This window comes from Lolium perenne, chromosome 4 (assembly GCF_019359855.2).
Source record: "Lolium perenne isolate Kyuss_39 chromosome 4, Kyuss_2.0, whole genome shotgun sequence".
Classification (NCBI taxonomy): Eukaryota; Viridiplantae; Streptophyta; class Magnoliopsida; order Poales; family Poaceae; genus Lolium; species Lolium perenne.
The window spans coordinates 270,354,827-270,426,915 of record NC_067247.2 but is presented as its reverse complement, the minus strand read 5'-3'; the positions used below and the strand labels follow the sequence as shown (position 1 = coordinate 270,426,915).

The window sequence follows — 72,089 nt, the reverse complement described above, 5'->3', positions numbered from 1 at the left end:
TCCTAGCCTTGAAAGTTTGGCGTCATTACCTCATGGGTAATCGATGCGAGATCTACTCCGACCACAAGAGCCTGAAATACATCTTCACCCAGAAGGAGCTAAACATGAGGCAACGCCGATGGATAGAATTGATCAAGGATTACGACATTGAGATTCACTACCACCCCGACAAGGCCAATGTGGTAGCGGATGCTTTGGGTCGACTGCCGTGTCAGTTGAACTCCATGATCGCAATCGAGCAGCCCAGCCTGTATCAAGAGTTTGAACAGTTCAGACTTGAACTTGTTAGTGAAGGATTCCTAGCCAGCATAGAACTTCAACCCACCTTGATTGGTCAGATCAAGGAAGCCCAGAAAGGAAACGCTAGCATCGACGGAATCAAGAAGCAGATAGCCGCAGGAAAATCCCCTGGATTCACCGTAGATGAAGTCGGAGTTCTTTGGTACAAAGAACGCCTTTGTGTACCAACGGACTCAGACTTGAAGCAAGTCATCCTGCAAGAAGCCCATGACACCCTTTACTCAATCCACCCCGGAGGTACCAAGATGTATCAAGATCTGAAGGAGCAATTCTGGTGGCATGGAATGAAGAGAGAAATCGGCAGCTACATCGCCAAGTGTGACATCTGTCAGAGAGTCAAGGCAGAACATCAACGACCCACCGGACTATTGCAACCCCTACAGATTCCATAATGGAAGTGGGACTCTGTAGGAATGGACTTTATCACAGGACTGCCCAAATCTAGCAAAGGCAATGATTCAATATGGGTAGTTGTCGATAGAATTACCAAGGTAGCCCATTTCATCGCCGTCAAGACCACATACCAAGGCCCAAAGTTAGCTGAACTGTACATCTCCAGAATAGTCGCACTGCACGGAACCCCGAAATCGATAGTGTCAGATAGAGGATCACAATTCACCTCAAGATTCTGGCAGAAAGTGCACGAAGGACTAGGAACCCGTCTGAATTTCAGCACCGCCTAGCACCCTCGGACTGACGGACAGACTGAGAGAGTCAACCAGATATTGGAGGACATGCTGAGAGCATGTGTACTGGAATATGGATCCAAGTGGGAAGACTGCTTGCCTTACGCAGAATTCTCTTACAACAACAGCTACCAAGCCAGCCTACAGATGGCCCCCTTTGAAGCCTTGTACGGAAGGAAATGTCGTACCCCCCTGAACTGGTTGGAAGTCGGAGAAAGCCAAGTCTTTGGTCCAGATGTTCTTCGTGAAGCCAAAGAGAAAGTACACAAGATTCGCGAGTACCTCAAGACGGCGCAATCAAGACAGAAGAGCTATGCCGACAAGAGACGTCGGGAGATGACCTTCGAGATCGGAGACTTCGTCTATCTCAAGGTATCCCCCTTGAAAGGAATGCAGAGATTTCAGCTGAAAGGAAAGCTCGCACCCCGATATGTCGGACCCTTCAAAGTTCTGAGTCGCCGAGGCGAAGTATCTTATCAACTGGAGTTACCAGAAGAAATGTCGGCTGTGCACGACGTGTTTCACATCTCACTCCTTAGGAAGTGCCTTGAAGTCCTTGAGAAGACCGAAGTGTTCAAGAACATCGATCACCGATCGGTGGATATCAACAAGGACCTGACATATCGCGAAGTGCCGATTCGCATCCTGGAGGAAGCTTACAGAACCACCCGCACCCGAAGCATCAAGTTTCTGAAGATACAATGGAGCAACCATACTGAAGATGAAGCCACTTGGGAACGCGAAGACTTCATGAAGAAGGAGTACCCAGATATCTTTAGTACCTAACTTTATTTTAGATCTCGGGACGAGATCTTTTGTAAGGGGGAAGGGTTTGTAACATCCCAAATTTCAATAAAAAGAAAGTTAGAAGAATTCCAGAATTCAAAATTTAGAGCCAACAAAAACTTTTATTTGCATATAGTACCATGCATAGGACTTGTGCATTTGAGTGATATGCCATGATGATTGTTATTATGTTTATGTGATAAACCCTAAAACCCTAATGTGATCCAGCGAAGATCACAAACCAAATAAATCAAAAAGAGAAAGAAATCAAATAAGAATAAAAACCCTAAAACCCTAACATATGGCTTATGCCATTTTTATAAATTTTTACCCTAGACCATTTTGGTCTTCACCATTAGTTTAATAATGTTACTAAACACTTATTACAACTGTTGGAATCAAAGAAACACAAAAAAAATCAAATTCAAACTCAAAATAGGATCACATATGATAATGGTCAAATCTGCCAATTATAGTCTGATCCCTACTTTGAGCCCTTGCAATTCAATTTTTCCAAACTAAACTTCCCCAACTCTTTGCACCTCATCCAAGAGCACATCAAGGTGAACAACTTTGGTAAAGACCACCATGCCAATTTCACTTGGTATAAAATTCTATGCTCATGTAAAGTTGGAACTTTTTGTTATGTGGAACAATCTCACACTTAGCCAATTTGCAATTCTTTGAATTTCTAAATTCCACCACCACCTCTCATTCTTTCTGGTCATTTACAACTCACTCAAACACACCACTTCCAAATCTTGCCACCTTTTGAACTCATTTGAATTTGGACAATATTTGCAAATTTCAAATAGGGAACAATTCAACACTATTTCAAATAGTGTTCTACTCAACCCTAACCTGCCCTAAACTACTCTACTTGGTCCCCTGGTCCCCTCTCCAACTCAATGCACCATAGTAACCCTAAGAGAGGAGGGCTAGCATGCATGTGCATGACCATGCCGGCCATGTTCTTCTCCTTCCTCTCCCATTCCTCTCCATCGTCGACCACCCTGGCCACCTTGTCCAACGACGCCAACACACCTCCCTAGCCACGTGATGTCTACGGGAGCTTCTATTCTTGTAGACAGTGTTGGGCCTCCAAGAGCAGAGGTTTGTAGAACAGCAGCAAGTTTCCCTTAAGTGGATCACCCAAGGTTTATCGATCTCAGGGAGGAAGAGGTCAAAGATATCCCTCTCATGCAACCCTGCAACCACAAAGCAAGAAGTCTCTTGTGTCCCCAACACACCTAATACAATAGGTGCACTAGTTCGGTGAAGAGATAGTGAGGTACAAGTAATATGGATGAGTATGAGTGATAATAGCAATCTGAATGAAATATGGCAGCGAGTAAACATTCAACAAAACAGTAAACAAACGGAGATTCGATACTTGGAAGCAAGGCCCAGGGATCCTACTTTCACTAGTGGACACTCTCAACAATGATCACATAATAGGACTACTCTACACCCTCTTGTTGGATGATGAACACCACTAATTGTGTAGGATTACACGAACCCTAATGCCGGAGTTAACAAGCTCCACAATATTCAATGTTCATATTTAAATAACCTTAGAGTGCAAGATAGATCAACACAACCAAACCAAGTACTAACATAGCATGCACACCGTAACCTTCACACTATGAAAGGAGGAATAGATCGCATCAATACCATCATAGTAATAGTTAACTTCATAATCTACAAGAGATCACAATCATAGCATAAACCAAGTACTTCATGATGCACACACTGCCAACATTACATCATGGAGGAGGAATAGACTACTTTAATAACATCACTAGAGTAGCACATAGATGATATTCAACTGGATCACATAAAGAGAGAGATGAACCACATAGCTACAGTGGAGCCCTCAGCCTCGGGGGTGGATTACTCCCTCCTCATCATGGAGACAGCGATGGCGGTGAAGATGGCGGTGGAGACGGCGGTGGAGATGGTTCCGGGGGCAATTCCCCGTCCCGGCAGGGTGCCGGAACAGAGACTTCTGTCCCCCGAATTGGAGTTTCGCGATGTGCCGGCGCCCCTGGAGTCTTTCTGGAGTTTCGTCAATTGGTACTGCGTTTTTAGGTCGAAAGGGGTTATATAGGCGAAGAGGCGGCGCAGGAGGGCTGACAGGGTGGCCTCACCCTAAGCCTGCGCAGCCAGGGTCTGGCCCGCGCCGCCTTATGGTGTGGTGGCCCCCTGGCCCCTCTCCGACTCTTCTTCGGTGTTCTGGAGCCTTCCGGGAAAAATAGGAGGTTTGGCGTTGATTTCGTCCAATTCCGAGAATATTGCCCGAACAGCCTTTCTGGAACCAAAAACAGCAGAAAACAGCAACTGGCCCTTCGGCATCTCGTCAATAGGTTAGTTCCGGAAAACGCATAAATATGACATAAAGTGTGCATAAAACATGTAGATATCATCAATAATATGGCATGGAACATAAGAAATTATCGATACGTCGGAGACGTATCAGCATCCCCAAGCTTAGTTCCTGCTCGTCCCGAGCAGGTAAACGATAACAAAGATAATTTCTGGAGTGACATGCCATCATAACCTTGATCATACTATTTGTAAGCATATGTTGTGAATGCAGCGATCCAAACAATGTAAATGACATGAGTAAACAAATGAATCATATAGCAAAGACTTTTCATGAATAGTACTTCAAGACAAGCATCAATTAGTCTTGCATAAGAGTTAACTCATAAAGCAATAATTCAAAGTAAAGGTATTGAAGCAACACAGAGGAAGATTAAGTTTCAGCGGTTGCTTTCAACTTATAACATGTATATCTCATGGATAGTTGTCAATGTAAAGTAATATAACAAGTGCAATATGCAAGTATGTAGGAATCAATGCACAGTTCACACAAGTGTTTGCTTCTTGAGGTGGAGAGAAATAGGTGAACTGACTCAACATAAAAGTAGAAGAATGGTCCTTCAAAGAGGAAAGCATCGATTGCTATATTTGTGCTAGAGCTTTGATTTTGAAAACAAGAAACAATTTTGTCAACGGTAGTAATAAAGCATATGTATCATGTAAATTATATCTTACAAGTTGCAAGCCTCATGCATAGTATACTAATAGTGCCCGCACCTTGTCCTAATTAGCTTGGACTACCGGGATTATCGCAATGCACATGTTTTAACCAAGTGTCACAAAGGGGTACCTCTATGCCGCCTGTACAAAGGTCTAAGGAGAAAGCTCGCATTGGATTTCTCGCTATTGATTATTCTCAACTTAGACATCCATACCGGGACAACGTAGACAACAGATAATGGACTCCTCTTTTATGCATAAGCATGTAGCAACAATTAATTTTCTCATATGAGATTGAGGATATATGTCCAAAACTGAAACTTCCACCATGGATCATGGCTTTAGTTAGCGGCCCAATGTTCTTCTCTAACAATATGCATGCTCTAACCATAAGGTGGTAGATCGCTCTTACTTCAGACAAGACGAACATGCATAGCAACTCACATGAAATTCAACAAAGGGTAGTTGATGGCGTCCCCAGTGAACATGGTTATCGCACAACGAGCAACTTAATAAGAGATAAAGTGCATAAGTACATATTCAATACCACAATAGTTTTTAAGCTATTTGTCCCATGAGCTATATATTGTAAAGGTGGAGAATGGAAATTTAAAGGTAGCACTCAAGCAATTTACTTTGGAATGGCGGAGAAATACCATGTAGTAGGTAGGTATGGTGGACACAAATGGCATAGTGGTTGGCTCAAGTATTTTGGATGCATGAGAGGTATTCCCTCTTGATACAAGGTTTAGGCTAGCAAGGCTATTTGAAACAAACACAAGGATGAACCGGTGCAGCAAAACTCACATAAAAGACATATTGTAAACATTATAAGACTCTACACCGTCTTCCTTGTTGTTCAAACTCAATACTAGAAATTATCTAGACCTTAGAGAAACCAAATATGCAAACCAAATTTTAGCATGCTCTATGTATTTCTTCATTAATGGGTGCAAAGTATATGATGCAAGAGCTTAAACATGAGCACAACAATTGCCAAGTATCACATTATCCAAAACATTATAGCAAATTACTACATGTATCATTTTCCAATTCCAACCATATAACAATTTAACGAAGAAGAAACTTCGCCATGAATACTATGAGTAGAGCCTAAGGACATACTTGTCCATATGCTACAGCGGAGCGTGTCTCTCTCCCACACAATCATTTATTCAAACAAAAACAAAAACAAGAAACATACAGACGCTCCAAGTAAAGTACATAAGATGTGACCGAATAAAAATATAGTTTCAAGAGAAGGAACCTGATAATTTGTCGATGAAGAAGGGGATGCCTTGGGCATCCCCAAGCTTAGATGCTTGAGTCTTCTTGAAATATGCAGGGATGAACCACCAGGGCATCCCCAAGCTTAGAGCTTTCACTCTTCTTGATCGTAGTATATCATCCTCCTCTCTTGACCCTTGAAAACTTCCTTCACACCAAACTCGAAACAAACTCATTAGAGGGTTAGTGCATAATCAAAAACTCACATGTTCAGAGGTGACACAATCATTCTTAACACTTCTGGACATTTCCTAAAGCTACTGGAAGTCAATGGAACAAAGAAATCCATCCAACATAGCAAAAGGAGCAATGCGAAATAAAAGGCAGAATCTGTCAAAACAGAACAGTCCGTAAAGACGAATTTTATTGAGGCACCAGACTTGCTCAAATGAAAATGCTCAAATTGAATGAAAGTTGCGTACATATCTGAGGATCACTCACGTAAATTGGCATAATTTTCTGATTACCTACAGAGAATTTTGCCCAGATTCGTGACAGCAAAGAAATCTGTTTCTGTGCAGTAATCCAAATCTAGTATCAACCTTGCTATCAAAGACTTTACTTGGCACAACAAAACACAAAACTAAGATAAGGAGAGGTTGCTACAGTAGTAACAACTTCCAAGACACAAATATAAAACAAAATTACTGTAGCAAAATAAACACATGGGTTATCTCCCAAGAAGTGCTTTCTTTATAGCCATTAAGATGGGCTCAACAGTTTTAAATGATGCACTCGCAAGAAATAGTATTTGAAGCAAAAAGAGAGCATCAAGAGGCAAATTCAAAACATATTTAAGTCTAACATGCTTCCTATGAAGAGGAATCTTGTACACAAATGAATTCATGAAGAACAAAGTGACAAGCATAAGAGGATAAAACACGAGTAACTTCAAGATTCTCAACATAAAGAGGGGAAACTTAATATTATTAAGATGCATATAACCATATTTCCCTCTCTCATAATAACTTTCAGTAGCATCATTGATGAAATCCACAATATACCCATCACTTAAAACATTCTTATCATGGTTCATATGCATAGAAGTATCATTAATTTTGGCATAAGAAGAGTTCTTCTCATCAATAGTAATTGGAGCAAGATTATTATCAAGAATTTGAACATGGTAAACAAGTTGCATATTAAGAGAATTGTTTTTGGTAATCCAATCATGACTATGACAAGTTTCATAAGGATAGTTATAACCTATATCATAGCATTCTTTATAATAATCATCAAAGATCGGAGGCACAGTGTCATCATAAGAAATAGAATAGTTATCTTTCACAGTTGGTTTATCTGTGTCCATACCATCATTGTTATTAGAAGGAGATGTATCAAACACATAATGATCAGTAGCAAAAGGATTTTCAAACACCTCTTCCCCAAGCTTAGAGCTTTCTATATCATTATGGGAGGAAGCATGGATAGCACTGACACTATGGCAATTATTATCATCATCATTTTCAGAATTAGTTTCCCAGAGATTTGTAATATCAAAAGTAGTGTGCTCATTCAAATCATGATCGCTAATGTATGTAAAGGGCATAGGAAGATCATCGTATTCAGATTCATTATCACAATAATTATTAGGAGCAACATACTTACGGTTACCTAGCGTTATCTCATTCACGCGGGGATACGCCGTTACCTCTTTCTTTTTATTCTCCTTCTTCTTCTTCTTCTTCTTCTTCTTCGTTCCCTTCTTCTTCTTCTTCTTCTTCTCTTTCTTCTCCTCATTCCCTTCTTTAGGAGGAAGAGGCTTGAAGGTTGGCTTGTCCGCATAACCTGATTTACTTTCAGAAACAATAGAAGAAACTTGGGAGGATCCCTCCTTTTCATTAATTAGTTGAAAACACACAGCGGTCCTATCATATTTTGGCAAGGTGTCATCTTCTAAAATATTTTGTATGTAAGTATTTGTATGGCTATTATCAATGCAATAAGAAAAACACCCATGCAGGACATCATCAATATCAAGATCACTCATATGTAACAAAGAGATTTTTCGCGACAGTTCTTCACACCCCAAAAATAAAGTAAGTTCATCATGCTGATTAGGAGTAATTTCATCATCACAATACAAATTTGCAGCACTCATTGGGTTCAAATTATCATTGGAGGAGCATTGAAAATTAAAATGACCCACTTCATGGCAAACTTCACAAATAAAAGGATAGAGGGCACAAACTTTTTTTACCAAGATCATCTAGAGCCCTAAACCACTTTCTAGTTTTTTCATTAGCATGATGGATACAATATTCATCTTTGATTTGTTTAATTCCACAAGGTCTATGTATTCCAGAAAAATTAACATGCTTATAGGAAATAGCATTCTTAGGAGTTTGAGCATGCTTATTGCAATAATTAACAACAATTTCATTCTTCATGCAAGCCTCTTTAAAAGGTTCATGATACTTATCAAAATTCTTTTTAGGCAATTCAAAATGAGAAGCAAAGGCTTTATAAAGATTTGCAGCAACTTGAGAGTCAAGACCATAAGTAGCACTCATATTTCGAAATTTATCGGTATCCATAAAAGCTTCAATGCATTCATAATCATAATTTATACCTGACTCTTTACCTTTGTCATTCTCCCATCCTTCAGCGTTGTCCTCAATCCGATCAAGAAGATCCCACCTAGCTTCAACCTCCTTGCTTGTGAAAGATCCCTCCGAACAGGCATCCAGATAGTCCTTGTGTTGTCCTGAAAGCCTCGCATAAAAATTGTTAACAATAACATTACGGGGGAGCTCATGAATGGGACATTTGAGCATTAGTGACTTTAATCTCCCCCACGCTTGAGAAATACTCTCTCCATCACGAGGATAAAAGTTATAAATATAATTCCTATCAATATGCACTTCATGAGGAGGATAAAATTTAGAATAAAAGAGAGATGCAATTTCCTCCCAACCAAGAGAATGACTATGCTCCAACAATTTATACCAATGCGCTGCTTTACCGGCATGACAATAAACGGAGAATAGCTTCCTCTTCACTTCATCCATAGAGATACCTGCACACTTGAATAACCCGCATAATTCATGCAAAAACAGTAAATGATCTTTAGGATGGACAGTTCCATCCCCTTCATAGAGGTTATCCATAACACGTTCAATAATTTTCATGGGTATCTTGAAAAAAGTACTTGCAGTTGGGTGATTTAAAGTATCACAAGCATTATTAGAACAAATTTTCTCCCCTAAAGATGGGAAGCCAAAAAGATCACAGAAACTAGCTTCCCCAAGCTTAGACTTATTCATAGCATTAGCAGTGATTGCGTTCATACCAATAATATTGCTACTAGCATGCAAATGAGGTTCCATAGGTTCTTTAATTTTCGCATCACACAATTCATGTCTTAGCTTAGGAAATAAATTAAGAAGCTCATAGTTATATTCCATTATGCCTAACTAGTGTAAACAAGAAACAAAAAGTTGCAATTGCAGGATCTAAAGGAAATAGCTTCGAGCACAAACACAATGGCGCCAGAAAAGTACTTTACCTGGAACCGGAGTATGAGTGCCTTTTACCTTTCCTCCCCGGCAACGGCGCTAGAAAAGTGCTTGATGTCTACGGGAGCTTCTATTCTTGTAGACAGTGTTGGGCCTCCAAGAGCAGAGGTTTGTAGAACAGCAGCAAGTTTCCCTTAAGTGGATCACCCAAGGTTTATCGATCTCAGGGAGGAAGAGGTCAAAGATATCCCTCTCATGCAACCCTGCAACCACAAAGCAAGAAGTCTCTTGTGTCCCCAACACACCTAATACAATAGGTGCACTAGTTCGGCGAAGAGATAGTGAGGTACAAGTAATATGGATGAGTATGAGTGATAATAGCAATCTGAATGAAATATGGCAGCGAGTAAACATTCAACAAAATAGTAAACAAACGGAGATTCGATACTTGGAAGCAAGGCCCAGGGATCCTGCTTTCACTAGTGGACACTCTCAACAATGATCACATAATAGGACTACTCTACACCCTCTTGTTGGATGATGAACACCACTAATTGTGTAGGATTACACGAACCCTCAATGCCGGAGTTAACAAGCTCCACAATATTCAATGTTCATATTTAAATAACCTTAGAGTGCAAGATAGATCAACACAACCAAACCAAGTACTAACATAGCATGCACACCGTAACCTTCACACTATGAAAGGAGGAATAGATCGCATCAATACCATCATAGTAATAGTTAACTTCATAATCTACAAGAGATCACAATCATAGCATAAACCAAGTACTTCATGATGCACACACTGCCAACATTACATCATGGAGGAGGAATAGACTACTTTAATAACATCACTAGAGTAGCACATAGATGATATTCAACTGGATCACACAAAGAGAGAGATGAACCACATAGCTACAGCGGAGCCCTCAGCCTCGGGGGTGGATTACTCCCTCCTCATCATGGAGACATCGATGGCGGTGAAGATGGCGGTGGAGACGGCGGTGGAGATGGTTTCGGGGGCAATTCCCCGTCCCGGCAGGGTGCCGGAACAGAGACTTCTGTCCCCCGAATTGGAGTTTCGCGATGTGGCGGCGCCCCTGGAGTCTTTCTGGAGTTTCGTCAATTGGTACTGCGTTTTTAGGTCGAAAGGGGTTATATAGGCGAAGAGGCGGCGCAGGAGGGCTGACAGGGTGGCCTCACCCTAAGCCGGCGCGGCCAGGGTCTGGCCCGCGCCGCCTTATGGTGTGGTGGCCCCCTGGCCCCTCTCCGACTCTTCTTCGGTGTTCTGGAGCCTTCCGGGAAAAATAGGAGGTTTGGCGTTGATTTCGTCCAATTCCGAGAATATTGCCCGAACAGCCTTTCTGGAACCAAAAATAGCAGAAAACAGGAACTGGCCCTTCGGCATCTCGTCAATAGGTTAGTTCCGGAAAACGCATAAATATGACAAAAAGTGTGCATAAAACATGTAGATATCATCAATAATGTGGCATGAAACATAAGAAATTATCGATACGTCGGAGACGTATCACCACGCCACTGTCGAGCTTGACGACGACCAACGCCGGAGAACGCGCGCCCAGACCCTCCCAGTATGCCGCTCGCATCGCGCGTGTGCACGCCGTGGGCAGCACTGGCCACGCGCCACCCCACCGTCTCCCTCTCACTCTGGCCCCTCTCTCAACTCGTCGAGCATCGCAGCGCCACCTCAGACCCGCCAGACACGCGCCGAACAGCGACCCTGAACCGCCGCCGGAGACGACGACACGATCCCATAGACGCCGCCGCCAGACATGGAAGCAAAGCGAGCTTTCCAGACGCCGCCCGACCAAGCTGTCGCCACCTCTAGCTTCGCCTGGACGAGGAGAACCCTGCCGCACCCTCGCCTAGCCCCAACACTCGCCGGAATCGCCGCGAGCATGTCGCCCTCGACTCTGCCCCGCAGCACACATGCGTCTCTATAAATAGAGGCTTCCCCTGAGCAATCAAAGCACCACCCCTTCCTCTCCTCCCATCTCTGACTCTCCACCACCACTCCACTCACCAAATCGTCGCCGGAGCAAGCCCAATTGAGCGATCGGAGCCGCGGAAGCCCTGGTGCAATCGCCGTTGATCCAGGCCTCCTCGAGCTGCGCCACTGCTACAGGCTGCTTCCTCTTCATCGACAACCTCGCCTCGACCACCGCCGCCGCTCGCCGGACCCACGGTTAGCCCTCCAACCCCCTACCCTCGCCGCGCCAGTAGCTCCCTCTCATCGGAGAAGACGACGACTGTGCGCCGTTGGATCGCCTTCTAATCCAACGCGCCACGTCGCTCGTACCGTTTCGGTGTGGAAAAGACGCTGACGGGTGGCCCCCACTCTGTCAGGCGGCCCACTCGCACGAGCTGCGTTGCTGGGCCGTTTCTCTATTTTTCAAACGGTTTCAGCCCACGTTGTTTTCCCGCCGGCCCGATTAATTCAAAATCCGTTTAATTAATTTCAAACAATTTCAATACTGGCTCCAACTTGAAAATCAATAGAATCTGTTTGGCTTGGCCAAATTTAACAAATTTCATATTGTTAGGAAGCTACTGAAATTATCTACAACATGCCACTGGTCTCATCTTGAGATCTGTTGTAGAATTAAAGTGACAAAAAGATGAAGGTAGGGACTTTTACACATTCAAATAAATTTTAAAAATCAACCAAAAGTGATATTTAGTTAATTCCAAATCCTATAGCTCACATTTAACTTACACTAATTGTTTCTGCAAGAAAATGGTGTGGTCACTTTGCATGATCATGCCCTAGTTTAATTAGTGGACAATATGGCTAGTTTATTTAAGTGATATTGTCCAAAACTATTATGCAAATTATATGAAGTGTTATACTTCATTTAAACCTTGTCTCAATTACATTCATATTAAGTTGGACCCCTGGTCAAATAATATCATATGAAATGCTTAGAGATATTAAATCATAATAAGCATTATTAAATAGTATGAGGTGGTCTACCTCATTTAAATCATTTTCTCAAATGATGATAATGAATGGTTGACTTAAGTCAACATAAATTCATGTATGACTATTGAGAAATTAAATCTTAAGAAGATTTCAATGAGAGGAAATTATTTCTCAAGAACCTTATGGAAACTATCATTTACATATTAAATGTGAGGAAATTATTTCTCCTCAAGCAACACAACCAATGCATCCTAATTATATTAATTGTATGCTTAAAGTAATGTGTGTGAATATATGTGATGTTTGGAATAACCAATGAATTAGTTGAGTGATTATACTCAGATTCAAATTTAGACGCTAGCACCGTAGAATACCCGGAAGAAGAAGGTTGCTACCAAGATGAGGAGGAGGAGAATTTTGAGAACTACCAAGGCAAGCTAATATTCTTGCAAAGTGCAAAGCCCTTTGGGGCAAGGCACCATAGTCTTATCTTTCTTACCATAATCCTATCCCGAGTTTCTACCTTACAAGTTTTTACTTGTTTATTCAAAGAGTTACTTTCATAGTTAACTTTGGTCTAAGTTAAAGAAGGTTACTAGAGTAGCAAAGTTAGTCTCAAGCTAGCCAAGCAAGATTAGCACCCCTCATGATTAGTGCTAGTGCTAAATACTAAAACTTGACTACTCTAGATGGGAACATGTGACTTGAAATGAATTTGAAACCTTGGAATGATGAAGTCATTCCATTGAATGATTTTGAAGGTGAATATGACCAAGAGAAGATGGTGATTTTTGATAAAACTGATATTGATTTGAATGCGATACCTTTCCAATATTGAGTACCCCCACAATACCTGATTATGGGTAAGGCTTAACTGGAAATTTATGCATCTTAGTATGGGTTCCCTCTGAACACACATCATAGGGGTTATGCTTGAGGCTGCCTCCGTTGTTGAGAAATGATGTGAATTGAGGTGAATTGTACGGCCAAGCCCTGTGCAGTTCCCAGGTTGACAGTTGGTCTTCACTGGGAGGCCAAGCTCATGGGGAGAGGTGCTCATACTAGGGTTTGTAAGTGAAAGGTTATGGTTGATGATCCGCGTACTGTGTTACGATGATTCGGGGTAATCCCGATGGATGAAATCAAATATTGTGGCACAAGTGTGCAACCTCTGCAGAGTGTAAATCTATTCGAATAGCCGCGTCCACGGTTACGGACGGTTGGAAAGGCCATACAGTTTCCGATGTCAAACTCTTGAAAATGATGGTGACTTGAATGGTGAAGTGGTGAATTGAATTGAAATCACCACTTGAATGGTGGGAAGGACACTAATGTTCCCACTTGAGTTAGTTAACACATGAGTAAGGCTTTTCTCAAATACTTGTGAACTAAAATTGACTTTATGTAAATAAACTAGAGCTTAGCAACCCTTACTAGAATTGTCTAGCACTTACACTAGTATTAGTTTGCGAGTACTTGAAGTACTCACGGCTTTGTCCCTGGCTATTCAAATGGCCAGAGTATGAAGATGAACAAGGAGATGACCAGCAGGACGCCTACGACAACTAGGAGTCTTCCAACGTCAAGCGTTGGCCTGTGGACTCGAGAGTCCTTGTATCTTACGCTTCCGCTATGAACTTGTGTTTGTTCGATGATCATTAGATCGTCTATTCGTGTAATATGGATCATGTGATTCCAATTGTAAGACAATATAGTTTATAATGAATGATGAATGTGATACTTAACTATTATGCCTCGCAACAACAATATTCCTGGGATTGCGATGTATGACATAATAGGCATCCGGACTTAAAAATCCGGGTGTTGACACATGTTTTTCACTTGGAGGCGCCAATACTGCCATCCACCGTTGCTACTAGTGAATCATTGCTCACACAAAGCATAATGATATCAAAATATGATAATTTGTTTTACTAAATTTGGAATCTGGTACACTTTAGCTATTTCATTAACAAATATCGAGGGCATGTTTGGTTCATAGTATTTTCAAAACACGGATGAGTTCGATACGTGTGCCATGGAGAGAAATTAAACACATGAGTGATTTTGAAGGATTGCGTGTTTCTTGAAATAAAGGACATTTTTCATGGGTTTGGACATATAAAGTTTTATACAAAGTAGACCATAAAATATTAAGTATTAATCTTACAAAACAAAATGAACTCTACATGCAAATTTTCTATGGAAAATAAACTCTTCAATTTGTTTTTATGAAATTCCTCGTTCATGTGGTGTTGTTCGTGTAAAGACCATGGCTGCAAGCCTCTCTGGATGTGTTCACAAAGGATGAGGTGAAGGGATACTAGACAACAACGTTGTGCGAACACACTTTCGCTTTCCCGATGATGTCCACGTGACCGTGTGCATAATGAATGTGTGACTACTGATTAGTACTTTGTAGCAGTGTGATCGACAACACATGATGACTTAAGGATGACTTCACTTAGATTGAGCGCGACGATACTTGACCATTATTTCTTTTCTTGAGACGTTGCCCGTGGATAACCACTTTCGCAATTTTAGTGTTATTATTAGTGGTGGTTGTTTGATGCTGCTTCAAGTCGCTCTAAAAAAAAAAAGATGATGCTTCAAGTTGTTAATCACTTCATCCGACTTTTTCTTTTGATTTCTTTTTTTTATCGTGTGCATCATCGATGTTTTGATTACTTCTATTTCCTTCATCCATAAAGAGATACCGAAGATTTGTCCAACTTCGAATGTAAATATACACCAAAAAATGTCTAGATACATTTAAAATTTAGATAAACTTCCAACATCCTTTTATAGACGACACAGGTAGTATTATGTTACCGCCGTTCTTAATACTATATTAACATACTTTTTTATAAGGAAAAAAAAGTTCATCCGTCCAGGTGCGTTGAATCATGGCATTTCAAGGTTTTAACACACTCTGGCACACAGAAAGAGGGGCGAAACGATGAGAAATAAAAGGGTACAAACGAACAACAGAGAAAGGGGGAAAAGACCCTTCTCTCCCTTTCTCGCCACAGGGGTCCAACTCCAACCCCGCCTCCACGCTTGACTGCCCCTCCTCCTCCATCCATAAGCGTCGCCCACGCCGCCGGTGAGCGCCATGCGGCCTTCCTCCCGCATACTCGCCGCCAGGCACCTCCTACGCGGCTCCCGCCTCCAACCCTCCACGGCGGCCGCCGCCTCTTGTCTATTGCGGCGGCTCGACGGAACCAACGAGCCGCCCGTCCCGAAGCCTCTCACTAGTCCTCACCTCCCAGGCCTCGGACCAAACTGTATCCCTGGGACTGGGAGAGGCGCCCCCTTCGGCCGCCTCAACTGCTTGCTGCCGGACTCCACCTACCCGCCGCGGTCTCCCCGCGACCTGGTAACGTCCTCTCACCTCGGTCGTGTTAGTTTCGGTGCTGAGATGCATAGGAAATGTAGTGGATGCTAGTGCCTTGCATATCACTTGTTTTACTCAAACAAGTGAGAATTTCCTAGTAAAACAGTCGGTGATTGCTCAATAGCTTTACTGCTTTTAACACATAAAAAAAAGAAGCACTTGTACTCTAAAATAATGAATCACAGCTGATATAATTAGTGTGAGCTGTTCATTGGGCTTCAGTTTTGTAGTCTAGTGGTTGCAAGGGGAAGAATTTAGAAACACCATTGTAGCCTTATTTCTATATTATGTTGTTCTGTTGATTTCATCAATGAAATCAGGAGCTACACTCATTTAAGCAAAAAAAAAAAAAATACTTGAGATACTTGGTTTCTGGCTTAATCTATCAAAGCAAAAAATGAAGTACAAGTGTGGTGAAAGTATTGTCTCTTTTCACTTATTCTGATATTTCTGTGAAAGTGTTATTGTGTTTGCTCCCCACTTTTTAGTTCCACCTGAAATATGGTTATTCAAGTAGAGTATCCTTTTGTGCCTGGTTCATGACGTCAGTGATTTAAATAAATAACAAAATGTTTGATATATTTATTCTGTTACCTTTCTTAATAGAAGTTTTTTCTTTGTCAAATATGGTTTGTGACTCTTACTAAGTTTGTAGAGAGGGCATGCATTCTCCACATCTGCCAATGCTGCGACAGTTGGGAAGCCGGCCGATGGCAACGTGCGTAAAGATACCCCGAAAAAGGACATCGACGATCAGATAGCAGACTCACAGATCCTTCGAAGCCTTTGGAAGTACTTGATGCTGAATGATAGCCCTGATTTCCGCTTCAGGCTTGTGTTGTCATTGGGCCTCTTAGTTGGCGCAAAGGTAAATGCTACTTGTAAAAGTTGTAACCTATACAGGCACGTTTGAGCTAAGGAAGAACATGCAACCTACTTTTACTGGCAAAGTATTTTGTTATCTGTTATACCCATCAAGGACTAGTAATCTGCAGTATGTTTTGCATTCCTATTTGGGCTAAAGCTTTCCCTTAGAAGCTATCATTGTCAATCGTGCCTTAGGCACATGATTGGTAATCTCCTTGCATTGCTTCTTTTGGAATGCAGAGCATTTGCATAACCCATAGTGAACTGACATTCTCCTGTTTTATTTGCACAAGTGACACTTTTGATCTATTCTGATGTAATTTCATAAATTCAGATAGAATATATTTGCTGGATGTGTATTTCTTTCTAAAACAAAATACAATGTAGGAGTTTTATTCTTGTTTAATAGCTCAACAAAGCCTCAAACAGTTAACTATAATCTCTCTGAAATCAAAGGAAGAATATTGCCCATGGTATTATGATATATGCCATAATTACATGAAGCTTTTGACTTTGTCACCTGACCGTTTTTGTTTGTAATGAAAACCAGGTTATAAATGTTCAAGTGCCTTTCTTGTTTAAGCTTGCTATCGATTGGCTTGCAGCCATTGGCGGCGCTGAAGCCTCACTGGCATCGTTTACAGATGCTAATGCAACCCTTTTGGCTCTCTTTGCAAGCCCAGCAGCAGTTCTGATTGGATATGGTATTGCACGGTCAGGAGTCTCAGCTTGTACAGGTAAATTTTGTTACAAAAGTTGCATATCAATGTTCTTTTATGCCTGAAAACTTCTGAAACAAACTCATTTTAATGAGCATGAGATATGCATTTCCAAGATTCTTTCTTTCTGCTCTCATGTTAAAACATATACAACTATTTTTTTTGAAACCGAGGAAACATATACAACTATGATTTATTCATCGAGGTAAATTCTCTGTTTTCAGAACTGCGCAATGCTTTATTTTCTAAAGTGACCTTGAGAGCCATCCGGTCAGTCTCCAGAACGGTAAATGCTGGACCTTTAATTTCCATGATACCACTTTGTAGTGAAGTTGTTTGGTTATTTTCTGTTCTAAACTATCCACAGTTTCAGATGTTTCAACACAGTATGGATGTATGTCAAATGGAGTATAGTTTTTTTTTTTGCTCGGAACGTTGTTGTTCTCCTATATATCTTCATAAATCTGTTAATAAAAATAAAAGGTTACTGTATCCGCTTCCAGTTGTTGGTTGCCTGGTGCTGTGCAACTGTTACAATGTTAATCTGCAGACACTTGAAATATTAACTTTGTTTCTTAACTCTGTGTTTCAGGTATTTTTTCACTTGCACGAGCTTGATCTGCGTTATCATCTAAGGTACTCTTTTCAGAGCTATTGACTCAAGTGGTACTGTTATGTGGGGGAACTTCCATATAGGCTGTGGGCCAGGATGGCACATGGAGAGCAAAGGCATAAAAGAGTCACACCGTAGGAGATCAGTCCGCTGCCCATTTCCTTCCAAATTAGTTTAAGCATATTATATTTTTTCCTTGTATTTGTAGTTCAACTAGCAGGTTAAATCCTTCTTTGTCTTGTAGAAGCCTGTCCTATCCTCTAAATAAGCTGCACCCATTTTATAATTCTATCAAACAGCCAATAAGAAGTCTCTTAACCCTCCTCTATCCGTACCCATGCTACCTTTCCTGGTTAGCTGTGCACCCACACCAATAAGGTGCCTCCCTTCCAGCTGTTAATCGGACCTAAGGTCCAGCAGCTGCTTGTATTGCATCCTGTAAATCAGTGCCAAAAACAAGCTATTAGAAGTCAACACTTGTAGTTGCTATATATAGTTGCTGAGATTGGGTGCTTACAAGATGGAGATTATTTTAAGTATATTTTTTTATGTTTCCTTGCCTGTTTATGTGTTTCAGCCGGGAAACTGGAGCTCTAAATCGCATAATTGACCGAGGCAGCCGCGCAATAAGTTACATTCTTACAGTGATGGTGTTCAATATTGTTCCCACAATAATAGAGGTGCTCACAATTACGGCCCGCAGCTGTTACTGTTCACCAATTGCGCATATTGCCTATGATATTGTTGTCAGTTGCTTTTGGTAATTTATGTCACTTATTCTCGGGGCCTTCGTGTGAACTCTATTTTCCTTATGCTTTTGCTTCTTATTTACAGATTGGTATGGTGTCAGGTATACTTGCCTACAGCTATGGTTCCAGTTTTGCTTGGATTACTTCAGTTTCAGTTGCTACTTATATTGCTTTCACTTTGGCTGTAACACAGGTGTGAACCCTGTACTCTGTCATGACATCTGCAATCTTAGGATCTTCTTGATTTGAAATATGTTCAATCTATCTATGTAATGATGTCTTTCGTATCATACATTACTCGGATTCCTCATTGCTGTCTGTTTTCATTATGACAGTGGCGGACTAAGTTCAGGCAAGCCATGAATAAAGCTGATAATGCTTCTAGTACAGTGGCAGTTGACTCCCTTCTGAATTATGAGGTCATCCCATGGTTGTCCATTACACTGGTGTCTGGTCCACCTTTTTACCCATTAATTCAAGCATCTTCTTACCAATCTTAATTTGCTTGTTTACAGACTGTCAAGTACTTCAACAATGAGAAATTTGAAGTTCAGAAGTATGACAAATATTTAAAGAGTGAGTATATATATCGATTCATTCTCGTGACAGGTGTTATCATAGACTGGAAGTGCACAACTGTATATGTTTTTTGTTCACCTGTTTGACAACCTGGCGTTAAATATGTGGTCACCTTTCATACAAAAATACAAAAACTGAACATTACAGTTTGATACATATGGAAAAATTGTGATGTCTATGTTTTGCATCTGTGTATGTTGATTTTTTTAAATAAGATTAATGCTTACAATGTGTCAGAACAAAATATCAAGTTATGCTCCAATATGAAGTGAATATTAACTGGCTATTAACGTTGGCAAGTTAATTTTATTAGATATGTTTGATGTATTAACTACTCCGTTCTACAATGTACTCAGATTATGAAGATGCTGCACTGAAAACCCAAAGTAGCCTTGCCTACCTGAACTTTGGGCAAAGTATTATATTTAGCTCGGCATTATCCACAGCAATGGTTTTGAGCTCATATGGTGTGATGAGTGGTGCTCTGACTGTTGGTGATTTGGTAATTTTCCATGCCAACCATTTGCGTTTTATATTTTCTGCCGTTTCATTCTTCGATCACTACACTACCTGATGTTATTGATAGGAAAAAAATGTTAGAAGTGAAAATGATTCACTGGAAAATAAAATTAATTTACCAATGACTCGATATGAACCTTCAGTTCTTTTTGGTTTTCTGCTTTTCAGGTCATGGTTAATGGACTTCTATTCCAGCTCTCACTGCCTCTGAACTTCCTTGGGAGTGTCTATCGAGAATCTAGACAAAGCCTTATTGACATGAAGAATATGTTTCAGTTGCTCGAGGTAAAACTTTGTAGTCATAGACTCATACTGCCTAGTGCCTAATGGAATGTAGTTTTAATTTATCCTTAAATCATGGTATCGGAAATTTCAGAACTATTCTTTGCGTCTTTTTAGGAAAAACCTGGAATAAAGGATGAGCCTCATGCAAAACCTTTGCAGTTCAAGGGAGGATGCATTGAATTTGAGAACGTGCATTTTGGGTAAGTTTTGTCCTCTGTTATAAATTTCCAAAAGGAAGCCAACAAGTAGCCAATTTCAAAGCAGCTGAGCACCAAGGAGCTTATTTCTATTCAACCACTGACAGACAATTAGCTTGTACTATTTTTTCTAGTACAATTTTGTTTCCTTTGGAAAAATGGGAGAGCTCTCAGATATATTCTGGAGAGTATTTTTTTTTCCTTTCCTTAAGCTTCTTTCAGCAGTGAATATATAGCAATGAAGTGGTTCTAGGCCATCTAAATTTAGTGATTTCCTTTATCTATGATCTATATAATATTTGAATTCCTCTAATCACCTCAGCTGCCATCTCCAAAGATCTCAAACAGGTGATATATTAACAACTTGGATCATCTGACAAGTAACTCTTGTTTCATGTCATCTGGTTAAACGTCGCTGTTCGGGTTCTGGTTTGTTAAGGATTTGAACATACAGAGCTACTAATTCTAACATATTTTAATTACCTAAATTCAGAAAAACAGGTACTATGCATATTAGGATGTACCTTAACTAACAGAAATCAGTAGATTTACGTAAATCAGATCTGGAATGCGCTATAGGCTGTTGAACAATATGATTCAAGGTCATATTTATTAGTAGCTCAAAGATTTCATTTCTTCCAGGTATGTACCAGAAAGGAAGATTCTTGACGGGGTCTCTTTCTCTGTACCGGCAGGAAAAAGTGTGGCAATTGTTGGAACTAGTGGCAGCGGTAAAAATAAATCTTCTTATTTACGTTATGTTACCAAAATATATCATTCGAAGTCATGGACCTCATGCGTTGTGTGGTGTGATGTAAAGTTGTCATCATCCCATTTTTGTAGATCTGTAGCTCTTTTTGTTGGATACCATAATAATTTTGGCCTCTTTTGAATAATAGAGATTAGTTCGTGAATCTATTGAAGTTCTTGGAATTAGAAGCTCCTCTTGAGTCCCCTTATACACCTCTAGATGATATATATGGGTTGATACTAATTGTTAGTTGTTACCATCAACATAACTTCTGTGTAGGGTTAACTGGATTGTCTATTTCTGCAGTACTTCTCTAGACGCGCAAATGCGAGATATGTCTCAGGTGTGATTAGCAAGAGCGTTTAGTGATTTTGTACTTGTAAGTACACTAGCAAGAACTCGTAGTAGGGCAGACAACAGCAATATCACCATCTTTTCAGTGTAAGGTCTTCACATATCAATATTAGTAATGAAAGTGTAGACATTGGCCAATGCATGATTTTTTAACATGACATGTAGTCATTGGCAAATAGGAAGAAAAGTCTTGAACAAAGGGTATCAAGTTTTCCAGTAATGGGTGCACATTTTTCTTAGGGCCTGTAAGCCTCTCCAATAAAATGGCGCGCTGAAGCCAATATGTTCTTTTTGGTACGTACTAAGTGTATTGTAAGGTTTACAAGATGAAAGTTGAAAGCTATCATTGTTGGTATAGCTTTTGCGTCCGCATTGTATGTGGTCCAAATCCTGTCTACTGGATTGACAGCACATGTTCTTTAATCTTGCTTTAATATGAGAGCCATAAAGAGCTGTTACTTCTTGGTAAGTGACAGTTCATTAACCAGTCCTTTCTTCTGCAGGAAAGTCAACCATACTTAGACTTCTCTTCAGATTTTTTGATACAACTTCGGGATCTGTAAGAACAGAGAATCATCAAACTCCCTTTTTATGTGTTGCTGATGAATTGATGCCTATGTTATGGTCTCAACATTCTGATGTACTTCAAATGTTTTCATTCTTGTGATGCCTTCTGTTCTTTCTTCCTGGCAGATACGAGTAGATGGGCAAGACATCCAGGGTGTCACACTGGAGAGTCTTCGGAAATCTCTTGGTGTTGTACCACAGGATACGGTTACGTCCTGATTCTCTATTCTCTGTCAACACTTTATGTTGCACCACAGGATAAATCGTGCTATAGGATATGTTTTCCTATATGGTTTACCTTAGAAGAAGGAAGCAAACTGTATTTTACTACATGTGTGACAAGTAATTTATTTAACACAATAAAAGTTCCAATAAATGATTCAACCAAGTTGGTACCCATGTATGCTAATTTTTCCCAGCGTCATAAAATCTTGTAGTAGATTGAATTTGGTTTCAAACAGAACCAAGCTTATACCATTAATTGCAATTGCAGGTACTTTTCAACGACACAATTAAGCATAATATACAATATGGGCGGTTATCAGCAAATGATGAAGAGGTAAGGTTTTCTTCCAATGCATAGGGGAGTTATAGCAGTCATATGTGTTGTTGGGGAAAATTAATGTTTTTTTCTTCCAATTTTCCATACAGGTTTATGATGCTGCTCGACGTGCTTCTATCCATGATACAATTATGAACTTTCCTGACAAGTATGACACAGTTGTCGGAGAGCGTGGATTGAAGGTAAGACAAGGTCTTGTTTTGTGCAAAATCAGGTCTTAACCTGTTGTTCTATATACAACAGCTCAGCATATCTCAAAAACTATGGTTTTGGGGTTTTTGCAGTTAAGTGGTGGTGAGAAACAACGAGTGTCGATTGCTCGTGTATTCTTGAAGGAGCCTTCCATTCTGTGAGTTTCTCTCACACATTTGTATTTCAGTTTTGCCTGAGAACTTGCCTTACTGAAGGTTGTCAGTATCGAGATAATAGGTAGTACTAGTAGCTTCTTGTCAGCAGTGTCGGGTTCCGTGATGGGACTGAAGCATAATTAATTTGCGCGGGTTTATCTTTACTTTTAAGAATAATAATTAATTTGCGTATTATAGGAAATACATTAAATGGATCATGCGAAAGCCAACCTAAGACTGCATAGTATCATATACTAGTATCATGCATATGATACTTGTCTATGATACTATCTCTATAGTGGGTGGTATTATAAAGTAGTATCATAAACTTCCAAATTTAATATTTTGTAGAATCTCAATGTAAATCTACGTACAAGATTTATTTTCCATTTACTTTTCTCGTAACATGCGCTATGATACAGTATCCACCTATGTTACTCTAATCCTATCTCTCCTCCTTAATTAGATGCCACATCATCATTTTTGTGGGCCTAAAATGCATGATACTACCTATGATACTACCACTATGACCAGCCTAATTATGTGGACAGAGTAATTTGCTAGTATTATTAGTTAATTGCTTTCAACCTGAGCTTGCGCATGCATAATAAACTGCAGCTCTGAGCTTTCATGCGGTATTAAAGCTAATAATGTATGAGTCAAAGTTAGGCCTGCTAAATCTTTTTGAAGTTTGAACTGATTTCAGATACTTATGAAACGAGTTTTCATGTGCAAATAATGGGCTTATCCAGTTCCCCTTCCCCTAATCGACTTGATTTTCTTGTCTGATTTTTACTAGGTTATGTGATGAAGCTACAAGTGCACTTGATAGCACTACTGAAGCATCAATTTTGAATTCTCTGATGTCTTTATCCGTCGACCGTACCTCAATTTTTATCGCTCACCGACTCACAACTGCATCGCTATGCGACGAGGTATTCACATTTGTGTACATAGATGAACTCATATATCTATTGGTAAAAATAACGTGAATATATCTTAATGACAAGCCAGGTTGACAGCCCAAGGACGCTGTTGCAACTGAATGTGAAATTGATTTTCTTAATGTTATGGGCTAAACTCCGTATGCTTTGAATTGATATACTGGAAATCATCACTTGCGTAATTCGTACATAAGTAATGTTTCGATTGATTTTCAGATCATCGTCTTGGAGAATGGAACAGTAGTGGAACAGGGACCACATGATTTTCTTCTGTCAAAGGGTGGCCGATATGCCGAACTGTGGTCACAGCAGAACAACAGTGAAGCTAATGATGCTGCTGCTGTCAGCTTAGAAGTTTGATGGACCCCCATATGTTTTTTCCCTTCCCATGGGAAAATATACAGCCGTATTAGAATGAAAAGTTGTTTTCTTCTGATCTGCTTTTTGTAAATGAGTCCTGAAGATTTTAGATATGATGGAACAGAGATTAACAGTCGATGGGACAATTCTTCCATTTCTGAGAGATCGAAAAGCAAAATTTTCCTATAGAAATACCTAACAATCCTGGCATATGTCCATGTCAATGTAGCAACATTTTTGGCACGTGGAATAATCCTAGTAAATATTAATTGTTTCCACTGGTGCATCAGGCTGGCAGGCAGCTAAATGTAGTGCGCAATTACTTCAGTTAGGGACCTCTAAAACTTGCGTATAGCGTTGTTTCCTATTTTGTTTGGTTTGATTTCTCTGCAGTGATGGTAGATGGCCAGCTAGATGGTAAAGGACCTAATGGAAAACATAACAGACGTTTCCCATTTTGTTTTGTTTGACTCCATTGCAGTTATGGAAGATGGCAAGCTAGATAGTAAAAAAAACTAATGGAAAACATAACAGACGCAGAGAGCACACTACTCCCTCGCATCAATTTTGTCTAAATACGCAGAGAGCATAAACATACATATGAATCTAGACTATGTTGAGACATCCTTTTTGGGACTGATGGAGTATCTTAGAATCTTATGGTACTGTTATGGATGAGCAAATGTGTACTTTTTTTTTTTTTTGCGCTATAACCACGTTGGAAGGCCTTTCGTGAGAGCACATTGCAAGGCTACTGGCCAGTAGCGTTACATGATTCTTCGCTGCCCAGGATGTTCAGCTCTCGGGATCATGTGATAGTTTTCTTTCATAAACTGATCTTAGAAGACTCAAAAAGGTCCAGAAAAAAATGTTGTATTGACAGTAGAGTGAGCATATATTAGCAGTTTTTCGGGAAAAAATACTTCCTGCGAGTAGTTTTTTAGAATGTTATATTACCCATTGGAGTAGCTGAAGGAGTATATACAAGAATCTTAGAAAGGATGGTATCTACTGATATCTCGTCAATGAATGTGCAGGAAAGGGACAAATCACACTTGGACGATCTCTGCTAAAACTCCTGGGAGCAAAATTAGATGTGAGGAAAGGCATCATGACTTTCACCTCCCCACCAGGTACTTCTCATTCTTTTCCTAAGAAAAAGTGTAAAGGTCAAAGAGGTAGACGTAAGGCTCCTTCCATTTGATGCTTCTTCACTTGAAAATACTTGATGCTAGCTCTTTTTCTGCGCCTAGCTGAAAGGCGTTAAAGAAAAACACTCTTGGGAAATAACCCATGTTTTATTTCTGTAATTTTTCTTTCATTGAGTCTTGGAAGTTGTTACCTCTGTAATAACATCTCCTTATCATTTTTATTTCGTTTTTGTGCCAAGAATAGCCTCTAATAGGAAGAAAGTAAGATTTGGGGAAGTTGCTGTCCTGAAACAGATTCAGTGTTGTCACCATAAAAATTCGTATTCCCAGATAGAACGTAATTTTGATCTGCCAATTTTTTTTAGCATATGCCCTAGGTTATTATCTGGCTTTTGTTAGTTGAGCACTTTTTGATCTGAGCAACAGAAGATTTTCGAAAAAATCAATCTTTACCTACTGTTCTGTTTTGATAGATTTCTACCACTATTTGCATTTGCCTCTTAATCCCTTTATATTTTAGTTCTTTTGAGAGAAAGAGCTTTTTGAAGAAGTTTCTACAGTAGCTAATGTTGTAATGGATGTTTGATATATGTTAGAACTGAACCCAGGTAGATTTGTTATTTTGATTACACTAATGCTGCTAATAAGAATTGTGTGAAGTTTTGTATGGAGAAGTTTTCAAGTGTAGGGAGAGAAGAATGATGTAATGAGATGAAGTATGGACAAAAGCTCAAGCTTGGAGATGCCCATGTCACCCCAAGAAATATCCAAGAGGTACAAGCGTCAAAGCTTGGGGATGCCCAAGACATCCCCTCGGGCATCCCCTCTTCATCAACAAAGCATCGGGTCATCTTTATAGACGCTATATTTTTATTACTTCATATGCTATGTGTTGTTCTTGGAGCGTCTTTATTTTTTTTTTTAGTTTAGTTTAGTTTTGTTTGCTGTAGCATATGGTTGGATCCCCGCATATTTGTTTTGGAGAATGACACACTCTATTTTAATTGCATAGAACACTCTACTTTTCACTCTTATTGTTCTGCAAGTGTTCTCTTTTGCTAGTACTGCGTTTAGCTCTTGGTTTTCCAATCATATTTTGTTCAGAGCTTGTTAGTTTTCTTTATTTAGGTATGATTAGCTCTCTGGTCCTTATTGATTTTTATCTATGAGAGTTGTTTCAAATAAAGTTGATTGGTGTTAGAGACGAGTAAAATGTTTCATGCTTATAGTGATGCAAAAGGAAGCTTGTTTAGACAGTGGCATAGACTTTAGCATGTCATGTTGGATGTTATTCTTATCATATGCTTAGTAGTTATTATTGTAGCATGACTTGTCTCAAATAGCTGAGAGTACATAATGTGCCATTGAAAGAATCATGTGTTGTTTCCATCATAAAAATCATAATATTGTGGCATTCTCCTTTGATGCTTTATTGGGTTGACTTGGCACATGTTTACGAAATTTTGTCAAAAAGGACTACCTGCCCCACTGAAATGTCAAAAAAGACCACCTGTGAATGGAATAGTCAAAAGTGCCATGGCGGTAGCACGGCTAGCCGACGCGTGGCGGCACGTCGGCCTCCCTCAGCCGGCCGTCAACGGGGCGTCGAGGACGTTGCCCTGCCGCCGTAGCCGGTGGCGGCACGACGACGTGGCGGGCCTGCCGCCACCACCGGTGGTGGCATGTGCTGCTGGCCGACAGACCTTGCCCACGCTGACGGCGCTGATTTCGACGCTGACGGCGCTGATTCCCACGCAGACTGTCTCAGATTCGCCCTGTATGTGATTCTAAGGCTAATGTATCCGGTTTGAGTCTATTTGGCACTAGTTTTTGTACTTTCGGCTATGTTAGAGACTGTAGTTGTACATAAAATTGATTGTATGATTCTCCGACATGAGACGACGTGCGCCGCTGGTACAGGAACGTGACCACCGAAAGTGGTTGTTTCACGTCCTTTAAAAGGAGCATCTGGCCAGGCCATTCTTCTCATACGTGCGCATGCTATTCTCATCTTTCGCGTACGAGAGCTCACAGAAGACAAGCTCGAAGCACTACAACTAGGCCATTGTTCTTTAGTGATTGATTAGCTGATTGAGTCACTGATTGAGCCGCTAATTGAGTGCACGAAGCAGTAGAAGAAGAAAATTAAGGTGAGTTCTTGTAGATCGCTAATTTTATTCGTACATGCATAAGTTAGCTGTTGCCATTTGTGGTGTAGTGTAGTATATTTTACTCTACTAATTAGGCAAGCAACATTGTATTAGCATATTATGTAGAGCGAGTGAGATTTTACGAAGGATGTAATTTAATTTGAAATAGAATAACACGTAGTGCAGCGTACTATTATTGCATGTATGGCTGAAAATTAAAGAGATGGGCAATTTGTTGAGCTAATAACCGTATGTTAGGAACATGCTTTAATGTGTATTTTAGGTGGATTGAAGTATGCACATGTTCTCTCACTGTTATTACTTGGATTGTTGTGGCGCGTAAATTATTATTTGGAAGAATATCTATCTGCAAATTAAGGTATATATATGATGTGTTTTAATAGTTTAATCATGAAACAACAATAAGACGGTTAATAAATGAAAACTAATGACATACAAATATGATTTTTAATCATGATGTTACAACATACCGCAGGTCTCGAGGACGATGAACTTGTATGTGCGGGTGGATCATGATCGTAGTATGCGCACATGAAATATTTCATGCCCAACTTATCCGAAAAATCCACCACCTCCTTCACCTTCGCAAGGCGGCCGCACCAACACCTCCCTGCTCTAATCCCCGGCGGCAAAGTTGCATTCTTTCCCTTCATCAGTCTAAAATCCTGGTCTGAGCAAGGCACACTCATGCTGGCTAAGGTATGAGCACTTGTGTACCAAATAATATCGGCGACGCCGACTTTTATAGCGAACTGAGCGAGAGCATTAGGCGGGAAAATTAAGCGGAAACATGCCTCAATCAGTGCAATCAGTCAGAAAGCAGTACAATAATTCGAAAACGTACGAGCGTGGCAGGCTGTCGGAGTTGCCGACACATGCCACAACCGGTGGTGGCTGCAGGCCTTCCACGTCGACATGCCGCCACCAGCTAGGGCGGCAGGGCGACGTCTGCGACGCCCCGTCGACGGCCGGCTGAGGGAGGCCAACGTGCCGCCATGCCTAACAGCAGCAGGCCCTGCCGCCACGCGTCGGCTGGTCGTGCTGCCGCCACGACACTTTTGACAATTCCATTCAGAGGTGGTCCTTTTTGAAATTTCAGTGGGGCAGGTGGTCCTTTTTGAAAAAAATTCCATGTTTACATCATGTTATGACTACAAACCAGTCAACTAAAGCCTCTATGTTCATTTAATTTTTGATTTGTAATATCACTTTATGCTTTTATTAATAATATTTTGTCGCTATGCATGATTATGGATATTATTGCTCTCTTAGTTGGTCGCTCCCAGTCTTTTGCTAGCCTTCTCCTATACCGAGTATGAGCTCTACTCGTGCATCCAACTACCAATAACCAAAGTTGCCAATTGTGTCCACCATACATACCTATATGTGGTATTTCACCGCCACTCCAAAGTAAATTGCTTGCGTGCTACCATTAAATCTTCAAACATTATTACCTGTTTTATGTTTTTTTTGACTATTTACTGTAGGGCAAAAGCCTCCCTTTTATTAAAAAAACAAGCCAAACTGGCCAGAACAGAAAAGATTGTACAAAAACTAAAACAAAAGAGCTATGAGCTATAGCAAAAGAAAACCTAAAAAACTAAACAGAAAACTAAGAAGTACAAAAGAGAACCAGAAGAGGTACAACTAGTGAAGGTTGGAGATCCACTTTAAAATTTGATCCTTTTTGTCTGCCTTGAACCTGTGAGCATGCAAAGATAGATCTTCCACAAAATTCTGATGCCAGACAACAAACTTGGGCTGCACATTCTCAAAGACCTTGGCGTTTCCAACCTTCCAAATATGCCAACATGCCAAAGCCACCACCTCTGTGAAGAAAAAAAAATGCATGAATCTCTTTCTAGCTACTTCAGCTGTTTGAACCATATTTCCAGAAGTACCCCACTGAATTTGCAGATAAATCCAAAATCTGCTGCTAAAAGTGCAGTTAAAGAACAGATGATCTCTGTCTTCATGATAATGCCCAGGACACAGTACACAGCTATAATCATTAGTCACATTCCAATGTCTTCGCTGAAGGAGATCCTTTGTGTTTAATCGATCACTTAGCATAAGCTAGGAAAACATTTTTATCTTCATGATACATTTACTTTTCCAAATCCACTGAAACCGAGGGTCCACAACCACATGATCATACAAGGAGACATAAAAAGCATGAGCTCTGTAATCCCTACGTGCACAGCTCCAAGTGTCTGATCCCAACTGCTGCAAGGAAACATTATCCAACCACCCCTGAGGTAACAAAAACTCATCATAAGCCCTACTAGAAAGAGGAAGATGGAATTCCTCAGACCTGTTCTGCAGCTGAACCATATCCCTCACAGAGATCTTGCTGACTTTTACAAAAGAAAAAAGCCTGGGTAATCTATCACTTAAAGGAATTCTAGAATTGTCCACTTCCCAAGCATCTGACCAAAAAAGGACGGTTTCTCCACTCCTCACATTTGGCTTTGCAAAGCCTCTATACTGATCCATAAGTTTAATTAAATCCTTCCACCAATATGATCCACAAGCTTTAGCAGCATGAGGTACTTCTCCATCGTAATAAGTCTCCCAGACCAGCTTGACCCAAGGTATATCAAATTTCTTATTCTAGAATTTATGCAAAAAATATGTGAAAAGAATCATTCTTTTTCTGAAAATCTATAATGCCCAAACCTCCCTTTGCTTTCGGCTTGCAAATCATCTTCCAAGAAGCAAGAGATTGCTTTGGAGTATCCACATTATCCCTCCAAAGACATTGCCTAATAATTCTATCAAATTGCTTAGTTATCCCTGGTGAAATATGAACAGTAAGTACATAACATATGGATGGGCATGGAAGAAATAGCAGATGTGATGAGCTGTAATCTTGCCCCTTGTGAAAGGAAACTAGAAGTAGCCAGTAGCCTTCTTTCCAATCTATGAACCACAAGAGTAAGGTCTTGAATGGAGGGTCTAGTAGTGCCCACAGCAAGCCCCAAATAAGGGAAAGGCGAAGTACCAATCTGACACCCAAAACCCTGAGCAAGAGCCTCCATCCTTTCCTTCTCCACATTAATTTCCATCATGGAGGATTTATGATAATTGATATGCAGAACAGTGGATAGAGAAAATGTTTGTAACACTTCTTTTAGAGCCAAGACTTGATCCAACTCAGCATGGAGAATTAAAAGAGTATCATCTGCATATTGAATTATAGGATAATCCTTATCTGCGGTAACTATTGGCAACTGTATTCCCCCTATGAGCAACAAATTGTTGACTGCAGATTGCAGCAAATCTCCACCCAACACATATAACAAGTGAATGTACAAGGACGTCGCCTAGAGGGTGGGGGGTGAATAGGCGGGTTATAAAAACTTCTACTTGAGAGCTAAACAAGGTGGAATAAAACTACTCAAGGTTTACTTGTTTAGCTCAAAGCCTATCAACTAGGGTTTGCCTAAGTGCACCAACAAGCTATGCTAAGCATGATGAGCAACAAGGTGTTAACAAGCTAGGTATAGAACATCAAGCATGATGGATATCATAATGTAAAGTGCATAGGTAAAGGAGCTCGGGTTGAGAAGTAACCGGTGCACGAGGAGACGGCGATGTATCCCGAAGTTCACACCCAAGGGTGCTACATCTCCGTTGGAGCGGTGTGGAGGCACGAGGCACTCCATTGAGCCGCTAGGGCCACCGTATTCTCCTCGAGCCTTTCCACCTAGGGGAAAGCCTCGATCCACTAAGGGACCCTTGAGGGTGGTCACCGAACCCGTACAAGCTTGGGGAAAACCCAAGTATCAAGCTTGAGGCAACTCCATAACACGGAGGCTCTCAAGTACAAGGCCTCAAAGGCTACAACACGCCACACCAGCGACAAGGCCACCAAGAGTCCAACACGCCACAACCGGCTCCAAAACCACAAAGGCTACCACACTCCACAAAGGCAACAACGGCACAAAGACGACAAGGCCACAAAGGCTACCACGCCACAAAGGAGACAAGGCCACGAAGGCTACCATGCCACAAAGGCTACAAGGCCAGGAAGGCAACAACACCACTAAGGTCAACACACCCTCTACGAGACCGAAACCCCGGAGAGAACCCAAACCGATGCACCTAATGCAATGGCTAAGAACACCACTAAGATGCCCAAGTTCTTCTCTCCCAAATTCCAACAAAGCTACAAAAGCTATTGGGGGAATAAGGGAGGAAGAACAAATATGAGGAGGAACACCAAATTACTCCAAGATCTTGATCTAGCAAGATCCCCTCACTTGGAGAGGGATTCAATTGGTGAAGCACTAGATCTAGATCTCCTCTCTCCTTTCCCCCAAAAAGATGCAAGAAATAGTGGGGGATCAAGAGGATGGTAAAGCTCTTCAAGGTCAACAATGGAGGAGAGAGAGTAGAGAGGAAGAACTAGTTGGGTCGGAGGTGGAAGAAGGGAATATATAGGGGCACCAAAATGTGTCCGTTGGGGGCAGAAAAACGACCAGAAACCCGCCCGAACGGTACTACCGCTTGTCGAAGCGGTACCACCGCTCGCGCGGATACCGTGCGGAAATCAGGCAGAAAACGGCCCAAACCGGTAGTACCGCTGACTGGGGCGGTACTACCGCTTGGTGCAAATCTGAGGCAAAACCGTGCTAATGAGAGAGAGAGAGGACAACAGGGGCAGGCAGAAGCGAAGCAGCGCGGCATGCGTTAGAAGCGCGTGGGGCCAATGGAGCAGCGCAGCAACAGACAGCAGCAGCGCATGCATCGGCGGGGTGGGGCCAGCGCGAAGCGAGCGCAGGCGGGCGGGAGTAGCGCAACGATCGAGCGGGAAAGGGCCGGTCAACGCAGCTGCTCTCCCGCGCGAGCCTCGGGCGAAGCGAGCGGCAGCAGTGTCGAGCTCGTGCGCAACTGCGTCGGCCTGGCGAGCGGCGCCGGCTGCTGGGCCCAGCTAAGGCGGGGGTGGCCCAGAGCGGGAGGTGGGGAGCGGCCTGGCTTGGCTGGCATGGTGGTGGGCCGGACTGCAGGGCGCGGCCCATAGCTGGAGATGGTGATGGCTGTGGGAGGAAGAAGAAACGGTCGGCCGGTAGTACCGGCCCGGTACCGGTTGAGTACCGTATGGGCCGGCCGGTACTACCGGTTCGGTACTGGAGCGATCTAGTAAGGTTTGGGAGGCCGGCCGGTACTTGGGCCAGAAGCCCAAGTTGGAGGCAGGTCACATGAGTCACTGTTGCTGGCAGGTTCTGCTCTATTCTTCTTCTTCTGTGTCCTCTTTTTCTTTACTTCCTTGCTTGGATGCTCATCCTCTTGCAGTGCCTTATTGAAAGTATAGAGATGGTAAACCTAGAGGGGGGGTGAATAGGTTTCTACAGATTTTAATTCTTTCTTTGCAATATTAGGCTTTGCGGAATATAAAGGTGAGCCTAATGCAAACTAGGTGAAGCAACCTATATGAGGATACAACTAACTCGAGCACGAAGGCTCTCACAGGCAGTTAAATCACAAGTAAGGAGTTCGGTTAGAGATAATCGATACCACGCGGAGACGAGGATGTATTCCCGTGTTCCCTTCCTTTGCAAGAAGGTACGTCATGTTTGGAGGGGGTGGAGGTCCCACGAAGGCTCACCCTATTCTCCGGAGCCTATCCCACAAAGGAATAGCTCACTCACTTGTGGTAGACTTTGAGGTAGCCTCCAAACCTTCACAATCTTGCCCGGAGCAAATCCACAGCCCGGATGCTTCCGGACTCCTCTTGCCCACCTAGGGTTTCCAAGGAACCCTAGGAAGCAAGCTTCTCGATGAATACAAGGGGGAATGAGATTTGGCTTGGTAGAACAGTAGATCGGGTCCTCCTCTAATGATTCCCTGGAGGGATTTGAGTTTGGGTGGAGGAGGAGGGAGATCTGAGGCTTTTGGTGTTTCTAGCAATGGAGTAAGAGAGAGAGAGAGAGTTCAAGAACAGCTTGTAGTGTAGTGCCTAACTGTTCAGAGGTAGGAGAAGGCCTATTTATAGTGTTCTTCGAAATATGGCCGTTGGTCACTTGCCACCTCATCTTTTCTCCCGACAAACCCGGTCAACCGGACCACTGACCGGATTGTCCGGTGCAGAGGCCGGTCGGACCGGGCCAGGGACCGGACCTGCCGGTCCAGACCGGACGGTAGACCGGACCCCGACCGGGGGACACTTCGCGTCGTCCAGGAGCTCCTGCGGTTGGCGCCCGGTTGGCGCCCGGTCGACCGGACCGTACGCCGGCCCTGCCGGTCTGGAGGCCGGCAGACCGGGCAGCAGACCGGACCACTTAGGCGCCCTTTTGACGCCCGGTTGACCGGGCCGCACGCCGGATTGGCCGGTTGGGGGCCGGCTGACCGGGCGGCAAACCGGATTTCTGCTGTAGACCCCTTTTCGATTGTTGTTGAAGTGGGGGGGTCTCCTTTAGCCTTCTTGTTCCTTTGATACACCATTTATGCCTCTTTGCCTAATACCTGAGATTATCCTTATAAACGTATTAGGCCAAATACTCTAGCACGGTGTCATTGTTACCAAAATAATGGATAAGGGTAAAATACCCTTACAATCTCCCCCTTTTTGGTATACGATGACAAACCGAGCTAGAGTCACATATAGATATTATGATAAGCTCTAAACCTTGATTCCATATAAGATATTACGACAGCTCTCCCATAATGTGTGCACTTGGAGAATTTGTGTTTGAATGCAAAGTGCACCATTTGTGGAATATGAGAAGCTCCCCCAATATCTTTAGGAAACAAGCATGGTATGGACAAGTATATCAAGATATATAAGTATAAAGCATGATTATCCGAATAGAGTGATTAAGCATACAAATAGTCGTCCATACACAAATTATTCGAAGTAGCAAATGGTTCTTGAGAAATCAAAGCAAATAAGCACAAGCCATATAAGATTCAAATAAAGCAACACCCATGGCTTGTGACAATCAAAGAACCCCGTGGTCCTAGACTCTACTCTCTTCTCCCCCTTTGGCATCGGAACACCAAAAAGGCGAAGAAAAGAGGAGAGATGCTATCGCACCCATCAATAGAACTCATGCCCGGTGGAGTAGGAGCTCTCGCCATCATCACGCGCAGCCGCATCACCTTCATCCTCATCACCATTACCATCAGTAGGAGTAGGAGCACGAGCAGTCCGAGGAGGAGGGCCACCATGAGCATACATGGAGAGGTCGAAGTTCTGGAGCATCTCATCAGTAATGGGAGGCATCTCCCAAGCAGGTGCGACCACATGCTCCATCTCAGGGCCAGAAGGAGGAACAGGAGCATTCCGTGCTGTCATGAACTCATTCTGTCTCCTCCGTGTCTCCTGGTTCAAAGCAAGACTTTGATGTGCAACATCATTGGTATTCTTGCACATTTGCCACATGCTGGAGAAGAAGCGAGCGGCACCGCGCTGAGGGCACCGAGAGTAGCTGGAGCTTGCTGCAGGATCATGGTGTTCCTTGGAATGGCGCTCATTGGAGGGCATCATGGAAGGGACTTCCGGGCGACCGTCCTGAGTAGGGAACCTGAATGGTTCCATGATGACTCTTTCATCAAGAGTGTTGAGAGGAGCAGGAACAATGTAGTTGATGAGCCGCTGAACATACTGAGCATAGTTGGGAGTCATGCGGTCCATAACTGCACGCTTCAGTTCACAGTGAATAAGATCACAACCATCAATTTTCCTTATCCTGGCAGGGTGGCAATAGTACATCAGATTCAGGTGGTAGTTCCTGACTTCACTAGTATCGCCTGACTTGCTGATGAGACTCTCACGGAACATCTTGGAAAGGACAAGATATGAGTAGTACATCCCAGAGATAGTGGGAGGCCCAGCTGTGGGGTTAGTGGGATAGCAAAAGGAGATGTCACCTCTAGTGAGCTTAGGCCGAGTATGAATTATGTACCCTTGAGCACGGCCACCACCAAAACCCATGGCCGCACAGAACTGAGTGTAGGTGCAGGAGTACTTCTCCCTGCCAGTCATCCAAGTCATGGTGCGGTCCGCATCATCATGGAAGAAGACGGTGCGATGGAACTGACGGACTAGAAGGGGACAATAGGTGGGATCTTCTTGTTCATCATCGGGCTTCAGGCACACAAGGTCATATAGTCCCATACCCTTCAAGGTTTCAACCACAAAGCGGTACTTTGTGGCTTCATGCAAGGCAAGCTCTTCAGGATTGATGGCCTTGGGCATCACAACATCACCATTCTTCATACACTCTTGAGTATTATAGAAACCATCCCATAGGGCTGCTTGTGTCTTGGTCCAGAAGAACTTGTCCCCACCAGTGTAAGTCCGTTGCTCATCGCGATACAGATTCACCGTCCTCACTTCCTGCCAATCACCACGGTGTGCATCCGCAATATTGAAATCTGGCACAATTTCATCATCCTCTTGGGCGGCATGCTTATCCTTCTTCTTACCACCAACTGACTTGCTTCTTCTTCCAGCCGAGCTGCCAGTGTCAGTGGTCTGATGAGCCGCAGTGGGTACGCGACCACTAGTACGGCGGGGTGGATTCTCAGCAGTCCGTCCTCTCTTGGCAACAGTGCCACGTGGTTCACCACTCCAACTACCTGTGAATTAGAGAATAGAGCGAGGATAGCAGTGGGGTAAGTGTACATGTCATCAATAAGAGGGAAGCCAAAAAGCATAGCATATATCCAAGCGTTTCGATGATAATGTGCGAAAACTGGGCGATCCGGCGCACAGGCCGGTCAGACCGGGCGGCAGACCGAACGAGCCGGTTGCCAATCCGGTTGACCGGGCGGCACGCCGGGCCGGCCGGTTGAGAGGCCGGTTGACCGGGCTGGTGACCGGATTTGTCGATTTGTGAGATGTTGCCCATAATTTCTACCACAAATTCATGCAAAAACTCATAAACTTGGACATAGACTATAGCAATAGAGTGGAGTATGTGCATTGTGTTGTGAGACACTCTAAAGGCATGAGGACTTACAAACCCTAACCCTAACCCTAAAATTTCCTCAAATATTCTCAAGAAATTGCAATGTGTGATGAGGACGAGAAAATAGGGAGAAAGGGAGAGCAAATTACCCGAAGACATGGTCCTCCTTGATCAAGAGAGCAAGAAGAACACTAGGTAGGGCTTGAAACCTAAGAACTCCAAAATTTCCCAAAATAGCTTGAGAGGGACCAAATCCTTTGGTGGAGTTGTTCCAAGGGGCCCGATCTATGGTTTGGTGGAGTTTGGAAGGATTCTTGTGGTGGGAAGGTCCTAGATCGTGGTGGAGGTGGTGGAGGCGGCGACCATGGAGGTTTGGGAGTTGGGGGGTAATGAGGAAGAAGACCCCAAGGGGTATCCTCTCCCAACACATAACAGGCCGCACGGCCGGTCGGGCGCCCGGTCGACCGGACCTGGCGCTGGCTGATTCGGCCCAGAGGCCGGTCCAACCGGGCCAGAGACCGGCCAGGGACTAACTGTCCAGATTTGTCTCGTTTTGCCTCGTTTTGCCCCTATTCTTTGTGTAAATGTGTGTGAATGCTCAGATGATGACATGTACATATAGATAGATAGATGATGATGAGATGAGCATAGACATGGGGTTGGAAACACAAAGTTCTCTAGGCATACCCATTAGAGAGAAAATCCAAACAAGATGTAAATAGCAACAATGGGCATGATTCGAAATATATATCAAGAATCATAAGTCATTTTGAAATGATTTTTGCAATAAGATCATTTGGCCTTATATAGTCAAATCAAGTTGTAATGAAGGCTCAATGAGGGGCGGGGGATTACTCCCCCTATGTGAAAGCGCAAATGTCATGAGACCTCGAAGAGACATGCTTGGGTCCATATAATGACATTGGGTCTATTTATGTTGCACACATAGGTATGCATCATACCAAGACATGGTAGGATGACTATCCCCATATGTGCTATGCCTCTAAGATAGATAGCAAGATAAATGCAAGAATATAGTGCAAGAAGTTAATCAATCCAAGTTTTTAGGATCAAGAATACCAAGTTCTCCTCTCAAGTTAACAAAACGGGCTTCATCCAAAGGCTTAGTGAAAATATCCGCCAATTGGTAGGTTGTTCCCACATGAGTGAGATCAATATCCTTATTGGCAACATGATCACGTAGGAAGTGATGGCGAATGTCAATATGTTTGCTGCGACAATGTTGAACCGGGTTGTTGGTGATCTTTATTGCACTTTCATTGTCACAAAGAAGAGGCACCGTACCAAGAGACACACCATAGTCTTTCAAGGTTTGCTTCATCCATAACAATTGAGTGCAACAAGATGCCGCGGATATGTATTCGGCTTCGGCGGTGGATAGAGCGGTGGAGTTTTGTTTCTTGGATGACCAACTCACCAATGACCGGCCAATAAATTGGCAAGCCCCGGAGGTAGACTTCCGGTCAACCTTATCACCGGCCCAATCGGAATCCGAATAGCCAATGAGTTCAAAGGTTGACCCCTTTGGATACCATAGCCTAAGAGTAGGAGTGAGAACAAGGTATCTTAGAATCCGTTTGACCGCCATTAAATGGCTCTCCTTAGGAGCGGATTGAAAATGAGCACACATGCCTACACTTAGCATGATATCCGGCCTAGAGGCACAAAGGTAGAGCAAGGATCCTATCATGGAGCGGTATACCTTTATGTCCACATCCTTCTCACCGTCACATGAGCCAAGTTGCCCCTTTACGGGCATGGGTGTCTTCATTGGGCTTGCATTGGTCATGTTGAATTTCTTGAGCATGTCCTTCACATACTTTTCTTGAGAGATGAAGGTGCCTTTTGCAAGTTGCCTCACTTGGAAGCCTAGGAAGAACTTCAACTCTCCCATCATGGACATCTCAAATTTCCTAGTCATCAATAGCTCAAAAGCTTTGTTATGATTGGGGTTAGTTCCACCAAAGATAATATCATCAACATATATTTGACATATAAATAGGCCACCCCCTTTAACCCGCTTGGTGAAAAGGGTGGAATCGACCGTACCCATGCAAAACCCATCATGTAGTAAGAAATCCCTAAGGAACTCATACCAAGCACGTGGAGCTTGCTTGAGACCGTAGAGTGCCTTATGGAGTAAATACACGTGGTTGGGTCGGCATGGGTCTTCGAAACCCGGGGGTTGAGCCACATATGTGGTTTCTTTTAGGGGACCATTCAAAAATGTACTTTTCACATCCATTTGATATAGTTTGAAATTGTGGAAAGATGCAAATGCAAGCAAAAGACGAATAGCTTCAAGACGGGCTACCGGCGCAAAGGTATCCTCAAAATCCATACCTTCTATTTGGGCAAACCCTTGCGCCACTAACCTTGCTTTGTTTCGTATGACAATGCCATTCTCATCTTGCTTGTTCTTTAATACCCATTTGGTCCCAATAACATTGATGCGATGATCCTTGGGTCTCTCAACTAGAGACCATACTTCATTACGAGTGAAACACTCCAATTCTTCTTGCATGGCAATTACACAATCCGGATCAACCAAGGCTTCATGTACCTTAAGTGGTTCAAAACTAGACACAAAAGCATGATGTTGACAATAAGTGATAAGTAATGCATGGTGTCTACGAGTTACCACTCCTCTTGAGATGCTACCAAGGACTTGATCCACATTCATGTCACTTGCCCTTGTAGCGGCCTTGATCTTCCGAATGGTTCCTTCATGATCAATGAATTCATCTCTTGCTAGTGCTTGATCATGAGGGATCACTTGAGCTTGATCATGATTTGAGGATGTTTCTTGATCATCATCATGGTGTTGCTCCGTGGAATGAGGGTTTTCTTCTTGTTCTTCGGAATGTGACTCATCTTGAGTAGAGGATGGTTCTTGAGTTGCACTTGATGGTTCGGCTTGAGTTGAGCTAGGCTCCACTTGAGCCGTGCTTGATACATCTACTCCATCATCTTGATCATCATTATGAACTTCCATGGGCCGGATGTGTCCAATGCCCATATGCTTGATGGCACTAGATGGATCATCATTATTACCTGCAACACATGGAACAACTTGCTCCACTTGGGAGCCATTATCCTCCAAGAACACCACGTCACAAGATACTTTAATAGTCCCAGTGGACCGGTTGTAGTATCTATAGGCGTGAGAGTTCTCCGCATATCCAACAAATATACCCTCTATGGTTCTAGTTTCAAATTTACCGAGCTTTCCTTTGTTGTTCTTAACAAGACATTTGAATCCAAAGACACGAATGTACATGACATTAGGCTTGTTACCGGTAAGAAGCTCGTATGGAGTTTTGTTGTGGAGGGGACGGAGGAAGAGCCGGTTGGAGTAGTGGACGGCCGTAGAGATGGCTTCTCCCCAAAAGTTGTGGGGTGAGTTGAATTCACTCAACATGGTTCTTGCCATCTCAATGATAGTCCGGTTCTTCCTTTCAACAACACCATTTTGTTGAGGGGTGTATGGCGCCGAAAACTCATGCTTGATGCCCTCATCATCAACAAACTCTTGCATAGTGTAGTTCTTGAACTCGGTGCCATTGTCGGTCCTAATTGCCTTGATCTCGGATTCATACATACGTTGAGCTTTCTTGGCGAAGGTGATGAACTCTCTATGGGTCTCGTCCTTAGACTTAAGGAGAAAGACCCAAGAGTATCTTGAGTAATCATCAACAATGACAAGTCCATACTTGCTCCCACCAAGAGTATCATAATGTGATGGCCCAAAGAGATCCAAATGAAGGAGCTCCAAGGGCCTAGATGTGGTAACAATACTCTTGATAGGATGTTTCTTCTTGAGTTGCTTTCCGGCTACACATGCACTGCAAACACGATCTTTCTCAAAAGAAATGCCGGTTAGTCCCACAATGTGCTCACCCTTTAGGAGTTGTTTAAGATTTCTCATGTTAACATGACCAAGGCGGCGATGCCACAACCAACCTTCGTCATGCTTGGCCACCATTAGACATGTGGAGGGAGAGGAGCTCTCTTTCGAGAGGTCAACCACGTAAAGGTTGTTCTCCACATATCCAACAAGGACCAATTTGAGATTGTCACTCCTAAAGACTTTCACACAATAATTAGTGAAATATGAATTGTAACCGGCATCGGCAAGATGATATATAGAAAGTAAGTTATAGCCAAGGGATTCAACAAGCATAACCGTCTCAAGGCACAAGTCCTTACAGATTGCTACCTTGCCATACCCAAGTACCTTTCCCTTTGAGTTGTCACCAAAGGTGATGCTTGACTTCTTGTTGATATCTTCAATGAATTGATCAAGCACACCTCTTCCTCCGGTCATATGATTGGTGCATCCACTATCAAACACCCATTTTGGACCACCGGAGGAATACCCCTACAAAATCAAGTAGAGGATTTAGGAACCCATCGATTAATGGGTTCCTTTGCAATGGCAACAATATCTTTTGGTACCCAAATTGAGTACTCTCTATAAGCATAGCCATTAGGAGGGCCAACATAGTTAGCATAGACATCACCATAATAATCAACAAATAATGCATAGTGATCGTTTGGCCCCGTGCGGTCACCACTAGTGGCTTTGCCCTTTGAGGCTTTGCCATTATTAGTGACCTTCTTGTTCTTATCTTGAGCGGGTTTCTCCTTCTTGTAGTTGTTCTTCTTGTGAGACCTGGGAACATATCCAAGTCCAAACTTTTGATTGTTTGACCTTTGCTTACTCAAGAGGTCATCCAATCCCATCTTGTTCTTGGCGGTGGTGAAATTTGCAAGTTTCTTTGTTAACCTAACATTTTCCTCAAGAATAGATGCTTGCTCACAAGAAGATTCATTTGGATGATAGTCGAGACCATATTTGGTCACCAAGGATTCAAGATATGCATTGGTATCAACATGCAAAGAGAGTTCCTCTTGTAAACGAACATGTTCCTCAACAAGTTTAGCATGCTCACTAGTAAAGGAAGTGGAGGAACAAGCAAGCTTTTCAACAACAATGGGATCCTTCATTGATCCAAGAGCCTTTTTGTAGGTTTCTTGGAGTAGGTCATGGTTCTCTCCAAGTTTCTTGAGCTCATCCTTAACAAGCTTGTTAGCCTTTTCAAGGTGGTCAAGATCCCTAGTGAGAGAAGCATGAGCAACTTCAAGCTCCTCCTTTGAGGCATTGAGCTCTTGAGTCAATGATTGAGCCCTATCAATAGTTTCTAGGTCCTTAACTTTATCAAGTTCATAAGTTTCAATTTGTTGCTTAAGGCCTTGAGATATGCACCTTTCGGTTTTTAGCTCTTGTCTTAGGAGATTGAATCTCCGTTCCTTCCCATTCAAATGATATTCTAATTCCTCAATGGACTCATCCTTTTCCTTGAGTGAGTCCATCAAGAAATCAAACTTGATAAGAGCTTCACCACGAAGGGTGCATCTAACATCATAGAGTTCCTTAAGCACAATTAATTCCTCTTGATTTTTGTTTTCATCATCAAGAACACTAGATAGGAAAGTGGAGGTTCCATTACTTTGGTTTCCCTTGCCATAAGGCAAGAGCCAACGATTGTAGATGAGGGAGAGTCATCGGAGTCATCATCTTGAGTTGTTCTTGCCATGAAGGAAGATCCAACATCATTCTCCGTGGAGTAGTCCTTAGAGTAGTCATATGTGAAGAGTGACCCGGGCTTAGAAAAAGCCAAACCGGCCACCCCGGCCTCCTTCTCCTCATCTTCCTCTTCATCATCGGACAAGTACTCGGCCCCAACAAAGGCTCTTCCCTTGTTCTTCTTGTATCGATCGTTGATTGGGTTTGGCTTCAATCTTGGCTTGACCCCTTTGATGAATCTTGGCTTGTCTAATCTTTTCTCATAAGGGCACTCATTTGCAAAGTGGCTATCTTCATCACAATTGTAGCAAGTTCTCTTCTTCTTCTTGTCATTAAGGAGCATTGGAAACTTTGCCTTGTATTTCTTGGCAAAGAAAGCAAAGTCGGTAGCAATGTCACTAGTTGAAGTCATCTCTTCATCTTCTTCAATTTCATAGTCTTCTTTGCTTCCATGATCAGCCCTAGATTTGAGAGCAAGGTTGTGTGGTGCTTCATGGTTGTGTGAGGCTTCATCAACACGGTTCATTGCCATGAGCCTCTTTCCCGCTTTGGCCATGTTTTCATTGGCGGCCACATAGGAGACTAGATCATCGGAGTTGAGATCGGCACTCTTGATCATGATTTGCAAATTGAGTGCAAGGTTGGTGTCTTCTTGATTGACGGCAATCATAGCAATGACCTTGGACTTTATGAATGCTTCATTCATCTCGAAGCCGTCATTGTACTTCTCAACTCCAAGTCCCTTGACCCTCACTGTAAGAGCACCTAGCCTTGCATAAGCATCGGCCACGGATTCTCCTTCTCGGATCATGAACTGATGGGCCTCTTGCTTTGCGGTCTCATAAAGAGCTGATTGGATCAAATCGGTTCCCTCTTGGAGTACTATGATTCGATCCCACAACTCTTTAGCGGAGTCTATGTCATTGACTTGATCAAGGAGCTTGCGGTTGATGCCACTCCTAATCTTGTCACGTGCGGAGGCATTGAGTTGACGGTTGTAGAATTCGGTGGAGGTCAAACGAATGGGATCTTGTGGCTCCCGGTATCCATGAACAATGATCTCCCATAACTCCACAATGCAGCTGCGAATATGAGATTCCATAGAAGATTTCCAAAAAGGAAAGTGAGTTCCATCAAAATGGGGAACATTCCCACTATGGTTTATATGAGGCATGGGTGAAGTGTTTTTGGGATAGTCATGGTTGACTTCACGATAGCTCCCTAGGGAGGCCGAAGCCGTACTAGGAGGCCCACTAGTCAAGTTCTTAAGCATGGCAGACATCTCTGCCATTTGGCTTTGTAGTTCATCCTCCTTTTTCTTCTTCTCGGCATCATATGCCAAGAATCTAGATTTCATCTCTTTAACCGAAAGGTTAGAGTCTTCATCTAGACCCTCGAATAGTTTATCCATCTCACTCTTAAGGTGGTGAAGCCCTTAATAAGAGTCCATGCTCTGATACCAATTGAAAGTATAGAGATGGTAAACCTAGAGGGGGGGTGAATAGGTTTCCACAGATTTTAATTCTTTCTTTCCAATATTAGGCTTTTCGGAATATAAAGGTGAGCCTAATGCAAACTAGGTGAAGAAACCTATATGAGCATACAACTAACTCGAGCACGAAGGCTCGCACAGGCAGTTAAATCACAAGTAAGGAGTTAGGTTAGAGATAACCGATAGCACGCGGAGACGAGGATGTATTCCCGTGTTCCATTCCTTTGCAAGAAGGTACGTCACGTTTGGAGGGGTGGAGGTCCCACGAAGGATTCCCCACGCCACGAAGGCTCACCCTATTCTCCGGAGCCTATCCCACGAAGGAATAGCTCACTCACTTGTGGTAGACTTTGAGGTAGCTTCCAAACCTTCACAATCTTGCCCGGAGCAAATCCACAGCCCGGATGCTTCCGAACTCCTCTTGCCCACCTAGGGTTTCCAAGGAACCAGAAACCCTAGGAAGCAAGCTTCTCGATGAATACAAGGGGGAATGAGATTTGGCTTGGTAAAACAGTAGATCGGGTCCTCCTCTAACGATTCCCCGGAGGGATTTGAGTTTGGGTGGAGGAGGAGGGAGATCTGAGGCTTTTGGTGTTTCTAGCAATGGGGTAAGAGAGAGAGAGCTCAAGAACAGATTGTAGTGTAGTGCCTAACTGTTCAGAGGTAGGAGAAGGCCTATTTATAGTGTTCTTCGAAATATGGCCGTTGGTCACTTGCCACCTCATCTTTTCTCCCGACAAACCCGGTCAACCGGACCACTGACCGGATTGTCCGGTGCAGAGGACGGTCGGGCCGGGCCAGGGACCGGACCTGCCAGTCCAGACCGGACGGTAGACCGGACCCCGACCGGGGGACACTTCGCGTCGTCCAGGAGCTCCTCCGGTTGGCGCCCGGTTGGCGCCCGGTCGACCGGACCGTACGCCGGCCCTGCCGGTCTGGAGGCCGGCAGACCGGGAGCAGACCGGACCACTTAGGCGCTCTTTTGACGCCCGGTTGGCACCCGGTTGGCGCCCGGTTGACCGGGCCGCACGCCGGATTGGCCGATTGGGGGGCCGGCTGACCAGGCGGCAAACCGGATTTCTGTTGTAGACCCCTTTTCGATTGTTGTTGAAGTGGGGGGTCTCCTTTAGCCTTCTTGTTCCTTTGATACACCATTTATGCCTCTTTGCCTAATACCTGAGATTATCCTTATAAACGTATTAGGCCAAATACTCTAGCACGGTGTCATTGTTACCAAAATAATGGATAAGGGAAAAATACCCTTACACTTATGCATGTACCCATCCTTCATTGCAGAACTTCTAGTGCTACGTCTGACCATAGTATCCACCAGAGGAGTATCTTGCTTCCTTGATCTTTTGCCACACCTTTTCTTCAGCTGGATAAGAGGACTAGCAAAAGTAAAGTCATCCTCTACATTAAGTTGCCCCTGAGAGAATGACTTCTTCTGCAACTGTCTGCACTGCTTATTCCCTGCAGTCCCACACACAATATCCCTGAGCCAGTATAAGGAAACAACCTTGTGCATATAAAACTCCGTGTTCCACTTCTTGTCAGAAAGCAACACTACATGAAACAAAGAGGAAGTATCTAGTGCAGCAGGTAGAGAGTTGAAAGCAACATTAGGACCCTACCACTGGAACAATTTCTTCAAAAGTATCTCAACAGGAGGCATAGGTCCACAGCTAGGTGAAAAAATCTTGCCAAGGAAATTTTCAATAATATCCAGTCCATTGTAACCAGAAAGATGTGCAGACTGATGTGATCTCTGAAAAATTGTCAACACAGTATTTATATGAACATTTTGTTGCACCTCTGGTCCCCTTCATCTTCATCATCAGAACCACCTGATCCTTGGACTATGGAACTAATAACTTGCTCTTCTACTTCCTCCTCCACATGCTCCTTAATTTGCTCCACTTGCTCTTGCTACATTTGCTGTTGCTGCATTTGCTCTTGCACAAGCTGATGGGCACCCCCCTCCTCATGCTCTGGCTGAAAGAAGTTTTCATCCTGCACCTGAGGAAGTGGTGGCAACATCCCAATTCAGGATACTGGGGCAGCACAAAGATGTTATTATCTTGTTGCATCTGCCCAGGAATTGGATGAGGATTGCCATTAGCTGGCATTGGATCTTCATCAGGAGGAAGAATATCAGCAAAGTCAGCAGATAGCACATAGCAAGGTGCAGTCTGAGACTCTCTCACTGGACCTTGATCACCATATCAGCCAAAAACAACATCCCTTGGCACCAGCGCTGAAGAAGGAAAAGAGGCATAAACAAGGGTCCTCTCCAGAACCTCATCCTCATGATGCCAATAGTGATACTTTCCAAAGGTGGCAACATCATTTGCAATATCATACTCGTTGCGATAATCTAGATGCACCCCTAGAAACATGAGCCAGCCACGTATGTAACCTTGCATAGCTCTATGATTGTGTCTATCATCATGGTTAACAAAGCGAACGAAAACATCTGGAGCAATCTCATACGGGCCATGATCGACCAAAGCAAATCTAGCAGTAGGGCTACGGAGACGATAAAATCCAAGGCCAAATAAGCAGGGTTGCACATCATCCGCTACTCTCTGAATTTGCTGAACAATAAAGAGGCGAACCTGCTCCCTCCAAGAAGCCTCTTCTGCCGGTGGTGGCGGCAGCATCAGAATAGCAGTGCATATGTTGTCGTGTCGGCGAGGCGGCGCAACCGCAGAGTGTAGAAGGTGCGAGGAAGACGTGTAGGTCCGCCGTCAATGATCTGGTGTCCCAATGGCACCCACCTCGTGGGGTCAAGCTCGAGGTTCACCATTTCCGGCTGAAGAAACCGCAGCGGCGGAGGCGGCGGAGGGGGGTTTTCTGGAATAGGGGAAGTTACTGTGTCTACGAGGCTTTGAGAAGAACGAACGGCAGACGAATTTAATGATGGAGTTGCACAAGCCTCGAGGCAGTTTTGTCCTGAGACTACCCGTTTAGGTACCCAAATCTTTTTATTTTTGGCAGCCAAACAATCTTTCCTTACGTGCCCATAATGGAACAGAAATGGCAACGAACATCATTAATGCAATCCACCTGAAAATGGGACAAGGAAAGGCATCTACGATTATTAGGGCTGACCAAAGTCCATTCCCGCTGACACTCCTTTTGCCAAGCTCTGAACTCCCTCTTCCAATTAGCACCTCCATTTCCCCAGAGATGAAAAAAGCATTTGAAAGCCGCACATGATTAAGAGAATAACTGATACACCAGAAAGCCAACACTCCTTGATGCCACAGAGAAGCGAAAAGAACGTTGTCCACATGAAATCACATTGAAATCATCAGGGGAACCCCCAGACAGGAATGCAGAGCTTTACCAACTGAAACTTCATCCAATCTAAACTTGGATCTTCCAAACGATACCAAGAGAAAAAATGATTTGATTTCCCCAGAGGATGAACCGTGGATCCAAATCTAGATATGACCTTAGCCTTGAAAATATTTCCTGGTTCAAGATCCAACCCTAGGTCTAAGGTGGCATCCGAAACCAACTCCTCGGGGGTGATAAGACGAGGATCACGTACCTATGGGGGAATTTCACAATCCCCAACCAAAACTGCATGCAAGGAGAAAAAGATTGTAGATCCAGGTAAAATGACCTCACCGGGGTTTAAGGTCCTCCTCCCGATCTGGGAGCCTTTGGCATTGAGAAGCACGATCCAATCTCTACGAGCCCACAGAACGATCCTTCCATCGTACTTCTTGATCCTTCCTCGCTCTTGGTCCCTGTTAACTAAGTACTTCACCTTCCATTGGCCCACTAGGGTTGACATTGTTGGAAAAAAGGAGATGAACATGGAGAGAAAGAAACGCCGGAGAGAATGATGTGTGTGGAGGGGAAGGGATCACCGGTGATCAGAGGGATCACTGGAAAAAAGCTAGGGTTTAGAGGAAAGGGAGTCGCCAGGGAGGCGCCATCCTGCTACAACATTGACTACACCCATGTGCCGAATAACTCTTTGTGGCTCTACTCGTGGCATTGTTTTGTGTTTTGTTTTAGCTCATGATGAAGTATTGAATGGTTTATTGTCTTTTCATGACTTCATTTCGTGACTAGCATGAATAATGTGCTGGTCCTTAATATTGAAAAATAGCAAGGCAACTGGGTACCCAGCCCAAAAAATTATAAAATAAACAAATAAAGCTCCGTACATTATGTACTGGAGAGATCCTAAATAATGGTGTGCAATGGAGAGCTACATGGGAGCCGCTCTTGTGGTCACTATATGAAAGGATGATAGATCATTTGATGCCATTCGTTGTCATAGAATACATATCTCTCAAAATATATTTTCAACACTCCTATTGCATTCAAAATAAAAAGCCTAGCACATGAGTAATCTTGCATCCCTCTGCGTGCGCAGGGCCTTTTTTTACTTTTATGTTGAGTCTTCATCTTCTTGCTTTATGCATCAATTAAGAGAGCATAGTTGTCATTCTGATTATAATGTGAATAGTCCCAAAATTTATTATTGATTGATTCATGATTATGATATTGCTTGTTCTTAAATTACTTGTATCTAGTCACCCTTTGAACTTTAAAGGTGTCCTGGCATTTATGTTTTGCTACTTCATAAAGGACAAGATGAGTACCACTTTGCTATGTTTTCTCTATGCTAAAAACAAACATTTGCTTTCAGTGCATAATTATTTATGATCCTTTGTTTGAGTTACTTCTCATGTTGTAACATATATAGTTGCTAAGTTATATTGTTAGAATTATATCTGTCATGCCTATGTTTAGAGTACTTTGATCCCAGCTCACAATGTTTTTACAATAACTTGATCAAGATTGTGTTCATGTCACCTCAATTTTTTTTGTTATCACTTACCTACTCGAGGACGAGCAGGAGTTACGCTTGGGGATGCTGATATGTTGCAATATCTATAATTTTTTATGCTCTATGATTGTTTTACACAAATTTATATATGTTCTGTTTAAACTTCATCGCACTTTTATACATTTTCCGGCACTAACCTATTGACAAGATGCCACAGTGCCAGTTCCCTATTTTATGATGTTTTTTATTTCAGAAAAGTTGTCCAGGAAATATTCTTGGAATTGGACGAAACAAAAGCCGAAGTTCTTATTTTACCGTTACGAAAACGGAGTGCAGAGGAGAGACGAAGAGGCACCATAGGGCGGCCACACCAGCCTTTGGCGTGGCCCAAGCCCTAGCCGCGCCATGGGGTGGTGTGGGCCCTCCAGGCGTCCACCGACCTTGCCCTTCCGCCTATTTATTCATGATCTCGGGAAAAACCTGAACACCCGAGCCTCCATCCACGAAAAGTTCCGTCGCGGCCGCCATCGCCGACCCTAGCTCGGGAGGGTTCTGAAGCTCTTCCCGGCACCCTGTCGGAGAGGGAGATCATCGCCGGAGGCCTCTACATCGCCATGCCCGCCTCCGAAGTGATGCACGAGTAGTTCATCTCTGGACTACGGGTCCATAGTAGTAGCTAGATGGTTGTCTTCTCCTATTTATGCTTCATGTTTAGATCTTGTGAGCTTCCTATCATGATCAATATCATCTTTATGTAATGCTACATGTTGTGTTTGTTGGGATCCGATGAATATTGAATACTATGTTGAGATCGATTATATACTTGTCATATGTTATTTGTGATCTTGCATGCTCTCTGTTGCTAGTAGATGCTTTGGCCAAGTAAATGCTTGTAACTCCAAGAGGGAGTATTTATGCTCGATAGTGGTTCATGCCTCTAGTAATCTGGAAGAGTGACAATAACTTCTAAAATTGTAGATGTGCTATTGCTACTAGGGAGAAAACAACAATGCTTTATCTAAGGGAAATTCTATTGTTTACTTTACACACATTGCTTATTGCGATAATCAACTTAATACTGGAAGGGGTTCGGATGATAACCGGAAGGTAGATTATTAGTCATAGACGCAGTTGGATTACGGTCTATGTATTATGTTGTAATGCCCAAACGAATCTCATAGTAATCATCTTGTCATGTATGGTCTTTATTCTGTCAATTGCCCAGCTGTAATTTGTTCACCCAGCATGTTATTTATCTTTATGGAGATACACCTCTAGTGAACCGTAGACCCCGATCCTTTTTTTACACTGATAAAATCATCATGTTCTGTTTACTTACTGCAAGCACTGTTCTCTTTTATTTCACTGCAAACAAACATCTCTTTCCACACTATACACTTAATCCTTTGTGTTCAGCAAAACCGGTGAGATTGACAACCTCACTATAAGTTGGGGCAAAGTATTTTGGTTGTGTTGTGTGCAGGTTCCCCGTTGTTGCTGACGTCGGTAGTGCGCCCTGCCACAAGTCAGCTAGCAACACCTTCAGAAGTCACGTCTTTCTCCTACTTGTCGATTAAACCTTGGTTTCTTACTGAGGGAAAACTTGCTACTGTGGTCATCATACTTTCCTCTTGGGGTTCCCCAACGGTGTGCAATCCGCGCTCATCACTGTGCTTCAACAACGTTTTGCCATTTTTCAGTACCCTGCTCTCACAGTCTCACCTAGTCGGAATCTCAGATGTGAGAGGTGATAAACCCTTGTGTGATCAGGCACAACATGGTCATCCATAGTGAGTGCAACACACCAGTAGATGATGGCCATCTATTTGATTTTCAAGGACCCCTCTTGCATTGAGCAAATACCGGCTCAGTTTGCTGAGAATGATCTAGTTGAGCATTTGTGTGAGTGGAGAGGAAACCCTGCATGATTCTTGAACATGTCGCATTGCAATTTATTTGAATTCTTGTATAAATAATTTAATTTGCATGTTGATGTTGTTGTTGTTGTTGTTGCTATTGCTGTTGTTGTCGGTGTGGGATGACCATCTCTATACTTAAGGAGCTTCTGCCGGCGTGTCTCATACAACATACAACTGTGCCGATGCTGCTGCCGGCTACTATATGGATCACACATGAAGATGTTTTTATGGACTGGAGGAAAATATCATGCTCTAGTAGGAGTCACGGGTCCTTTAAAAAGAGTTTGTCTCTAATTTTCCCCATCCAGTCCTCCTGCAGCGGGTGGTCTGGGGGTGGGGGTGGGGGATCTCCCAAGGACATTTTTTCTTGGCGTGGTGCTACCCCTACCCTTCTCTCTCGCCTTCTCCGGATGCAGCCAAGCAACCCGCCGCCTCTGTCGTCCTCTCGGACCCCCTGAGATTGCAGCCTCCTTTGTTGTCCTCGATGTTGATGAGGTTTTCCACCAAGCCGAGGCTTGTTGGCCCCACCGCCATCAAGCCAAGGATTGCTCTTGCCCAGCCAACCCGAGGTAAACTTTTTTCTCTTTTAGCTATTTTTGTTGTGATTTGGGTTAAAAAATACGATTAACTCGTGTATGTTCTGAATGTGTGTATGTATTTTGTATATCATTGCATACTGAAGATGGCCTATGAAGTTGATCGATTGTACGAGGAGTCCGCCAATGACAAACTTACTCGATGGTGGGAAGAAGATGAGTCTGATGATGACTACTTCGTTGCATCATCTCTTCTCGCAGACATGATCATCCAAATAAGAACAAAAGGAGGTGCAGTGGATCAGTCAAGGGACGTTCACTAGTTCCTCGGGACAGGTTTGGCATCAACGAACACACTGTGTCCCCTGCCCGATACTTGCTGATCCTCCATTGTATCCATAAAAATACTCTTGGAGGAAGTTTATGATGAACATGATCTCTTCATTCACATAGTGCAATCGGTGTCTCATGATGATTATTTCAGGCAGATGGCAAATACAGTAGGACTTCCTGGTGCAACTACATTGCAGAAGGTGATTGCCTCATTCTGCATGCTACCTATGGTATTGCAGCTGATAGTGTGGATGATATTATTAGCCTTGCTGAGAGCACCATGAAAGAAGCTTTGTTGAGGTGTTTGGGGAGCAATATTTGAGGGCACCTGCTGTTGAGGACACCAATAGGCTGGTGGCTATGAACACTGCAAAAGGGCTCCCAGGAATAGGTTGCCGCATTGTCTCTATGCACTAGAAGTGGAAGAATTGGCCAACAACTTGGAAAGGGAAATACACAGTGCATATGGATGTTTCAACCATTATTCTTGAAGTTGCAGCGTCTTAAGATTACTGGTTCTGGCTTTCCATTTTTGGCCTTCCAGGTTCTCTCGGCGACATCAATGTGCTACAGAGACCACACTTGTTTAAAATACAAACTTCAGGGACAACACCAGAGGTGGAGTTCATGGTGAACAGTAACAAGCACACTTTAGGATACTATCTTGCAGACATAAGATATACCCTTCTTGGGCTACTTTTGTGAAGACAATTCCCAAATCCCAACCCACAAGACATAACGATATTCATTACACAAAGGTGCAAGGTGTGTGAAAAGATGTTGAGAGAGCACTTGGTATTCTACAAGCTTGCTTTGCAATGCTTAGGGGTCTAGAAAAATGATGGTATACAGAGACTATATGGTCCATCATGATAGCTTGTGGGTTTTTTTTTTTTTTGTGGGGATAGCTTGTGGTTTTTTGCACACTATGATCCTTGAGGATGAGCGGCATGAAAATGGGAGCTTCGATTGCGAGCAACATGACATTGAGGTGTTGTCGAAGGAGGACATGGTGATCCAATTATCTAGTAGGAGTCCTTGGTGATACGTAGGAAGATTTAGAACACATACACATGAGCAACTGAGAGATGACCATGTCGAGCATTTGAGGGCACTTCACAGTGCTCACTTATATGTTTCATTCATATGTTTGATAAACTATGTGCGATGTTTGTATGCCACTTGCTACTATTATTTGCCATTTTCATGTTTATGTTTAGTTTGAATTTCCAGGTGGAATTGTATTGTGTTATTTGGACTTGTGAATTTGAATATGCCAACATGGCTGAATCCTATGTGTAGGATATATATGTGTTTGACATACCGTGGTGCCTAACTATAAATATACATAGAATGCATGTCAAAATCATGGAAAAATAGAATATAGGATGAGTATCAGGGGCTGCCTCTGGAGTACAAACATATTTTTAAGGACAGGGGATCGGGGCCTGGCGGCCTGCCCTTAAAAGCAGTTTAGGAGCCCCAGCATTAAGGGCTACTGCTGGAGTAGTTTTTACACTCAACTCATTGATTAACCACGATTTTCACAAAACTTCAAATCTAGAAGCAATATTGAGTCATTAATGAGAGATCTTTCTTTTTAATTTTCTTTTGGACGATGCAAATTATTTTTTTTCTGTAAAGGGACCACTTGACCCCAAGGCGCATTAGTGGTCTTCGAATTCTTCGCATAGTATATAATCTAAAAAGATTTCCAGATTTGTAGAAAAGAAGTGTTCACATAAGGAAAGCAGAAAAAAGTATAAAATAAGGCGCTAATGGTAAGTTAGTAGTAGCACAAGACCAAAAGCTTTTACAGGTATTTTCAAACTGGCTCAACTATTCTAGTGCATTGCTGCTGTATGCAATCTGTCAAGCAGTATTAGAAAGCCTTAAAAGGCCTACATAAATTTAAACTTCCATTTCAGGAAGAGCATTCACGGTTTTACATAGACATACACGCATGAGAGCTACCAGCTGGAAAAGACATCATGGTACATAAGTTCTAGCGTGTCGCAGGCTCGCAAAAATTGCCACTCACAATAGCATGCATTTCTCCTCTTGTTCACTAGATCCATCGACCAAGAAGGAAGAAGAAGAAGAGGTGCGTGCAGAGATCCATGTCTGAAAATGGGAACAGGCGGAGTGACAGGTTAAAAAAGCTCGAAGAGCAGAAGAAGGACGACAATGACAGTGTTGATGCCTGCCGCGTGGATCCCTTGCAGATCATCCGGGACACCATCTTCAGCGCCGCGCGTGGGAAGGGAAAAAAGAATGGCGAGATCCAGGTAAAATTGATCATCAGGAGTTTTGGATTTTCTGTTTCTCTTTGTGTTTACACATCCTGGTTCATGTACATATTTCTCCAGAAGTTGCAGGGAGAAGCTTCGTCTAGCCAAGTGATCCACGCGGGGTATACTGGTACGTTAGCACTGCCACTTTCTTGCTGTCTCTGGTACTGTACTACTGTGGTCATGGTGGCTGGATGTGCACGCTTGAATATATGTTAATTTCGTTTCAGGTAACATATCGGGCAAGGGATCGATGTCGGGGCAGATCATCGAGTGGATTCTCAACACACTGGAGCTGTAAGCTTGGGCTATTATTTATCTCTTTTCGGTTTTGCTAGAGCACAAGTGATTTTCCTTTGCTTCTTCTTCCTCCCCTCCGGTGGCACAAGGAGCACAAGGAAGAACGATATGATGGTGGAGAGAGTTTAGGGCTAGTGCTGGGGGCCATGTGCGATGGAGAAGATCCAACCCCACCGGACCTAGATGGATGTCCGCTGCGGGGAGATGGTGTGGGCGGGTCGACGAGCAGGCAAGACACTGGCGATGAGAGACTGGTCGGGAGTGGGGGAGGAGAGGGTGGCGGCGAGGGTGGGAGAGATGGAGGATGAGGAAGCAATAAGGAAAGTTAGGGTTAGGTGAACACGATGCAACATGACCGTTGGATGGAAATCATGGGTACAAAAGTGAGTGGGACTTTAAGATAAACAAGGCAACTTTGTGCTCTCGCCATACGCCTTTCACTTTCCCTAGAGCAGTCACCTTTGGTTAATCTTCCTTCCCTTTGGTGGTCAAGGTGGAGATCTCTAGCATCACCGATACGGGTGATGGCGAGGCGGATCTCGCTGTCAACGGCGAGAAAAGAGATGTTGACGAAGAGAGTTTAGGATTGGGAGGGTAGGACATCGACGATGTAGAAAAACTACCACTTCTAGAGCCTGGAGGGATGTTCGTTGGGGAGATGATTGGGCAGGTCGAGGATCAAGTGATGAGGCGGCGACGAGAGAGTGACTGGAGATGGGGGAGGAAAGGAGGGCGGCGATGGCGGCGTGAGAGATCAATGATGAAGGGCCAATAAGGAATGTTAGGGTTAGGTGAAGACAATGAAACGTGACCGGTTGGATGGAAATCATATGACTAAGAAAAGTGTGCGTAATTTTACGAAAAATGTCGCAATTATTATCGGTGCACCTTTCTTTCTTTTGCTAGAGAGCCAACTTTAATTCTTCTTCCTCCCATTTGGTGGCACGAGACGTAGCTTGCCGGCGATGCATAGGAAGGATATGGCGCCGGTGTGGCGAGGAAATGGCAGTGGATGAATGTTAGGGTTGGGGTGATGGGACTCGATTGAGATGAAGCTTCGGCTCTCTCACCTAGAGGGAATTTGATGTGGAAGGAAGAGGGTGCTCATGGACTGATAGTGCAGAAGAAATAGATAGGGAAGGTTAGAGGTAGGCGAATAAGATGAAAAATAACCGTTGGATGGCTAAAAAAAGTGACTAGAGAACGAAAGAAGTGAAGTGTGTCCTAGCCAGACCCAGTATCTCTTTTTAGTCTGTTGAGTTAAAGCTCGAAGTTTTTTTACATGTGTGTTCTTTCTTCCGTTGCAGGAGAGACAGATTCGGCTTGTTTGCAATGCCAGATGACATCCAGGTAAGCCATGAATTTTCGTTCTCACGATGGAAACAATCACATAATTCGTGTTTCAGTGGGGGGTGGGGAGCCTGAAACATGGATAGATACTCATTTGCTACATGGTACTGCAGGTATGTGACTACGCAGAACGGATAAACAGGCCGGGGGACTTTGCAACGCTGATGCAGAAGAACAAGGATGGCATGTACCAGACACTAGAGCAATTCGAGGTCCATCCATCTCATTGCGCACTCGCCTCTTTTTTTTCTCCTTCTTTTGAGGAATTAACCATCTTCATATATATGCAACTGCAGAACGATGTCTACATGGTTTTCCAGAAAGCAATTTCCATAAACAGTCAGGAAACCGTACCTTATAAAGAGGTTAATATTGGTCGTTGATTGATTCCTCAATCAACCAAACCATATCAACGTGACAAAAGGTTTCCTTTTCATCGTGCAGGCGATGGCACTGATGGATCAAGCCAAGCAGGTGTTCCTGTCACTCAAGAGCCGCGGGATGTACTCCGAGTCGGACCTCCTGGCGTGGCGTGAGAAGCAGCTGGAAGTCGGGCCGAACAAGCCAGTGAGAGATCAAGAAGATGGCAACGAAGTCGGTGGCTCACTTGACATTGCTGCTGCACGTGCACAGCAGCGGCCCAACACCACGCCAGTGAAGAAGGCCACTGGCACCTCCGCAGAGAAGAGGCAGCAGATCAGCCCCGGGAAGAAAGCCAGCAACGTCTCCGCAGACAATGGTAAGGCGAGGCTGAAAGGAGCAAGAGAGGGCAAGAGCGCACCATCGATGGTAAAGAGAGCGAAAAAAGGTAAGAACTGAGCCAATGATGCTCCCTTGCAACATCCAACCAACGCAAATACATACTGCTCCTACAATCGAAGTGTATTGCTGAACAAATGCTGATGTGATTTGTCACTGGGCTCACAGAGGCGGCAACAGCAGCGGCTGAGGCGGTGGAACCTGGTGGCCCTAGGGTGGGGAAGAGGAGGCTCACTTACAGGGACGATGCTGATGGTGGCAGGGGGATGAGGATGATGATGCCGCCACCGCTGACGCTGCCTGCCTTCGGGGACCGCCATGCCCGTTTGGTGCAGCATCCGCAGGTGCAGGGGCACACATACCATGACAGCCTGCGTCGCTTCGTGCGGCACGCGGGGCTCAGGGCACGCTTGGCCGCCGAGTTCAGGAGCCTCGAGTGCGAGAACCGGGCCAGGCAAAACCCCTGCCCGGCATCATACTGGAACAGCTTCACCACGGGTGGGGGCAGCTACTACCCACCGTCTCCCTCTGGCGCGGCGCTTCAGACACCACCGTCGGGTGGTGCCATCATCAAGCAGGCACACGCACCGGAGTGTAACCTGGAGACTGACAGACTTCTCACGCTCGTAACGACCATGAGCAGGCCAGAATTCTTGGAGAGAGGCACACCAGAATTCTTGGAGAGGGCCAAGCAGGTGTTCTGTGATGCACGCGCTGAGGGAAGCTCCAAAGGGGGACATGTCACAGAAGCGGCAGCATCCACACCCATACCGTCAGCCTCCGCGATAAACTTCGGTCCGTTCGCTCCGCCCAAGTTGGCCCCCGGCCATCTGGGCTTTGGCCAGTTCGCCGGCTCCTCTGCCCCACCATTCAAGCCGAAGCCGCTACCACAGAAGAAATGAGAATGAACGCCGAAGCAGCTCCAGCAAGTCCCTTTCCTCCATTTTGTGTCGTGTCCCTGATTCCCATCATTATTAAGTGGGGAAAGAGTTCGGAAAACTCTGTGGCCTATCATAGATGTATGCAAGTAACCATCGCAGACTTCAGATATACTTGAGACATTTTGCCATAGACCAACATAATTTTTGTTTTGCCGAGAAAAGAACATAACTATTAGCATGACACACATGTTGATGTCTGATTGCTACAGCACCGAAGCATATTACCATATTGAACCCCTTTCCCTTTGTGTTCTTTGAAATGAAAAACTTGCTTATTAGATTCATACTAGCACATACTTGATATAACACTTCTTATTTGTTACCACTCTCAGAGCATTGCACGGCAGTGAATCCCACCTACAGGGTAAAAGATTACTGTGTCAGCCAGCTTGAAGAAAGCGACCAACTTAACTTAGCAGAAGAAGCCGGACCTACAGGCATGGGTAGTAGCTGTGTTTATCAACCTTTCCAGGTATCCTTAGTATTCCTGACCGTCCTCAGCGCTTCAACTGGTGACTTGGCGCCAAATTTTGCCTGCAAGTTTGATGATACAATCTAGGTAAGCATCACTGACAAAAGAAACGAACTTGAACTACTGATGCGTTAGTTCTTATTGATGAGGCGGCAAGCTACTATTCTAAGTTGTGCTATGGATTACAGTAGCTGGTATCATGTTGATTCGTATTAACTAGCTGATGTGGGTGTGTACTATGGACCTGTATTTCGGGCAGATCAACACGCATGAAGGTGTTTATCTCAAACTCATCTCCTATAGTTGAGGGAACTGTTGGCTGATTTGCTTCACGCTGCTTTTGAGCCCATTCCAGTTTCTGCTTTGTCTTTTCGTTCTCTGGCTCGACTGTCAGTATGAATTGCAGGTTCTTTACGGTGTACTGTGGGTCACCATGAAATAAAAAGAAGATATACATCACTTATCTGTTCAAAAGATACTATTACCAAGACACATAATGCAAATCATTGTTGCCTGGACACTAATGGCAAAAGTGTTTCCAGCAATTTTCAAAAAATCGTGAAAAATTGTTTTAGTAACATAGAGAGACTGATGGCAACAATTTGTGCCAAGCAGAAAATACAATGGGTAGTACCGTTTAGTTAAGGACATTCAGAATTCATGATTTCACATACTCCAGAATCTTGAAAAGCATACATCATTATTATCTTCAAGAAGTAGACTGACACGACAGCAAAATTACATACAAAGATGAAGAATGACACGGCAGAAAAAATTACACTGATCGAGATTGAACACATGAAATGGAAACACACAGAATTTGACTATACACAAAGTTTCAATTTATCAAAAAACTGTAGGCATATTATTCTAGAAAGAGCTAAAAAACTTACCTCATGGCCACAGTAAACGCGAGTTGACTTAGGCAGCGAGCCCAGTGTAACACAAAGGGACTGATACATTTGCTCTGCGGTACCCTCAAAAAACCTCCCACAACCAGCAATGAACTGTGATTCAGAAAAAAGGTCAGGCATTTAAAATGAAGAGCAATTGTTAGATGATGTATATACTAACCAAGGTGTCTCCAGTAAATACTGCTGGGTCTTCCTCTTTAGTAGAAACGTAGTAGCTAATATGACCTTTTGTATGACTGTTGGAAGAATAAAAATGGTAAGGACCGGCAACAAAAAATAAATACAGACTTGACCATTCACACAGCCAACATGCAAAAGGATGCCAGCACTATCCAAATCAGTAATTCTAGTAAAGTTCCTGAAGTAGTTATGCCATAACATGATTTATATCAGAGAATGCACATCTGTAAACAATTCAGCATCACATTATACATAAAAAGGTCCAAGTTCTAAACTTTCAGAAGAAATATCACAGGAATCATATGAGATACAGTAAATGAGGAGGTGTTTTCCCATAAGATGCAGCAAATAAGGAGGTGAGAATTATGTTACAGGGCAAGAAAGTAATAAAGCATACCATGGGGTATGCAGGCAAAGTATCTCAATTTCCTTTCCTACTGACAACTTGGTTCCATTCTCCACTTGATCAGTGCAGCCTTTCACATTGTCCAAGGATCCCCCATACACCTTAATCCCTGGCACCAACAGTCTCATCTTCTCATTGCCACCAGCATGATCCCTACAGGCAAAAATCACCATTATCGGCTCACCATATGATTGCGGTAAACCTGACGCTTATAGCATGTATGGAGTCTTAATCATATTCTACCAACCACCTTTTTTTAAAAAAAAGAGTAGGCTGTAGCCCTGCCTTAAATTAATAAGGCCGTTGCCGGCAAGTGTTACAGGATGCTGAAAAACAGCTTACAAACATCGATGAACAAGCAAACGAAAGATTACAAAGAAAAAAACTTGTCATCAAGGCCATCATCTCAAGGAAGAATCAGAGCGGAGGAGAAACAACGCCGTGAAGCTCGCCACCGGGAATCCTGCCACCATCAAGTCCTGGCGCATCGCAGCCGGAATGCCATCCGCCTCCACCTCCGAAGAAGGTCCCAACCTTCTCGCCCTGGATCGTAGGGCGCCGGACCGTCGGCAGGCGGAGCAGCTCTCCCTAGAGCACGTATGAGCACCAGGGGCATCAAACCACGGACAAGAACCAGACATGACCACCGCACGCGAAAGACCACAAGCCTCGCCGCCCGCCAACGCACTGGCCACCCAAAAGACTTCAGCATCAGGACGGAGATCGCCAAAGAAGACACGGCAAGCGCCGCAACCGCAAACCAGGACACACACGCAACACACGGACACCTTCCGCCGACCCAAGGCGGCGTCTCCAAGAAGAAACACGACGCCAGAGCACCGTCGTCGCGCAATCCGGAGATTTAGGGTTTCACCCGGGCGCAAAGGAAGGAGGGAGGGGGGGTATACCTCAGCATCTCTACCAACCACCTGATACTAGCTATCTTCAAATCATTAAAATGTTTCCTTCATCATTATTTATTCTGTATTGGGGAGTGAGGGATGCGCAGTACTTAATCAGCTTGCTGATAGCTGGACATCCTTCACTCCCATTTCCATTTTTGAGTTTTACCATGTAGCATGACTGAATCAGGTATGCTAACCACTTTCTTTTTCCAATTATACTTCCATTCGTCAGTAAACCCATATAAGATAATGCTCAACAACTCTAGAATCATCGAATCAGAACATCTCAATTAAGTACCGGTCGCCTTAACAAAAAGGGAAGCAATTCGATGAATTACTAGGCCGGGATAAAAAGACTACGAGATGGCCTACCAGTGGTGGTGGGTAGTGAGGACGCAGTCGATGTAGGCGCCGACCTCGCTGGCCGCCGCCAGCACCTTCTCCGGCTCCACCGGGTCAACTGCCGCCGCCGCCTTGGTGATCTCGTCAATAATCCTTCAAAAGAGAACAAAGAGAATCTCAAAATCGCAAACGGGTCCCTGAACAGAGCCAATCAACAGAGAAGAACCAGGACTTGGGATTCGTACAGGTAAGCATAGTTGTCCTCCAAGCAAGCGACCGGAACGATCTTCATCTTTGGCTCCGGGCTCCTCCTTGCAGAGACTGGATTCGGTTTATCTTCAAGCTCGAATTTTGGAGCGAATTTCTCACGGGGAAGAGTACAAGCAGGAAGGGAGGAGAGGGGTGTGGAAGGTTTAGCAAAGGGGAACAACCGCTTGAGGGTGGGGAACCGGGGATCCTTTGTGTCCGTCAACTCTTATGGCCACCACGCAAAATCGCTTTCAGTTTTTCACGTCTGAAAAACTACGGAACTTACTTTTTTTTTTTCGAGAGTATGTAATTCCGTACCTTAGGAAGAAAGAGGATTTGGTACTGACATTTGTCAAGACATCCACTCACTCACCCACATAGACACACCTCTATTGTCGACAAGAATATATCCAACAATAAATATTCAATTGTGACTCCGCGGCACTGCATCTAAAGAACCGATGTTATTTTTAGCATAAAAAGAACCATCGAGGTTCAGTTTCACGTGTCGAGGATTTAGTATGTTCTATTTAGCCACTGCAGAACCATGTTTCGTCATTGCATTTACGGAGTTCGTTGTGATCACGAGGACTAGCATTATGCATCGAGACATTGTTGGCCTTTGGATGCAAAATGTAGAAGTAAATAATCACTACATTTTATAAAGCATCCCCTATTAAAGAAGGCGTGTAGACTTTTTCACCGACGTACTATCAAGTCTTGACATGCAGAAAGCAAATATTTAAAAAAATTACACGTATAAGCACGCGTTTAAAATATTTCACGAGGGTAAAAGAATACATGATACTTAAATGTCATTTTAAAGCATGAATGAAGAATCACCACCTTGATAACATCACGATTGCAAGAAACTGGCTATCAAAAAGCGACGTCTTCTCCAAGGGAACGACTTGTAAGCGCCATCATCACTAAATCCAACAATTTAATCTAGGTCAAGAGTGTTGTTCATCCTGAATAGAAAGTCCAAAGAATATCCACACAATGCCATTAACAAGAAGCGCTCGTAAACACTACCATTGCCAAGTAAGATCAATGAAGATCACACCTAGGGTTTTCACTAAGAGCTCGTGATCCGATACTCAAGTAGCACTACCAAATCAAAGTCACCCTTGTGCTACGGCCCCATGCTAAGCTATCCACCATCTCCTAGCTTTGACAACAAGCGAAGTTATCTAGGACAGGATGATATCGATGGATGAAGTCGACGTAGCCTCCATTGTGTGCAGACATAAGCCATGGGCCTAGGATCTAGAATCTCCAACCCAGTTCATTGCATACGCGCCTAGAGATACTCGTCCACATGCACTATCTAACGTGAACTTCACTATACAAACGATAACCATGCGCACAAGCCAAACAAAACCAAGCACATCCTACCACTGTGGGGGCATTTTAGAGGTGTCTTTGGCACCCGAAAACCCTTTTCACTTAAATCTTCAAAATTGTATTTAATTTACTTTGTGTTTGATCGTAACTTTGTGTTCCCCTCTCTCATATTCCCCAAGGTTCCTTGAGCACTATTTAACACTCCTTGAAAGTATTTGTTGAATTTTCACTTGTAAACTTGTTGAGGTGTTAAACCCTATTTACCCACCAATCAAACGAACCTCACATTTTATTAGCTTAGAAAATTTCACCCAAAGAAGTGGAAGCCACCTAATTACAAAGCCCAACCTGAAGGAGATATGCCCTAGAGGCAATAATAAAGTGGTTATTATTTATATCTTTATGTTTATGATAAATGTTTATATATCATGCTAGAATTGTATTAACCGAAACATTAGTACATGTGTGATATGTAGACAAACAAGAAGTCCCTAGTATGCCTCTTAAACTAGCTTGTTGATTAATGGATGATTAGTTTCATAATCATGAACATTGGATGTTATTAATAACAAGGTTATGTCATTGTGTGAATGATATAATGGACACACCCAATTAAGCGTAGCATAAGATCTCGTCATTAAGTTATTTGCTATAAGCTTTCGATACATAGTTACCTAGTCCTTATGACCATGAGATCATGTAAATCACTTATACCGGAAAGGTACTTTGATTACACCAAACACCACTGCGTAAATGGGTGGCTATAAAGGTGGGATTAAGTATCCGGAAAGTATGAGTTGAGGCATATGGATCAACAGTGGGATTTGTCCATCCCGATGACGGATAGATATACTCTGGGCCCTCTCGGTGGAATGTCGTCTAATGTCTTGCAAGCATATGAAAGAGTTCATAAGAGACCACATACCACGGTACGAGTAAAGAGTACTTGTCAGGAGACGAGGTTGAACAAGGTATAGAGTGATACCGAAGATCAAACCTCGGACAAGTAAAATATCGTGAGACAAAGGGAATTGGTAATATATGTGTATGGTTCATTCGATCACTAAAGTCATCGTTGAATATGTGGGAGCCATTATGGATCTCCAGATCCCGCTATTGGTTATTGGTCGGAGTGAGTACTCAACCATGTCCGCATAGTTCTCGAACCGTAGGGTGACACACTTAAAGTTGGATGTTGAAATGGTAGTTCTTGAATTATGGAATGGAGTTCGAATATTTGTTCGGAGTCCCGGATGAGATCCCGGACATCACGAGGAGTTCCGGAATGGTCCGGAGAATAAGATTCATATATAGGATGTCATTTTATGTAAAATAAAATGTCGCGGAAGGTTCTATGGAAGGTTCTAGAAGGTTCTAGAAAAGTCCGGAAGAAACCACCAAGGAAGGTGGAGTCCACAAGGGACTCCACATCCATGGCCGGCCAGCCCTAGTGGGGGTGGAGTCCCAAGTGGACTCCACCATAGGGGGCCGGCCACCCCCACCACAAGGGAGGGGGGAATCCAACCTTTGGGTGGGAGTCCTAGTTGGGCTAGGTTTGCCCTCCTATGGAAGGTTTTGGTTTCGGGTCTTATTCGAAGACTTGGACACCAACACTTGGGATCCACCTATATAATGAGGGGCCAAGGGAGGGGGCCGGCCACCCCCAAGACCATAAGCTGGCCGCCCCCCATAGAGTGGCCAGCCACCCCTCCCAAACCCTAGCCAAGCTCCTCTCCTCCATATTGCCCGCATAGCTTAGCGAAGCTCCGCCGGACTTCTACACCGCCACCGACACCACGCCGTCGTGCTGTCGGATTCACGAGGAGCTACTACTTCCGCTGCCCGCTGGAACGGGGAGGTGGACGTCGTCTTCATCAACAACCGAACGTGTGACCGAGTACGGAGGTGCTGCCCGTTCGTGGCGCCGGAACCGATCGTGATCAAGATCTTCTACGCGCTTTTGCAAGCGGCAAGTGATCGTCTACCGCAGCAACAAGAGCCTCATCTTGTAGGCTTTGGAATCTCTTCAAGGGTGAGACTCGATACCCCCTCGTTGCTACCGTCTTCTAGATTGCATCTTGGCTTGGATTGCGTGTTCGCGGTAGGAAAATTTTTGTTTTCTATGCAACGTCATCCTACGGTGGTATCGAGCCGTATCTATGCATAGATGGTTGCACGAGTAGAACACAATGGTTTGTGGGCGTTGATGCTCTTGTTATCTTTAGTTTGAGTACTTTGCATCTTTGTGGCATAGTGGGATGAAGCGGCTCGGACTAACTTTACATGACCGCGTTCATGAGACTTGTTCCTCGTTTGACATGCAACTTGTATTGCATAAGAGGCTTTGCGGGTGTCTGTCTCTCCTACTATAGTGAAGATTCAATTTACTCTTCTATTGAAAACATTAGTATCAACGTTGTGGTTCATGTTCGTAGGTAGATTAGATCTCTCTCGAAAACCCTAAACCACGTAAAATATGCAAACCAAATTAGAGACGTCTAACTTGTTTTTGCAGGGGTTTGGTGATGTGATATGGCCATGATATGATGATGAATATGTATGAGATGATCATTATTGTATTGTGGCAACCGGCAGAGCCTTATGGTTGTCTTTAATTTTCATGTTGAGTAGTATTTCAAAGTAGTTGTTATAGTTGCTACATGAGGTGAACAACCATGAAGACGGCGCCATGAACCTTGACGCTACACCGACGATGATGGAGATCATGCCCGAAGATGATGGAGATCATATCCGTGCTTTGGAGATGAAGATCAAAGGCGCAAAGACAAAAGGGCCATATCATATCACATATGAACTGCATGTGATGTTAATCCTTTTATGCATCTTATTTTGCTTAGATCGCGACGGTAGCATTATAAGATGATCCCTCACATTAATATCAAGATAATAAAGTGTTCTTCCCTCGTATGCACCGTTGCATTGTTCGACGTTTTGAAGCATCTCGTGATGATCGGGTGTGATAAACTTGACATACAACGGGTGTAAGCCATGTTGCACACGCGGAATACTTGGGTTTGCTTGACGAGCCTAGCATGTACAGACATGGCCTCGGGACAACGGAAACCGAAAGGTTGAACACGAGTCATATGGATGATATGATCAACATGTTGATGTTCACCATTGAAGCTACATCATCTCACGTGATGATCGGTTTTGGTGTAGTGGATTTGGATCGTGTACCACTTAACAACTATGAGGGATGTTGTATTAAGTGGGAGTTCATTAGTAATTAGATTAAAACATGAACTAATTATCATAAACATAGTCTGAGTAGTATTTTGAATTAATTTTGTAGTATTGGCATCCGTTTACTACTATGCGCTAGTCTTGTTATTGAGATAGAAATACTGTTAAAATCTGACAAGAAACTTTACGGATTGGTACCGTATTGTTAAAGAATCAAGAATTGATTAAGTCCTATTGCAAACTTTTAGTAAACCTCACATTGTTGATTCAAAGAGCTATGGTTTCAATTAGTACCTAAAGTTATCTTGTCTCCATGAAACTTGAAAGTTCAAATATGTTTGAAAAATAAGGAGCTGAAAATTTAGTTTTCAGAAATAATCAAGGTATGAGATATATGTGATATCTAAGACCTTATTGCAAGATGATAGAATATAATTTGGTGAGACTACATAAACTCATAAGTTTTATGGGAATGTATGAAGGTTGAAGACGCAAGACGTCACAATCCTCCAGCTATTGGGGCACTAATGATATTCGCATATCCATGAAGTTATCATCCTTAGTATGCACCATTGCTAAGACTCGTCGTTCAAGCATCACGTGATGATCGGGTGTTATAGATTCTACGTGTGCTTACAATGGGTGCAAGCCTGATTTGCACATGCGAATACTAAGGTTAAACTTTATGAGCCTAGCATGTCTGACATGGTCTCAAAAAGTTGTCATGAATTGATGGATAAAATTATGAGTGAAATTGTTCATCATAGTTACTAATATGTGAAATCTAGAACACTTGTCATATGATGATCAACTTCAAAGTAAGAACCTCAAGGTTATTGGTATTTGACCAACAAACCTAGAAGTTATTGATGTTGAAATGTTTTTCTGAATAATGAGGAAAGCTAAAAGAGAAACTGCAAAAGATATTTTGGCAACAGAAAAGAAAAGACTAGAAAGTCTAGCTCAGGTGTATATAAATGATATACATGTTATGGTTGTATTCCTAGTTAAGTCACACAATGAAATTCTTGGGTATTAATACCATATTGGTTGGTATGAAGTGTCATACAAAACAACGCAATTCAAGAATACAATGGCCTAAGTGACTGACAAGGAATATGATAAGAATGTTCGCCTGGAACAAAAATAAAGTGTTATTATGTTCGTCGTTGGCATTCTATCTAGCCCTTAGAATTTATAATAAAGAGCTTAATAAATTGTTATTTTGCTCTGGTCAAATGAAAACAATGAGTTGTTCAAATTATGACATTACTCCATGTATGATGGATAAGTTATTATAAATCTTAAATGGTGAAACACACATACATAACACTGACGCTAAAAATGCCATAAGGCAAATGATTTGAATTCCACTTATTTGTGGAACCGCAATTTAGGTCATGTTAGAAAGGATCGCATGAAGGAACTCCATGCAAATGGATTTTTGGAGTCATTCGATTTGTTGAATCGTTTGGCACTTGCAAAATCTTTTCTAAAAGGTAATGACTGAAATACCGTTCATAGGCCGAAGAGTTGAACGGGCAACTAACTTAGTGAAAACATACATAATGATATATGTGGTTCACGGGGCATAGTTGTGTGCGGAAGATTCTTCTACTTCATGAAAACTTTCAAACAATGAATTGAGTATATATGTGGATATATTCAATAAGGAAAAGTTTGAAACATTTGAATAGGATTCAAATAAATTTCAGCATGAAGTGGAAATCATCGTAATAGAAATCAAATATCTATGATTGGATCATGGTGGAAATATTTGAATTACGAGTTTTAGCGAACATCTAAGAGAGTTATGAAATTGTTCTACAACTTACGTTTCTTGGAGTATCATAGTGATGATGAAGTATCCAAGAGATATATCCAAACTTTGTTGGATCAATGATGAGATAAAATATTGATGCCATTATATTTTTGTGGATTATGCTTTAGTGACTACCGCTTTTACACTGAATAGAGCATCATCATGATCCGTTGAAATGACACCATACAAGTTATGGCATGGGTATAAACCCTAATAGTCAACCAAAATCGGATGAATGTCTTTGTTGGTTATCCCAGAGATTTGATTGGGAATTCTTCCCACGAGACAAAGAAAAAAATGTTTGTCAATGTTTCTTATTTCCGAGAAATTGTTTCTAGTGAAGTATTTGAGTGGGAGGACAATATATTTTGATAAGGTTTATGAACCTGAGCATAATGATCAGAGTAGCGCAGCATCGGAATTGGTTTCGAAAGCGGCCACAACGATCATGGCTCCCATGACTACAAAGTGTTTTAGCCATGGAGATCGAAGTACATATTGAACCTTGTAGGTATGGTTTACTTTGTGATCAAATAAATGATTTGTGGACAAAGGATTGATTTTGAACAATGATAAACCAACTACAAAACAAAGAAGTTATGATGGGCCCTGACTCCGTTAAAATGGCCATACGCCATGAAATCCAAGATAGATGAATACTTTTTGAAAGAAAATAGATCTATAAAATTGATGGACTTGGATGAAATATCCTTGAAGAAGCTTAACTTGTCGAAAAGTTGTTTACGACAAAGTTCAAAGAGTTGACTACGACAAGATTAGATCTTCCGTAGCAATGCTTAAAGTCTATGTGGATTATTCTAGTAATCACTACATATTTCCTTTATGAGATATGTTAGTAGGATGGCAAAATACATTACTTATCAGAAGTGTGTATTAAAGGTGTATACAAGATACAACCAAGAGTTTTGCTGATCCGTGGAATACTAGATAGGTATACAAACTTCAATTTGATGAAGTAAGTATAGCGGAGTTTGAATCTTCACTAGATGAAATAGTCAAAGAGTTTTTGATTTCATCAGAAACAATGAAGAGGCTTGCATTTGCAAGAAATTAAGTGGGAGCGCTAAGACACATTTATAATACTTTATGTAGGTGACATATAGTTGGTTATAAATGATGTAATTATATACTTGATTAAAAGGTTTCATTGAGAATTAACTTCAATGAAAGGATATGGACTGAAACAAATTTAGTGTCAAGATCTATGAAGATAGATTGAAACACATAAATAAGTTTAAGTCAAAGTGCATATGATGGATATTGAAGTAGTTCAATATAGAAATATTAAGAAAATGTTCTTGTCATGTGAAGGTTTAACAAGACTTGAGTGTATCTGACACTCAATGATTAAAAACACATGAGTGATTATAGATCACGAATAATATGTACACAATCAGATATCATGTGCTATAAAGTGTTATGAGCATATACTGAATGATTCATATGATGATCATTGGACGACAGTAAGAATATCCTTGAGTACTTTAGAAGAACTAAGGATATATATATATATTTTTGTATGAAGAAATGACAAACAAATCGATGTAAGGTGTTACACCGATATTGGTTTTATCACATATAAAATATAAATTCAATCTCAAATTAGACGAAGTGTTGTTTAAAAGGTAGCACAATGAGCTAGAAGTTGTCTATGCTAGATTTAGAAGGGTTCTAAATATGGTGACGGATTCTACAAAAGAAGGCAGTAGTATGTCATTGTTTTGACAATGACAAAGGATGTTAAGTCAAGAGGTTCTTTGAGAACTTGGTGTAGTTCGATGAGTCGAACTTTGAAGCTATATTGTGTGTGACAATATTAGTGACATATTTCAGACAATGGAATTAAGGTTCCACCGAAGATCAAACATATTTAATGCCAGCTCATTTGGAAATGAGTGATGCGTTGAGACGCAAATGAATTACAAAATACATACGTTTCGAGCGTGTCGATCCGATGACTAAAAACCTCTCCCGTGAGCAATACATGATAAAGCACCGAAGGCCAAGGTGTTATATCTTTACAAATGTAAACTAGATTATTGACTCTAGTGCAAGTGGGAGACTGAAGGAGATATGCCCTAGAGGCAATAATAAAGTGGTTATTATTTATATCTTTATGTTTATGATAAATGTTTATATATCATGCTAGAATTGTATTAACCGAAACATTAGTACATGTGTGATATGTAGACAAACAAGAAGTCCCTAGTATGCCTCTTAAACTAGCTTGTTGATTAATGGATGATTAGTTTCATAATCATGAACATTGGATGTTATTAATAACAAGGTTATGTCATTGTGTGAATGATATAATGGACACACCCAATTAAGCGTAGCATAAGATCTCGTCATTAAGTTATTTGCTATAAGCTTTCGATACATAGTTACCTAGTCCTTATGACCATGAGATCATGTAAATCACTTATACCGGAAAGGTACTTTGATTACACCAAACACCACTGCGTAAATGGGTGGCTATAAAGGTGGGATTAAGTATCCTAAAGTATGAGTTGAGGCATATGGATCAACGGTGGGATTTGTCCATCCCGATGACGGATAGATATACTGGGCCCTCTCGGTGGAATGTCGTCTAATGTCTTGCAAGCATATGAAAGAGTTCATAAGAGACCACATACCACGGTACGAGTAAAGAGTACTTGTCAGGAGACGAGGTTGAACAAGGTATAGAGTGATACCGAAGATCAAACCTCGGACAAGTAAAATATCGTGAGACAAAGGGAATTGGTAATATATGTGTATGGTTCATTCGATCACTAAAGTCATCGTTGAATATGTGGGAGCCATTATGGATCTCCAGATCCCGCTATTGGTTATTGGTCGGAGTGAGTACTCAACCATGTCCGCATAGTTCTCGAACCGTAGGGTGACACACTTAAAGTTGGATGTTGAAATGGTAGTTCTTGAATTATGGAATGGAGTTCGAATATTTGTTCGGAGTCCCGGATGAGATCCCGGACATCACGAGGAGTTCCGGAATGGTCCGGAGAATAAGATTCATATATAGGATGTCATTTTATGTAAAATAAAATGTCGCGGAAGGTTCTATGGAAGGTTCTAGAAGGTTCTAGAAAAGTCCGGAAGAAACCACCAAGGAAGGTGGAGTCCACAAGGGACTCCACATCCATGGCCGGCCAGCCCTAGTGGGGGTGGAGTCCCAAGTGGACTCCACCATAGGGGGCCGGCCACCCCCCACATGGGAGGTGGGAATCCCACCTTTGGGTGGGAGTCCTAGTTGGGCTAGGTTTGCCCCCTCCTATGGAAGGTTTTGGTTTCGGGTCTTATTCGAAGACTTGGACACCAACACTTGGGATCCACCTATATAATGAGGGGCCAAGGGAGGGGGCCGGCCACCCCCAAGACCATAAGCTGGCCGCCCCCCATAGAGTGGCCGGCCACCCCTCCCAAACCCTAGCCAAGCTCCTCTCCTCCATATTGCCCGCATAGCTTAGCGAAGCTCCGCCGGACTTCTACACCGCCACCGACACCACGCCGTCGTGCTGTCGGATTCAAGAGGAGCTACTACTTCCGCTGCCCGCTGGAACGGGGAGGTGGACGTCGTCTTCATCAACAACCGAACGTGTGACCGAGTACGGAGGTGCTGCCCGTTCGTGGCGCCGGAACCGATCGTGATCAAGATCTTCTACGCGCTTTTGCAAGCGGCAAGTGATCGTCTACCGCAGCAACAAGAGCCTCATCTTGTAGGCTTTGGAATCTCTTCAAGGGTGAGACTCGATACCCCCTCGTTGCTACCGTCTTCTAGATTGCATCTTGGCTTGGATTGCGTGTTCGCGGTAGGAAAATTTTTGTTTTCTATGCAACGTCATCCTACACAACCATGCATTCCAAACCAAAGTTAATTCTTCGAAGAGATTCATTTGATTAAGGAATTATCTAGCCTATATGTGCATCTCAATCAGGGTATCAATGTCATACCAATATCTACCTCTCTAGTTTTTGGCAAATTTATTTGATGATACTACAACCCACTTCCTTTAATTGATATTTCCAAGCAAACAAACATTTAGGTTGATCCTATGCCCATGGAACTTGGTCAATAATACTTGGGTCATATTCCACCAAAACACACTTCTTTTGCGAAAATTCCTCCATCTATTAATAATCATCAACATAAGTACAAACAACTCCAAAATCGATAAAAACTACAAATAGGTCTTTGAATCAGCTAGCAACAACTACAAACACTAGCCCGAGCAGAAGACGCGCCATCGTTTTCGTCCCTCTATCATCGGAGCAAGGCAAAACTTGTCGTATATAGTAGAGCTTATTGTAGTATACATATATGAAGTTGTTGTGCTAAGGCCCTAAAAGACTAGTGCACCTGACAACCATAGATCAACGGAAAACTGAATTGAAACCAGTTTTCTAAAATCTTAAATTGCCAACTTTGATCTCTTTTCTTGTTTCTTGTTTTGATTTTTTTTAGACAACCATGCTAAGCTTTATTGATAAGATAAGATGTTTACATGGATTGTTACACAATTTGGAACACCAAGACACATGGCGTCCATGATCTAAATAAACATAATGCTTAGCAAGGTTGTGTGCTTCAAAATTTGAAGCCCTTCCCCCGTGAGCAAAAGTGGAGGTATGAAAAGATACACTCCATGCCTTAATTTCTCTAACAATTGAGCTATTTCTTTGCATCGTGTAATTTGTAGGCTGATGCAATCTTGGTCAGGTTTAGATCTTCAACAAGTGCAATAGTTTCTATACATTCTATAGTTTCAAGACCTTAGGGATCCGAAGCGCCAATGATTACCATAGCTAACCAAAATATAATTACTTAGGGATCCAACCAAATCAAAAATAGATGCTTATTGAGTAAGTGGCTCTTTAAACTTCTTAATGAAGACGGAGTGTGGCAAGAATTGCTACAAAATAAATACCTAAGACAGAAGACGTTATCGGAGGTACAAGCTAGGCCTACCGATTCCCCATTCTGGAAAGGATTGATGGGAGTTAAACATGAGTTTTTCTCTAGGGGCTTCTTCAAAGTGGGTAATGGCAGGAATACACGCTTATGGGAAGATACCTAGTTGGGAAATATTTCTTTGGCTCATCAATATCCATCTTTGTATAATATTGTACACCATAAGAATGTAACAGTTGCACATGTTTTAACCCAAACCCCGCTGAACATTACATTTCGAAGGATTTTAAGTGGAAATAAATGGTCTTTATGGTTGCAATTATGTAGAAAACTCATGTTGGTAACTTTGAATGAAGAAAATGATCGTTTTGTTTGGAAATTTTCTTCAAATGGTTTATTTACAGT

At 42.8% G+C, this 72,089-nt stretch overlaps 2 protein-coding genes across 5 annotated transcripts; one reads left to right on the top strand and one right to left on the bottom strand.

The window, feature by feature from the left end:
• The first annotated feature begins 15,536 nt into the window (after positions 1–15,536).
• Positions 15,537–24,597, top strand: LOC127294943 (ABC transporter B family member 25, mitochondrial). Its single transcript, XM_051324859.2, has 20 exons — positions 15,537–15,888; positions 16,562–16,774; positions 17,324–17,510; positions 17,717–17,778; positions 18,085–18,128; positions 18,683–18,785; positions 18,940–19,047; positions 19,190–19,273; positions 19,370–19,430; positions 19,790–19,935; positions 20,121–20,237; positions 20,352–20,437; positions 21,077–21,165; positions 22,043–22,098; positions 22,233–22,313; positions 22,600–22,665; positions 22,758–22,850; positions 22,953–23,017; positions 23,815–23,950; positions 24,176–24,597. The coding sequence occupies exons 1-20, from the start codon at positions 15,625–15,627 to the stop codon at positions 24,317–24,319; spliced, it is 2,205 nt and encodes a 734-aa protein (XP_051180819.1). The 5' UTR covers positions 15,537–15,624; the 3' UTR covers positions 24,320–24,597.
• A 32,438-nt stretch (positions 24,598–57,035) lies between these two features.
• On the bottom strand, positions 57,036–60,576 carry LOC127294942 (hydroxyacylglutathione hydrolase cytoplasmic). 4 transcript variants are annotated; one of them, XM_051324853.2, is made up of 8 exons: positions 60,372–60,573; positions 60,157–60,279; positions 58,871–59,032; positions 58,454–58,529; positions 58,273–58,386; positions 57,624–57,800; positions 57,372–57,441; positions 57,036–57,264 (listed from the first exon to the last, which is right to left on the bottom strand). In XM_051324853.2, the coding sequence occupies exons 1-8, from the start codon at positions 60,416–60,418 to the stop codon at positions 57,236–57,238; spliced, it is 798 nt and encodes a 265-aa protein (XP_051180813.1). In that variant the 5' UTR covers positions 60,419–60,573; the 3' UTR covers positions 57,036–57,235. The 4 variants fall into 4 exon arrangements, with proteins under 4 accessions (XP_051180813.1, XP_051180815.1, XP_051180814.1 ...); XM_051324855.2 differs by having other exon boundaries at positions 57,339–57,441; positions 60,372–60,572; XM_051324854.2 differs by having other exon boundaries at positions 57,343–57,441; positions 60,372–60,572.
• Between the last annotated feature and the right edge of the window lie 11,513 nt (positions 60,577–72,089).

Bases quoted from the DNA above. Each gene is read 5' to 3' on its own strand.
- LOC127294943 (XM_051324859.2), top strand. From the start codon at position 15,625: ATGCGGCCTTCCTCCCGCATACTCGCCGCCAGGCACCTCCTACGCGGC. The intron at 22,314-22,599 runs GTTACGTCCTGA...TTGCAATTGCAG, and splicing joins GTGTTGTACCACAGGATACG to GTACTTTTCAACGACACAAT. The intron at 23,018-23,814 runs GTGAGTTTCTCT...GATTTTTACTAG, and splicing joins TTGAAGGAGCCTTCCATTCT to GTTATGTGATGAAGCTACAA.
- LOC127294942 (XM_051324853.2), bottom strand. From the start codon at position 60,418: ATGAAGATCGTTCCGGTCGCTTGCTTGGAGGACAACTATGCTTACCT. The intron at 57,442-57,623 runs GTCCATAGTACA...TCAAACTTGCAG, and splicing joins TTGATCTGCCCGAAATACAG to GCAAAATTTGGCGCCAAGTC. The intron at 57,265-57,371 runs GTTGATAAACAC...TTTACCCTGTAG, and splicing joins TACTAAGGATACCTGGAAAG to GTGGGATTCACTGCCGTGCA.